The sequence below is a fragment of the Strigops habroptila genome, chromosome 3, assembly GCF_004027225.2.
Source record: "Strigops habroptila isolate Jane chromosome 3, bStrHab1.2.pri, whole genome shotgun sequence".
Classification (NCBI taxonomy): domain Eukaryota; kingdom Metazoa; phylum Chordata; class Aves; order Psittaciformes; family Psittacidae; genus Strigops; species Strigops habroptila.
This window is the reverse complement of record NC_044279.2, coordinates 23,216,572-23,284,599: the sequence shown is the minus strand read 5'-3', so window position 1 is coordinate 23,284,599 and position 68,028 is coordinate 23,216,572. Positions and strand designations below refer to the sequence as shown.

At 45.4% G+C, this 68,028-nt stretch overlaps 2 protein-coding genes across 2 annotated transcripts; both read left to right on the top strand.

The window, feature by feature from the left end:
- The first annotated feature begins 21,394 nt into the window (after positions 1–21,394).
- LOC115605247 (hyaluronidase-1-like) lies at positions 21,395–31,252 on the top strand. Its single transcript, XM_030479397.1, has 3 exons — positions 21,395–22,312; positions 28,896–28,985; positions 30,024–31,252. Exons 1-3 carry the CDS (start codon positions 21,395–21,397, stop codon positions 30,450–30,452), a joined length of 1,437 nt encoding a protein of 478 aa, XP_030335257.1. The 3' UTR covers positions 30,453–31,252.
- Positions 31,253–50,272: 19,020 nt separating this feature from the next.
- On the top strand, positions 50,273–51,205 carry HYAL4 (hyaluronidase 4). Its single transcript, XM_030478261.1, is given in 6 exon segments — positions 50,273–50,330; positions 50,333–50,426; positions 50,428–50,605; positions 50,608–50,647; positions 50,650–50,703; positions 50,706–51,205. Coding segments are annotated over 6 exon segments (924 nt in total).
- The last annotated feature ends 16,823 nt before the right edge of the window (positions 51,206–68,028 follow it).

Here is a 68,028-nt window from a genome sequence, read left to right as displayed (position 1 = left end):
ACCAGCAAGTGGATAAAGCTGCTAAGATTAAAGTGGCTCAGATGGACTTGGATTGGCAACATAAGGGTGAATTATTTTTAGCCCGGTGGGCCCATGACACCTCAGGCCATCAAGGCAGAGATGCAACATATAGATGGGCTCGTGATCGAGGGGTGGACTTAACGATGGACACTATTGCCCAGGTTATTCACGAATGTGAAACATGTGCTGCAATTAAGCAAGCCAAGCGGTTAAAGCCTCTCTGGTATGGAGGACGATGGCTGAAGTACAAGTATGGGGAGGCCTGGCAGATTGACTACATCACACTCCCACCAACCCGCCAAGGCAAGCGCTATGTGCTTACCATGGTGGAAGCAACCACCGGCTGGCTGGAAACATACGCTGTGTCCCACGCCACTGCCCAGAACACTATCCTGGGCCTTGAGAAACAAGTCTTGTGGCGACACGGCACCCCAGAGAGAATTGAGTCAGACAATGGGACTCATTTCCGGAACAACCTCATAGACACTTGGGCCAAAGAGCATGGCATTGAGTGGGTATATCACATCCCCTACCATGCACCAGCCTCTGGGAAAATCAAACGGTACAATGGGCTGTTAAAAACTACACTGAGAGCCATGGGTGGTGGGACTTTCAAACACTGGGATACACATTTACCAAAAGCCACCTGGTTGGTCAACAGTAGGGGATCTGCCAACAGGGCTGGCCCAGCCCAATCAGAACTTTTACGTACTGTAGAGGGGGATAAAGTTCCTGTGGTGCACATAAAGAATTTGTTGGGGAAGACAGTCTGGGTTATTCCTGCTTCAGGTAAAGGCAAACCCACTCGTGGGGTTGCTTTTGCTCAGGGACCTGGATATACTTGGTGGGTAATGCGGGAAGATGGGGAAGTCCGATGTGTACCTCAAGGGGATTTGATTTTGGGGGAAAACAGCCAATGAACTCAATTGTACGCTGTTGCCTGCTCTATAACACTTTTATAGCCCACCAGCTAGATATCTTCAGGTCGCCAGCCATTGACCCTGACTTCCCTCCGATCATCACCTCAACAAAGAATGAATTTTGAGGAAACCAGACGAGCTCAGCAGTGACCAGACAAGTTTGGCGGTGTCATCAGCAGGCAACAACCCAACACTACGTACCGTCCCTCCTGCCCTGAAAGACTATTACAAGAGATGGAGCCTGACATCATGGACTGGATGAGTTCAGCAATTTTACAGGGATTGGTCCATGGACTAGGGAATGATATCTTTCTCTGTGTGTGGGTGTGGGTGTATATATATGTGTATATATGGGACAGGGGTGATGGTGTGCTGAGAGATGTGGGATCTGAGCATGACGTGAATGGTATGGAATAAGGGGTGGATACTGTCCTGGGTTCAGCTATAGCAGTCATTTTTCTCCTTCTTAGTAGCTGGTGCAGTGCTGTGTTTTTTAACTTTCAGCCTGGGAACAACGCTAATAACACCGATGTTTTTAGTTGTTGCTAAGTAATGTTTATTCCAACCAAGGACTTTCTCAGTCTCATGCTTTGCCAGGGAGGAGGGGAAGCCGGGAGGAAGCAGAGACAGGACACCTGACCCAAACTAGCCAAAGGGGTATTCCATACCACAGCACGTCATGCCCAGTATATAAACCGGGGGGAGTTACCCGGAAGGCCCAGATCACTGCTCGGGTCGGGCTGGGTATCGGTCGGCGGGTGGTGAGCAATTGTATCCTCTCCCCTTGTTATTTCACTAATCGTTATTATCATTGGTGGTAGCAGTAGTGGTTTTGTATTATACCTTAGTTGCGGGACTGCTCTTATCTCAACCCGTGGGAGTTACATTCTTCCCATTCTCCTCCCCATCCCTCCGGGAGCGGGGGGAGGAAGGGGGGGGTGGGGAGTGAGCGAGCGGCTGTGTGGTTCTGAGTTACCGGCTGGGCTCAAACCACGACAGATGGCTTAAAAAGGAAGACAGATGTAAGGCCAAGTATGAAAAGCCGTCTGTTTAATGTTACCCTTTGTCGTATGTTCTATTTTCAGTGAATAAATTGTGCTTTGTTTTGAACAAGTTGGTGCTGACTCCTGGCAGGTGTTCAGGAAAAGCTGTGCTGGCTGGGTAAGCCCACATGCTGCGGTTCCAGGATGGGAATTCTGAATGGTTGGAGAGGGGCATCTCAGCAGCGTGGCAGGGCTGTGCTCTTTCACCCATGGAATGGCTGGGACAGCTGTTAAATGCATCCTCTAGCATATCTACTGAAGGCATGGGGCAACAGTCAGTAATGAGAAGTTATTATTTCAGCCTTTCCATTGTAGAAGGGATGCCAAAGTGTGGTACAGGCACAAGTCTGTCTGTCTGTCTCTCTGTCCGTGTAATTGCACGTTGTTTCCTGACAGCAAACATCAGGAGGGGCTCAGGTCTCGGAGACCATCTCATCTCTACCCATTGATGGAAACAAACAGCTGAGTGAAAGGCAAGAAAAAAAGGGAGTCATGCTGCAAGTTGGAACCAGCACAGAAGAGATCTACTGTACGTGTCTCAGCCTTGGGAAAACTTACATTGGAGCTCAGTTAAGGATAAGGCACAGGCCCATAGTAACCTTGCCTTTACTATTTCCAGGGCTCAGGAAGCTACTAGTTTCCTATTTAATTCAAATAGTTGTGCAGATTCGGAGACAAATGTGGCAACAACAACAACAAAAATGTCTGTAGTTGTTCCAATAATTCTTTGTACTTGTTTCCTGTATTTATTTCAAATTTAATACTTAAATGGCAACAGTCATGCTTGACAAGATGAGGAAACCCAGGGTTTCCTTCTTTTACACTTCACAGTTCCTACGTGGGGATATGGACTTTTCTGAAATCCTTGTCTGCACTGTTACAATATACAAATGCCTTTGATCATCATACTTCTCTGTGCAGGCACTCATTCTATCCTCACACATCTGATGGGGTTTTGACTGGTCATTGAGCTAAGATGTAGCTGTTTAAGCTGTTGTCATGCTGAATAATTTTAAAAGCCTCTTTGAGAAGCTGGTCCCTCCTGCCTTGCTTTGGTCACTACGCCATCCCATGGCACTCAGCCGCTTGGATCAGGAACCAGCAGTCCCTGGGGTCTGCTTGCAGGTGTCATGTTCAGGGAATAGCAACAACTGAGCATTTCAGGTTAAGTTTTAGGGAGCTTTATGCCCAAACCATAGAATCACAGAATCACGTAGTTAGTTTGGAAAAGACCCTTAAGATCACTGATTCCAACTGTTAACCTAACACTGCCAAGTCCACCACTAAACCATGTCCCTAAGTGCCACATCTACACATCTTTAAATATCTCCCATGATGGTGGCTCAAACGCTGCCCTGGGCAGCCTGTTCCAGTGCTTGACAACCCTTTTGGTGAAGAAGTTTTTCCAAATATCTGACCTAAACCTCCCCTCATGTAACCTGAGGCAATTTCCTCTTGTCCTACTTCTTCCTGCTTAGGAGAAGAGACCAACAACCACCTCGCTACAACCTCCTTTCAGGTAGTTGTAGAGAGCAATAAGGTCTCCCCTGAGCCTTCTTTTCTCCAGACTGAACAACTCCAGTTCCCTCAGACGCTTCTCCTAACACTTGTTCTCCAGACCCTTCACCAGCTTTGTCGCACTTCTTTGGACCCACTCCAGCACCTCAATGTCTTTCTTGTAGTGAGGGGCCCAGAACTGAACACAGTATTCAAGGTGCAGCCTCACCAGTGCCCAGTACAGGGGGACAATCACTTCCCTAGTCCTGCTGGCCCCACTATTTCTGATACAGGCCAGGATGCTGTTGGCCTTCTTGGCTGCCTGGGCACAAGCTGCTCATGTTCAGCCACTGTCGACCAACATCCCCAGGTCCTTTCCTGCTGAGCAGCTTTCCAGCCACTCTTCCCCAAGCCTGGAGCATTACATGGGGTTGTTATGACCCAGATGCAGGACCTGGCACTGAGCCTTGTTGAACCTCATACAACTGGCCGCAGCCCATTGATCCAGCCTGTCCAGATCCCTCTGCAGAGCCTTCCTACCCTCCAGCAGGTCAACACTTCTGCCCAACTTGGTGTCATCTGCAAACTTACTGAGGGTGTACTCAATCCCCTTGTCCTGATCATTGATAAAGATATTAAACAGAACTGGTCCCAGTACTGAGCCCTGGGGAACACCACTAGTGACCGGCTGCCAACTGGATTTAACTGTTTGCCACAACTCTAGCTTTGGCCATCCAGACAGTTTTCTAAAATAGCTCTTCCTGAACTGTTTTGTGTGCTTGGTTTTGCAAGCATCCCTGCTTCTCTCTGTGCCACAGTGACCAAGCTGTCCCTGCTGTTAACGCCTGTTGCCGCTGAGTCCAGAGCATGTAACTCTCAAAACACAACTTAATTCTTCCCAAATACCAGTCTGGTGGTTCTCCTATCAAGCCATGAAAGTAGGCAATACAAAATTACTATAGCAAGAGCCAGGCTGCTTACAAGTAATGTGGCTAACTTTTTAATGAATTTATTTACTTATTTTACAATGACATGGTGAGTGTTTAGGTAAAATTCTGCCCTTATCTTCAGATGCCCTCAGTTTCTCATTAGTTAAAAGCCCACTCATTAGGAAGAGCACACTCTCAGGACAAACACATCAGCTGTTGTAAATTGTTCCGCCAAAGTTTTCTGCTCTTCACTGATTTTGTAGAGGTAAGTGCCATGTTATTTCCTCAATTAATAATCAGTAAAGACAAAGTTTTCACTTCTGCTTATAATCTACCGGTTAGGAAGGCTTTCTGTGGGTTTTTTTTCTGTAGCATGTCAATTCTGGACTATATTTCTTTTTTTCTGTCAAATAGCTATTTGGTGCTTTACACTCCGATGTATAACAGCAATTTTAAATTAGAAAACTGATCTTGAAATGCTCTCTGTGAATGAAATGCGTATTTGAGAAACAAGAGTAATGTTTTGACTTTTAAGGTATTTCAGGATTTGATTACTCAATTTAATACTTTAATGCACTGGGTTGTGCTTGCAAAGCTACACACCTAGAAAGCAGCCAATCATATGTTGGTTGTGTATTTTCTTCCATATGAATGATTAAAAAAATACTTCTTTCATTATAAGCAAAACATTCTGGGCAATTATTTCAAGATAACTGACACTAAGGCAGTCCCTCACCTACAAACAGTGTGTTTTAAAATAATCTCAAAAGGAGCCCAGAAGAGGATGCAGTTGGTTGTTTGGCAATGAGTTCTGTTTATTGATGATTTGTGTTCATATCTTGTGCTGGGTATTTGCAGAGCTAGAGATATTTTTAATTCATTTATTTGAGGCAATGTACATGCCAGACAAGCTGTGTATTAGCATGCAAATACAGTCTTCAGTTAATTTCACCTCAAATGCTTTATGCATATTTTCCAAATTGTCCTGAGTTTCTGTGCAGCAAAGTAATATTCTCTTTTTTGTTATCCAAAGAATAAGAATTATTTACTGCAAGCAGAGATTTACAGTGGAATTAATACACAACTGTTTTAAGCATTTGCCAACATACTAGAGTTTTTTTTAGCTGACTAAAGGACACATTTTTCCTCTGACAAGATTATAAATGCTTAATAACTTCATTAATTCAACTGGAATATTTCCAGATTTACACCCCTCAATTAATTTCAATTGAATTTTCTTGAATTACACCATCTGAAAGCAGAATTTATCTTTGAGAGTGGTGAAGTTAATTTAGCTTACAGCATTTTCTCCAGAATAAGCCAAGGCCTGATTGTAGGAATTCTCTGTATTATCAAATTGACTTAATTTTCTCTCTTATAAGTGCCTCTAATAACAATAAGCCTTTCAGAAAATGAATGTGTGAATTAAGCAGATGGTGTGAAACAAACTAAACTATTTTAAATGCTTTGCAACAATGTAAACTCATGTATTATTTATTGTACAGTATTACCCATTCATACATTCTTATAAACTATTAAAATTACATGCCAGAAGGTAGGATGTATTCCATTACTGCCAATTGATGTTCATGATCTTCAGTTAGTAGTATTTAGTAATAAATTAAAAGGAAAATCTATAAAACAGTAAGAACTTATTTTCAGAATACTGTTGGTAGGCACTTTTCACCCATCAAGGGTCAGAGCCAGAAGCATAGTACACTGAACACTGCTGAGGACATTAGTCTTAATTATTCAAGGAGTTAAGGCTTTAACAGCTCTGACAACCAATATGGGTCCTCGAAAAGGCAAAAACATACAATTTATTTTTCCCCTTTATTCTTTGCACATTGGGGAAGAAATAAATATTAAAATTGCATAGAAAGGGTTATAGTTTTAAGATAAACTTTACAACTTTAAATATTGAGAATATTTTTTTCTAGGATATATTTGTCTTCAGTTTATAATGCAATAGAAGCAGATGGAATGGAATTTAACAATACATCAGGCTTTTTAATAAAAAAATAGATCAGTGCTTCATATATTAGATACAATCTAAAATCATGTATTAGATATGTAAAATGGTTTAATACTCTAGATTCTATATACTTTCATCCACTCAAAAAAATACTTATTTTACGCAATCCTTCAGCGATTAAAAAATTGTTTGTGGCACATATATTTAATCTCCCTCTACTGCACAGACAGATTTAAACCATATTACTTTATCTGTCCCTGGTATTCAAAGCGTCATCAATAATCTGCAGTGATTTAAAATGACAGGACAATCTTTTAACTAAAACAGCACTGGGAGCCATGACCTGTATCCTAATTTTCCCTCTGTCACTGATTCATTAGTAAATCAGTGAAAAGTTTCAGTACCCCAAAAGGGAACATTTTTCTCTCCAGCAGGAAATTAAGAATTAATATTTGAAAAACACTTTGAGGTCCCTGTGTTAAAGGCAGTAGAGTAGTAAGGGAGAAGAGCCAGGAAGGAAGGAAATCCCCAGGCCTGGCAGCCTCCACTGCTCGTGTGTGAGCATGAAGCAAGGACAAGCTGACACCCATTTGTGACTGATAGGACAGTACCCAGCCTTGAATGACCAGATCTAAAAAGAGAAGAGGATGTAGCCTCCAAAAGTGGGATGTGAAGGCATTTGGGATAATTTACAGAGTTGTTGCAGCACTGGAGTGTTGGGCCAGTAGATGTTTAGTGTGCCTAAACTGCACATGTGGAGAGGGAAAGGTCAAATGTTTTACCAGTGGTGCTTTGGTGACAATGCACAGATGCAGGTGTTTTTACCTGTGTCTGTGAGATCTGGAAGTGATGAGACCCTAAGCCCTAACTACATAGACAAAAGAGCTCTTTCGATGGCAAAGCCTTGTGGAATGGGTGCAGCTGGGTGCAGACTATGCTGAGGGTTTGTTGCTGGTAACGGACAGCTGGGATAGCTGGGATAGGTGGGATAACCTGACCTTCACTATCCCATGCCATCGCTTCTTGCTTTTAGACACAACTAAAATCTCTGTCATTCTGGAAATGAATGTCAAACTGGAAATGAAAAGTTACGAGTCTCCTGGTTTTGCTGAGGGTTATACTGGGTTGAAAGGAGTAATTTGTACTTCTATGAAACCAGTCCTATAGCCAAGGGTGAAGTAAAATGCCTTCACTGTTTATCGTGCTGAGTAGCCCTCAGTTTTGTTAGTGCTAGTGCTATGTCTTGGCAATAAGAAACAATGAGTGTAAAAATGTAAGAGCCTGGCCTCTGACAACTATCAGACAAAGATGTTACAGGTAGGCTAGGATAGATCAGGACACATGAAGTACTAAAGTAGTTATTTTTAATAGAAGAGAACTCTGGGTTCCATGGAAAGAATATCTTTTTAATACCAATGCTTTTCTCTTTTGTTCCCATGCTTCCTTACAGTCTTTTCTCTCAGTTTAAGGCATGATGCAAGCTCCACATAACAGAAACAATAAAACTAAACAGGAAATGCCTAAGCAGATCTCTGGCCCAAATATGACTTACTGTAAAACTGTGACACGCACCCAAGAATGTCCTCAGGCATTTTCCATTTGCTTTAAAATGAATAATCCACAGTTTACAAAATGTCAGCAGTGACAGCGTAGGCCTGAATCCCCATCTCCTTGCTCTCTGAATTTCTTTTTACATATTTTGCACAAAAATAGAGATGCTGTATTGTGTCTTGTAACGTGGTATCTCTGTTCACCTATTGGAAGTGAACTGTAATATGAATCACTAAGGAAAGAGTCAATTTTACGTTTATTTTTGTACTTTTATTCATCTGTACGGAAGGCTGCAAACATAGAATCACAGAATGGTTTGGTTCGGAAGGGACCTTTAGGATCACCCAGTTCTAAACACCCTGCCATGGACAGGGACACCTTCCACTAGACCAGGTTCCTCAAAGCCCCATTGTATTGGAACACATGGTGCGCAAATATGTCTCTTTAGAGTGCAAGTCTGTATTTTTTACTAATTTTAAGCTGTTTATTTTGGAATCAAAGTGTGCAATTAGAATGTCTAGCTCAGCTCTTATCAACTATTGGGAAATGGAAATACAGTGGAATTCTGACCAATAAACGCAGTTGAAATAAAGGTTTGACTAAGTTAATAGCATTTGCTTGGGAAAAGCAAACATTTTCTTGTTTCTTCTAACAAAAAAGATGAAAGGAATCTGCAGAAATGAACTTGCTTTTTCTAGTCAAGAAATGATGACTTTCACCACACTTATTAAAGGATATATTGAAACCCAGCCATAACTTGCTTCATGCTAAACTGCATAGCAGAAACTGATGCAAACAGAAAACTACATGGGTTTTGTGCAGACATGATCCAAAGTTTCTTGAACATAGTAAAAAAAAAATCTCATCAAATTAATGCATTTGTGATCAGGCCCCATTTCTCTCACTTATGAAGAATTCGTTTTTGATTTTAGAATATAGAGCAGAAACACTGAGAACAGTTTCTGCTCTGAAAAATTGTAGTGCCTCAGAAAGCTATGTGCATCTTTGGAAAGTTAAATTAACCATGATAATATGTCACTGAATCAGAAAAATGAGAGAATTTGGATTACAGTTGATAATGTGCTTTAAGAAGGAATCGTTAGTGTCTGTGCTCATTAAAAAAACAGGGTTTAAAGCAGTCCCAATTAGTGCCAATGCATGAAACTAAAAAGGCCACAGTCCAAAGATACAGCAGTGGAGACTGTAATAAAAGATGTTTTGTTCTTGCTTAGAGGTTCTTTCGTGCGTTTGTGAGAGAACAGATAATTTCTTTTTTCCTCTTTCAGAACTATAGACTTACCTGTTTCTTTGAAAACTCGATTCATTTGGCTTCAGATGGTTTTTTAAAGAAAAAGCAAGCAAATAACATCAGAATTAATTGCAGATTAATGCAACTGGATTGGAACTCTTTCAAAGGACAATCTTTTTGAATTGTCTCCTCTTTAAGGAATTGTGTATATGGGAATATCTCCTGTGTGTAATAGAAAGTAGCAGGAAAAGTGAGATGCTTTGCAATGAGATGCTTTAGCCATCTAAAAGATAGGCATGTTACCTAGGCACTTATCACCTCCTTTTCTAGGTCAATGTAGATAGCTGTGTGACTACTTCCATATAGCATTAAATAGGAATTTATAGTAGCTTTGGGAAGTGTCCAGTATTCACTGGAAGACCCTGAGTGGTCCTTGACCAGACCTCTAACTTCTAAACAGCTTGAACATGATTAGACAGATTCTTGCCTTTTTTTTTTTTTTTTTTGTGGGATTCAGCTTGCAGATGCAGACATCTGCATGTCTACAGTCAATCCAGGTGCCCGGGCTTCTTCACAACTTCAATGAAGATTTGGTCAATCCAGTCAAAAGACCCTTGAGAATTATTCAACATATCCCGAGATAAACATTTTCATTTTGTTACTTGGGGAGTGCATGGTCCTGAGTAACCAGCTCTAGGGGGGAGTTGGACCAGATGTCCCCCAGAAGTCCCTGCCAACCTCAATCATTCTGTGATCCTGTGATTTGAAAGCCTTGTCAGGGACAGCAACAAGAATTAGCCAGAAACTAAAAATATAACTTAACATTATTCTATACTATTATTTCCTGGCTTATCTCTGTTATGATTTATTATCGGCAATGTTGTAATGCTTAGGGCTGCCAGATCTAGGCAAGACCTGTACTGTATTAGTCATTATACCTGACAAAAAGATCTAATTATATGTACATTATCGTGGTGAGTATCTCCACAGAGGACGCCTTTAACACCGGAGCGGGGGGAAGCACAGCGTCCCGGAGCCTCAGTTCGGAGCGGCAAGAGCGACCGAGCGAGCCTCAAGTCCTCGACAGGACTTGCCCAGGAGCCGGCAGCTCAGCTGACGCGAGCAGCAGACTCACAGGGGGCGGTGCCAGGAGTGACGGCACCAGCCCCCAGTGGGTGAAAACCCATCCCAGGGAGCGCGAGCGACCAGGAGCGCGGCACGTCAGTCAGGGCGTGGCGCGGCAGTTTGCGCGGGCAGCGAGCGGAATGGTGAGCACTCGCCTCAGGAGCAGGGCCCGCTCTGGGAGCTCTGCCCCGGCGGTGGCCAGCGTAGGCACCCAGACAGAGCCGATGAGAGGGGAGGCTGCGGCGCAGACCTCGGTGTGTAGAGAGTGCCTCGACTGGTCTCTTGAGGCGAGGGTGCACAATGGGCAGGGCTGCACTCGGTGCACCCTGGTGGAGGTCCTCCTGCAGCAGGTGGCTGAGCTGCGGGAGGCTGTTGGAGAGCTAAAAGATGCCAGGGAAGCTGAGAGGAAGCTGGGCTGCTTGCTCCAGGCCCAAACTGTGCAGGGGCTGCAAACGTCCAGCATTGCTCATATAGGAAAGAAGGAGGGCAGCAACCCAGGAAGCTGGGAATTAGTCACGAGAAAAATGAACAAAAAAAGGAGGAAGAGGACAATTAACGACAAGGGGCTTCCTCCTAAATCTGATGTCCCCACCCAGAACCGCTTCGCGGTTCTGCAGGGGGCTAATGAGAAAGCACCCACCACACCTAATGAGCACCCTGCTGATGCACCAGTAAAGAGGATCACTACTGGTGTCTCCAGGAAAAAGAGGAGGGTCATAGTAGTAGGGGACTCTACTTTGAAAGGCACAGAGGCACTCATCTGCCAGCCTGATCCAGTCTCGAGGGAGGTGTGTTGCCTGCCAGGGGCTCGGATCAGGGATGTTGCTGAGAGGCTGCCTGCTCTAGTAAGTCCTGCTGACTATTACCCCCTTCTAGTGGTCCATGTGGGTGCTAGAGATATAGATAGCAGTAGCCTGGAGAACATTAAGAAGGACTACAGAGCCCTGGGAGAGGTGGTTAGGGGCTCTGGAGCTCAGATAGTTTTTTTGTTGATTCTCCAGGACAAAGGGGAGGACCTTAAAAAAGCTAGGCGTGTTTGGCAGGTTAATAAATGGTCAGAATGGTGGTGCCATAGTCAGGGGTTTGGCTATTTAGAACATGGGGCTCCATTTGGGAGGCCAGATCTACTGGAGGCTGGTGGAGCTGGTCTGACAAAGAAGGGGAAGAGCTGTTTTGGTAGGAGGCTTGCCAGGCTGGTCAGGAAAGCTTTAAACTAGATGTGTTGGGGGAGGGGAGCATTGATCCATCCCAACACTCCTGGTCAGTTGCCAGCACCTGTAATAAGTGCTTGGAGCCATGTAGAGATGTTCCAGCTGCCCCAGCCATTGAGTCGGCTTCATTTGGAGCTCGGCTAAGGTGTCTCTATACAAACGCCCGTAGTATGGGGAACAAGCAAGAGGAATTAGAGATGTGTGCAAGGCTATGGGAATATGATGTCATTGGTATCACAGAAACATGGTGGGATGGCTCCTATGACTGGAGTGTCGGAATGGAAGGTTACAGGCTGTTTAGAAAAGACAGGCCAGGCAGACGGGCAGGGGGCGTTGCTATCTATGTCAGTGATAGGCTAGAGAGTATGGAACTCTGTCTGGGGACGGCTGATGAGGTAACAGAGTGTTTGTGGGTCAGGATCAAAGGGAAAACAGCAACAGGGGACATTACGGTGGGGATCTGTTACAGGCCGCCTGATCAAGAGGACTCTGTGGATGAAGCGCTCTGCAGACAGATAGGAGCAGCCTCACGCTCGCAGGCCCTGGTCCTCATGGGAGACTTCAACTATCCTGACATCTGTTGGAGGGACGGTACGGCCCGGCACAAGCAATCCAGGAGGTTCCTCGATTGTGTGGAAGACAACTTCCTCTTTCAAGCAGTAGAGGAGCCGACGAGGAGAGGTGCCATGCTGGACCTGGTGCTCACCAACAGGGAGGGACTGGTTGGAAATGTGACGCTCCAGGGCAGCCTTGGCTCTAGTGATCACGAGATGGTTGAGTTTGAGATCCTCAGGATGGTGAGAAGAGCGTGCAGCAAGCTCACTGCCCTGGACTTCAAGAAAGCAGACTTTGGCCTCTTCAGGAACCTCCTTAGTAAGGTTTCATGGGATACAGTCCTAGAGGGCAGGGGGGCCCAAGACTGCTGGTCGGTATTCAAGGATCACCTGCTACGTGCTCAAGAGTGTTGCATCCCGACTAGAAGAAAGTGCAGCAGGAGGGCCAGGAGACCTCCATGGATGGACAAGGAGCTGCTGAGGAAACTTAGAGGGAAGAAAGAAGCTTATAGAAGGTGGAAGCGAGGACAGGCGGCCTGGGAAGAATATAGGAGCATTGCCCGAGAAGCTAGGGACCAGGTTAGGAAAGCTAAGGCCCAGCTAGAATTAAGTTTGGCAAGGGATGTAAAAGATAACAGGAAAGGATTCTATAGATACATAGCAAATAAAAGACAGACTAGGGACAACGTGGGCCCTCTCCAGAAGCTATCAGGAGAACTGGCTACCATGGATTTGGAGAAGGCTGAGGTTCTTAATGACTTCTTTGCCTCAGTCTTCACCAGCAAATGCTCTGACCACACAACCCAAGTCTTGGAAAGCAAATGCAGGGACTGTGAGAATGAAGACCTAAGGCCCACTGTAGGAGAGGATCAGGTTCGAGACCATCTTAAGAACCTGAATGTGCATAAGTCCATGGGACCTGATGAAATCCATCCACGGGTCCTGAAGGAGCTGGCGAATGAAGTTGCTAAGCCACTGTCCATCATATTTGAAAAATCCTGGCAGCCAGGTGAAGTTCCCAATGACTGGAAGAAGGGTAATATAACCCCCATTTTCAAGAAGGGGAAGGTGGAAGACCTGGGGAACTACAGACCAGTCAGCCTCACCTCTGTGCCTGGCAAAATCTTGGAACAGTTTCTCCTGGAAAACATGCTAAGGCACATGAAAAACAATGAGGTGGTTGGTGACAGCCAACATGGCTTCACTAAGGGGAAATCCTGCCTGACCAATTTGGTGGCCTTCTATGATGGAGCCACGGAACTGATGGACAGGGGCAGAGCAGTTGACGTCATCCACCTGGACTTGTGCAAAGCGTTCGACACTGTCCCGCACGACATCCTTGTCTCTAAATTGGAGAGACATCAATTTGATAGATGGACCACTCGGTGGATAAAAAACTGGCTCGATGGCCGCACACAAAGAGTTGTGGTAAATGGCTCGATGTCCAGTTGGAAACCTGTAACGAGTGGTGTCCCTCAGGGATCGGTGTTGGGACCGGTCCTGTTCAACATCTGTGTCGGCGACATGGACAGTGGGATTGAGTGCACCCTCAGCAAGTTTGCCGACGACACCAAGCTGTGTGGTTCGGTTGATACGCTGGAGGGAAGGGATGCCATCCAGAGGGACCTTGACACGCTTGTGAGGTGGGCCGATGCCAACCTTATGAAGTTTAACCAAGCCAAGTGTAAGGTCCTACACCTGGGTTGGGGCAGTCCCAGGCACTGCTACAGGTTGGGCAGAGAAGAGATTCAGAGCAGCCCTGCAGAAAAGGACTTGGGGGTGTTGGTTGACGAGAAGCTTAACATGAGCCGGCAGTGTGCGCTCGCAGCCCAGAAAGCCAACCGTATCCTGGGCTGCATCAAAAGAAGCGTGACCAGCAGGTCGAAGGAGGTGATCCTGCCCCTCTACTCTGCTCTTGTGAGACCTCACTTGGAGTACTGTGTACAGTTCTGGTGTCCTCAACATAAAAAGGACATGGAGCTGTTGGAGCGAGTCCAGAGGAGGGCCACGAGGGTGATAAGAGGGCTGGAGCACCTCCCATATGAAGGCAGACTGAGAGAGTTGGGGCTGTTCAGCCTGGAGAAGAGAAGGCTGCGTGGAGACCTCATAGCAGCCTTCCAGTATCTGAAGGGGGTCTACAAGGATGCTGGGGAGGGACTCTTCCTTAGGGACTGTAGTGGTAGGACAAGGGGTAATGGGTTCAAACTTAAACAGGGGAAGTTTAGATTAGATATAAGGAAGAAGTTCTTTTCAGTGAGGGTGGTGAAGCACTGGAATGGGTTGCCCAGGGAGGTTGTGGATGCTCCATCCCTGGCGGTGTTCAAGGCCAGGTTGGACAGAGCCTTGGACCACATGGTTTAGGGCAAGGTGTCCCTGCCCATGGCAGGGCGGTTGGAACTAGATGATCTTAAGGTCCTTTTCAACCCTTACAATTCTATTATTCTATGATTCTACATAATAACACAAGGCCGAACAATATCAGCATTTGGATTGTGTAAACAGGCAGCTGGGATCTTTTCCCAGATTTTTTCTTCCACAGAAATTCACTAAAGGTCTTTTCTCTCTCTCCTGGTGCTCTTCCCCTTTCATCTGAGCTATCGCTTTTTGAGAAAATCTTTATTTATATTGTGGGCTCGTTCTCATGTACTGCAAAGCAATCCAGTCCAAATCATGAAAAAGCTCTTGCCAATGTACAAAGCAAGTGTGCTGCATCAAAGTATGAGTGCAAAGTCCTGTGATGCATTCATCAGTTTGTATAAAACAGGAAGGAAAAGACAGTTTTGGTGGCTTTTTTGTTGTTGTTGTTTGGTTTTTTCCCAGCCTGTGACATTACCTAGAAGATTATGCAAGACTCTGCAGGAAAATGGAAAAAGATACCAGTTGCAAGCATACGACTTCCAGCAGATCAGTGAAGTGAAAATAACCTAGCATCCTTTTCCAACAGGCATGCTTGTAGGTAGCACCAGCCTGATGGCCTGTAGCAATGGCCCATTTCATAGAATCATAGAATCATAGAATCGTAAGGGTTGGAAAGGACCTTAAGATCATCTAGTTCCAACCCCCCTGCCATGGGCAGGGACACCTTGCCCTAAACCACGTGGCTCAAGGCTTGAACACCGCCAGGGATGGAGCATCCACAACCTCCCTGGGCAACCCATTCCAGTGCTTCACCACCCTCACTGTAAAGAACTTCTTCCTTATATCTAGTCTAAACTTCCCCTGTTTAAGTTTGAACCCATTACCCCTTGTCCTACCACTACAGTCCCTAAGGAAGAGTCCCTCCCCAGCATCCCTGTAGACCCCCTTCAGATACTGGAAGGCTGCTATGAGGTCACCACGCAGCCTTCTCTTCTCCAGGCTGAACAGCCCCAACTCTCTCAGCCTGTCTTCATATGGGAGGTGCTCCAGCCCTCTTATCATCCTCGTGGCCCTCCTCTGGACTCGCTCCAACAGCTCCATGTCCTTTTTATGTTGAGGACACCAGAACTGTACGCAGTACTCCAAGTGAGGTCTCACAAGAGCAGAGTAGAGGGGCAGGATCACCTCCTTCGACCTGCTGGTCACGCTTCTTTTGATGCAGCCCAGGATGCGGTTGGCTTTCTGGGCTGCGAGCGCACACTGCCGGCTCATGTTAAGCTTCTCGTCAACCAACACCCCCAAGTCCTTTTCTGCAGGGCTGCTCTGAATCTCTTCTCTGCCCAGCCTGTAGCAGTGCCTGGGATTGCCCCTACCCAGGTGTAGGACCTTACACTTGGCTTGGTTAAACTTCATAAGGTTGGCATCGGCCCACCTCACAAGCGTGTCAAGGTCCCTCTGGGTGGCATCCCTTCCCTCCAGCGTATCAACCGAACCACACAGCTTGGTGTCGTCGGCAAACTTGCTGAGGGCGCACTCAATCCCACTGTCCATGTCGCCGACACAGATGTTGAACAGGACCGGTCCCAACACCGATCCCTGAGGGACACCACTCGTTACAGGTTTCCAACTGGACATCGAGCCATTTACCACAACTCTTTGTGTGCGGCCATCGAGCCAGTTTTTCATCCACCGAGTGGTCCATCTATCAAATTGATGTCTCTCCAATTTAGAGACAAGGATGTCGTGCGGGACAGTGTCGAACGCTTTGCATAAGTCCAGGTAGATGACGTCAACTGCTCTGCCCCTGTCCATCAGTTCCGTGGCTCCATCATAGAAGGCCACCAAATTGGTCAGGCAGGATTTCCCCTTAGTGAAGCCATGTTGGCTGTCACCAACCACCTCGTTGTTTTTCATGTGCCTTAGCATGTTTTCCAGGAGAAACTGTTCCAAGATTTTGCCAGGCACAGAGGTGAGCCTGACTCGTCTGTAGTTCCCCGGGTCTTCCACCTTCCCCTTCTTGAAAATGGGGGTTATATTACCCTTCTTCCAGTCATTGGGAACTTCACCTGACTGCCAGGATTTTTCGAATATAATGGACAGTGGCTTAGCAACTTCATTCGCCAGCTCCTTCAGGACCCGTGGATGGATTTCATCAGGTCCCATGGACTTGTGCACGTTCAGGTTCTTAAGATGGTCTCGAACCTGATCCTCTCCTACAGTGGGCCTTAGGTCTTTATTCTCACAGTCCCTGCATTTGCTTTCCAAGACTTGGGTTGTGTGGTCAGAGCATTTGCTGGTGAAGACTGAGGCAAAGAAGTCATTAAGAACCTCAGCCTTCTCCAAATCCATGGTAGCCAGTTCTCCTGATAGCTTCTGGAGAGGGCCCACGTTGTCCCTAGTCTGTCTTTTATTTGCTATGTATCTATAGAATCCTTTCCTGTTATCTTTTACATCCCTTGCCAAACTTAATTCTAGCTGGGCCTTAGCTTTCCTAACCTGGTCCCTAGCTTCTCGGGCAATGCTCCTATATTCTTCCCAGGCCGCCTGTCCTCGCTTCCACCTTCTATAAGCTTCTTTTTTCCCTCTAAGTTTCCTCAGCAGCTCCTTGTCCATCCATGGAGGTCTCCTGGCCCTCCTGCTGCACTTTCTTCTAGTCGGGATGCAACACTCTTGAGCACGTAGCAGGTGATCCTTGAATACCGACCAGCAGTCTTGGGCCCCCCTGCCCTCTAGGACTGTATCCCATGAAACCTTACTAAGGAGGTTCCTGAAGAGGCCAAAGTCTCCTTTCTTGAAGTCCAGGGCAGTGAGCTTGCTGCACGCTCTTCTCACCATCCTGAGGATCTCAAACTCAACCATCTCGTGATCACTAGAGCCAAGGCTGCCCTGGAGCGTCACATTTCCAACCAGTCCCTCCCTGTTGGTGAGCACCAGGTCCAGCATGGCACCTCTCCTCGTCGGCTCCTCTACTGCTTGAAAGAGGAAGTTGTCTTCCACACAATCGAGGAACCTCCTGGATTGCTTGTGCCGGGCCGTACCGTCCCTCCAACAGATGTCAGGATAGTTGAAGTCTCCCATGAGGACCAGGGCCTGCGAGCGTGAGGCTGCTCCTATCTGTCTGCAGAGCGCTTCATCCACAGAGTCCTCTTGATCAGGCGGCCTGTAACAGATCCCCACCGTAATGTCCCCTGTTGCTGTTTTCCCTTTGATCCTGACCCACAAACACTCTGTTACCTCATCAGCCGTCCCCAGACAGAGTTCCATACTCTCTAGCCTATCACTGACATAGATAGCAACGCCCCCTCCCCGTCTGCCTGGCCTGTCTTTTCTAAACAGCCTGTAACCTTCCATTCCGACATTCCAGTCATAGGAGCCATCCCACCATGTTTCTGTGATACCAATGACATCATATTCCCATAGCCTTGCACACATCTCTAATTCCTCTTGCTTGTTCCCCATACTACGGGCGTTTGTATAGAGACACCTTAGCCGAGCTCCAAATGAAGCCGACTCAATGGCTGGGGCAGCTGGAACATCTCTACATGGCTCCAAGCACTTATTACAGGCGCTGGCAACTGACCAGGAATGTTGGGATGGATCAATGCTCCCCTCCCCCAACACATCTAGTTTAAAGCTTTCCTGACCAGCCTGGCAAGCCTCCTACCAAAACAGCTCTTCCCCTTCTTTGTCAGACCAGCTCCACCAGCCTCCAGTAGATCTGGCCTCCCAAATGGAGCCCCATGTTCTAAATAGCCAAACCCCTGACTATGGCACCACCATTCTAACCATTTATTAACCTGCCAAACACGCCTAGCTTTTTTAAGGTCCTCCCCTTTGCCCTGGAGAATCGATGAAAAAACTATCTGAGCTCCAGAGCCCCTAACCACCTCTCCAGGGCTCTGTAGTCCTTCTTAATGTTCTCCAGGCTACTGCTATCTATATCTCTAGCACCCACATGGACCACTAGAAGGGGGTAATAGTCAGCAGGACTTACTAGAGCAGGCAGCCTCTCAGCAACATCCCTGATCCGAGCCCCTGGCAGGCAACACACCTCCCTCGAGACTGGATCAGGCTGGCAGATGAGTGCCTCTGTGCCTTTCAAAGTAGAGTCCCCTGCTACTATGACCCTCCTCTTTTTCCTGGAGGCACCAGTAGTGATCCTCTTTACTGGTGCATCAGCAGGGTGCTCATTAGGTGTGGTGGGTGCTTTCTCATTAGCCCCCTGCAGAACCGCGAAGCGGTTCTGGGTGGGGACATCAGATTTAGGAGGAAGCCCCTTGTCGTTAATTGTCCTCTTCCTCCTTTTTTTGTTCATTTTTCTCGTGACTAATTCCCAGCTTCCTGGGTTGCTGCCCTCCTTCTTTCCTATATGAGCAATGCTGGACGTTTGCAGCCCCTGCACAGTTTGCGCCTGGAGCAAGCAGCCCAGCTTCCTCTCAGCTTCCCTGGCATCTTTTAGCTCTCCAACAGCCTCCCGCAGCTCAGCCACCCGCTGCAGGAGGATCTCCACCAGGGTGCACCGAGTGTAGCCCTGCCCATTGTGCACCCTCGCCTCACGAGACCAGTCGAGGCACTTTCTACACACCGAGGTCTGCGCCGCAGCCTCCCCTCTCATCGGCTCTGTCTGGGTGCCTACGCTGGCCACCGCCGGGGCAGAGCTCCCAGAGCGGGCCCTGCTCCTGAGGCGAGTGCTCACCATTCCGCTCGCTGCCTGCGCGAACTGCCGCGCGAACTGCCGCGCCACACCCTGACTGACGTGCCACGCCCTGTTTGCCCGCCCTGTTCTTCGCGCTCCCTGGGATGGGTTTTCACCCACTGGGGGCTGGTGCCGTCACTCCTGGCGCCGCCCCCTGTGAGTCAGCTGCTCGCGTCAGCTGAGCTGCCGGCTCCTGGGCAAGTCCTGTCGAGGACTTGAGGCTCGCTCGGTCGCTCTTGCCGCTCCGAACTGAGGCTCCGGGACGCTGTGCTTCCCCCCGCTCCGGTGTTAAAGGCGTCCTCTCTGGAGATACCTCACTCAAGGATATTATCCTTAATAGGATCTAAATGATTGTGAGCAAAGTTTTAAAACTTGGGTGCTAAATCTATATTTAGGCAGGCAAAGCAAGCAGCCAGAGAGCAGGTGAGGAAACAGCAAGAACATAAATCCCTAGCTTGCTAATGAGGGCTTGCTCCTGGGGAATCCTGCCTGGTTGCTTCTTGCAGTCCTGCTCTTCACTTTGCTGTCCCCAACCATTGCTTTATGCAAACTGCCTTCCTCCACCTCTTGGGAACGTTCTCTTGTACCAGGCCACTGGTTAGGGGGACTCGATGCTTTTCTGGGGCTGAGGATGGAAAAACACAAGGCTGGGGATAGAAGAGAGAAAGGCTGTTCTGTAGGAGACAAAAAGACAAGTAGAGACTTAAGGGAAAGGCAGAAGATCAGGAGAACAACTGCAAATAGGAGAAGAAACATCAAACCCAGAGGATGGAAGAATGGCAAGGAAGGACAAATGACAGGGAGAGAAATCCTGGATCTTATTACTCATGAGAGCCAACAAATTTTCAAACAGTGAAAAAATGTTTTTCTTTAATAAGTCTGCTGGCAGATTTGGATAAGGGTACCTGCAGCCTTCCTGTAGATCTGGCATCCCATTACAGATTAAAAGGTAATATCCAATGAGTATTAAAAAATCTAGTATTTAGAGTGGTGTGTTGACTACAGTGGTTTGGAAAGCAGGAAACCTAGGGATCCCAGCTGTAACTTAATGGATGGGTAGGTGTAAAGAGCTCTCCTTGTCTAGGAATGGAGTTAGGTGATTAACCGGTGTTAACTGAGTGAGAAAATACCAGGGACAAGTGAGCTAGGCTAATTACAATAAGATCGTTTGGGTCTGACTATACAGGGAAGGAAAGAAGTCAATAAAAAAGGATGTAAAGTAAGGAAATACCCAGTCTCAGGATGCTTCAGATTCACATGGCTAGTGCATGAATTGAACCTGCAATGCAGACAGTGATTGCAGTGGTTTGACATGTGACTGAAATGGAGAAACTTGACAGATAGAAGATAACATGAGAGGATAAACCATGTCATACTATAGTTTGACATGGTACTATTCATAAGAGCAAGCAATTTTTATGATCTCTGGATTCAAGCTGATAAAACATGCTTTTTTGGCTAATTCAGATCTACTTAATTTATTTTCTTTGATACCCTGATATTTAATTTGCTTTCAGTATAATCAGTAGCTTAAACCATTAAGTCATTAATAGTATCACCCTACTAGCCTGCAGATTGGTTATCACTATTGCATTTATTCATTTAAAAAATGAAAGTAAATTCAAGTGTAGGTAACAATACACTTTTGTTTTCAGATATGCTGAAAATTGCAGCATTTCTGAGTTCTCTTGATTAATTTGTGTGATTTACAAGTGTCTGCCTTTTGTTTAAATTACCTTTCCTATTGTGACCATTAGCATATACAGATATTAAAGAAGGCCTAAGCCCCACTGTGATGATATTCTAGGCAAGTCAGACTGACTGTAGCAGAACATTCTTGGAAGCTGAAATTTTAAATGAGTAGCACATTCTCTTTTATGGTGTTGTTTTTAAGTTATTCTTTCATTAGCTATTTTTTTGTAGAAGTCAGCAAGCAAGTAAGTGTTAAGGAAAGGTCTGAATCAACTGTTGGAGGTGTCTGGGTGACAAGGAAAGACATAAAAAAGCTGAGCATCAGAATAGACTTCCAGTCAAGTCTAATAAAAAGTCTTTGAAAGCATTTGAAAACAGACTTAATTTCTACAAGATCACAGTTTTGCACTTTTCGTTGTGCTGGGTATAGTGCTAACAAAAGCAAATCAAACCAGAAGACATCCCTTTGCCATCCTATCTGCCTCCAGGGTGGCTACTGCCCTTCTAACATGTCTTGTTTGATTTTTCTTTTCAAAGACACACCATAAGAGTTTCCCAGAAAAGCCCCATGCCATGGATGCGTGGGTCAGACGGTTAGCAGTGGCGGCGCTGCTCGCTATGGTTGATGCTCAGCTGCCGAAACCGGCACAGGCCCCTCTGGTTCTGCACAAGCCTTTCGTGGTTGTTTGGAATGCACCGACCGAGCAGTGCAGGCTGCGGTACAAGGTGGACCTGGATCTCAGTATTTTTGACATTGTATCCAACACCAATGAGACTCTGAGTGGATCCAATGTGACAATCTTCTATCACACGCACCTGGGATACTATCCCTATTATTCAGATAATGGAGATCCTGTCAATGGAGGGGTGCCCCAGAATGAAAGTCTTATCAAACACCTTAATAAAGCAAAGTCTGACATTGACTACTGCATACCCATGAAGAAATTCCAGGGACTTGCAGTCATTGACTGGGAAAACTGGAGGCCCCAGTGGGATAGGAACTGGGGCAACAAAAGCATATATAGAAATAAATCTCTTGAGATGGTTAGGAGACGGCATCCTCAGTGGTCAGAGGACAGAATTAGGAAAGTGGCTAAAGAGGAATTTGAAAATGCTGGCAAGAGTTTTATGAACACCACCATCCTTCTGGCTGAGCATATGAGACCAAACGGTTTGTGGGGTTACTATCTTTACCCAGACTGCTACAATTATGATTACAAAGAACATCCTCAAACATACACAGGGAAATGCCCAGCTATTGAGTCTGCCCGCAATGACCTCCTGCTTTGGCTGTGGAAGGAAAGCACAGCTCTTTACCCTTCTATATACCTGGATTATATACTGAAGTCAAGTCCAAATGCACTAAAATTTGTTCACTATCGTGTCAAGGAGGCAATACGTGTTGCCTCAATTGCTAGAAAAGACTACGTTTTGCCAGTGTTTGTTTACTCCAGACCATTTTATGCCTATACTTTTCATGTTTTAACAGAGGTAAGCAGACAATTTTAGAAATGTAGAGAGTAGAAAAAGCCTCTTAGAAAAAATACTTGCTAAAAATTTTTCTTCTGTAAAAGCACTTATTCATTTGCTTTTCATATTTAAGGCAGCACCTCTAAAAGGAAGTCCTGTATCACAGTACAATCTCTACACCTTTCAAGAGTTAATACTGCAGTGCTTTGGTCTACTTATGTAGGATAACATTGTATATTTTTAATGAGGGTAATTTAGAAAGAAAGTACAAAGAAATCATTTCCTTAAGGAAGTAATTCATTCTGATATTTTAATTCTTCAGGACAGCTTGTGAAATGAACTTGACAAATTTTCATGAAGTTTAAAACTAATTAGTGTAATGGAAACATAAACTTTCATGAGAAAGGAGCCTCAGGGCTTTTTTGTTTTGTTATCTGAATGTAAATTCATTCAGTATAGAAATAAACCAGTCAAGTAAACTAGTCTTGCCTGGAGTTCCTAACTCCTGCATGGTGAGCATTGACATCTCACTTTTCAGAGGTACAACACGTTCAAATATCTTCATGATCCAACATTTAGTGCTGACACCGCGGAGTCCTTTTAATAAAGAAACCAAGTTTTTGAGTCATGCAGTGTTCCTTCAACCAATCATCGAGTGCAATAAATATACAGTGTTCACAACATTGATGGCAAAAATGCATGCTTACAAACCCCAGACTTTCTGGATATGTAATGATGATTGTGACTCTGCCTGTTTATGCACATAATAGAGAGGCACGGATGCTTATTCATTTCTCTAGTAGTTGTCCCAAGTTCTAAAAGTTTTACTTTGATCTCTACCAATTCCGTGAGAGGGGAGGGAATCTGGGGCAGGGAGCTCATGGATATAAGCCCTTGACGGCTCAGGACATCTGGGGGTGCTCCCTCCGCTTGGTTCATGGAGAGCTGTGTGACGGCTCGCTTCTGCTGCTGATAGAGACAAGTTCTTGACTCAAACCAGAACAGCCAAAGGGAGAGAAGAGGCAAGGGAAAAGGCAAGAGTCAGTCAAGCAAGCCCCAGGCTACACATGGCGTCAGCCTGGAGCGGGAGCTGGGGAGGTACAGTAGAAGCCTAGCAACCTGAGAAGTGTTTCAGGCTGCCCCAGAAAGGAAATGGTGCATAGAAGCAATCATGAATTCAGTCTGCCTCATTTTTCAGCAACCAGGGGCTCTCTGGAGCTATTTTCTGTGTGATGTGGAAACTACAGGTCCTAACTGACTCAGAAATCGTGGGCAAACAGGCAAGGTTGGCTCCTGCTGAAGGCAAGGAGACACTGGGGTCGGTACAGGCAGGATTTCACCCAGAACACCTTCACTGAAGAAATCAGGCTGTGAAATAATTGAGCATTCTTCAACTGCAGGCTGTAATAATACATTTTTATAATATGAATTAGTCCCTTGATCGATATAAAAATACCATGAATGTTACTGAGAGCTATGAAAACTAACATGCTGTTACCAGTTATGCTCAAGTTCAAAATCTGTGGTGGTATAAAGTTACTTTTTTACCTTAAGCTATTTTCTGAACAGTGGTAATTTGGAGTTACATTCCTTTTATATTTTTTAACTCACTGGCCTGTTTTCAATTGCATGTAGCCATTTACTTTTGGATGCTTTAAAGATCACTTTACAACTCTGCAGCCAAGGAAGATCCCTGCATAGCCAGAGAAACATCTTTGGGTTATGCTCTACTACATATTTTCTAGTCAGAACAGAACCCAGCTCTGCAGGCAGGCATGGGGACAGGGCTTGTCATGTCTCTAGGCTATGTGTGAACAGCTTGGGGACTGACAGGAACTTGTGGGGTTGCACTTCAGAAAACTCTAAATAGGAATGATAGGAAAATAATGTTCTTGGTTTCCTTCACAGCCCTGAAGCCATCAAGGTATTTTAAATATTGGTTTGTGTGTTCAGATTTTAGACTAGACTGGAGCTTCTCATTTGACCCACGACATGCCCACAAGTGATGCTCACAAACCTACAGACAAGGCATGAAACCTTTGAGCTCCAGCAATGATGTGCATGAATGTTGCAAGGAAAGGAGACAATGCAGTACAATAACATCCAGGTTAAATGGCTATATTAAAACTGGGATAGCAGATAACAGATACCTGAGCTCTGACAGGGACTGGGCCAGGAGAACTGCTGTCCTGCTCCATCAAGTTCTGCAAGAGCTGTGACATTCTGGTGCAACAGAAATAATTGCTGGCACATTCAAGCTTTGTGTATAAGCTCTTCTGGACACAGTATGAAAAATGCAGCAAATATCACAGTGGAAGAAAATAGAAAGAATGGTTGTGCGTCAGAGTCACTGAGGGAGAGACACTGTCTAGCAGACCTTCAGAAAGATGTAAGACTCAGTTCCTAAACAGATGCTGTAGCTATGTGTGCTGTACCTTTCTCCCTGCCTGCACCTGGAAATCAGGTGAGTTGTGCATAAGGTATCTGAGAAATTAATTCTGCTTTTTTTCTTGGAAACAATTTATAAAATCTGAATCGGGATCCCGATCATTATGAAATACATAGAAGCAGTTTGCCATCTGTAGGGTATTTAGAAGCTATTCGCCTTGACAATTCACTAAGTGTGTGGGAAAGGGAAGAAAACACAGTAGCATCTGTGCTTCCTGAGTAGATGGCTGAAGTCATTAATAAAGCAGGATGACAACTAACAAATGATGAATAATGGATAACAGTTCTCTCGTTCACCTACAGATAGTATTCTCCAATGACCAGGTGTGCGTGCGTACAGAGGCCATTCCCTGCAACCACGCCAGGCTTGTGCTACCATTCCTGAATGCAGAAAAAGCATGTCTGTAACTAAGACTGGTCAAAATTTAAAGGAAAGATTACAGATTTATTTCTCTTTCGTCAACATGTAACTACAACTGAATGTCCTGCTTCCTTTCAAGCTCCAAAACTGAAATGCCTTAGCTCACCTCCTATTTTTTGAGTGTCCAGTGTAGTCACTTGGCTGATCAGAATATGAAGAAGCACTGATAGAAACCACAGCTTCTTCCCCTCTGCTTGGAGATAGCCCAGCATAATCTTGAGGATCTTTGCTTGTTGCACACTGCCCCCAAAAGCTTGAACAAGAATGAGCATTAGAAGGGAAGAGGCTTTGCTGACTTGTTTATCACTTGGAGAAATACCAGACACTTAAGTGGCAGCTGACCCATAAAGTTGCCTCCTCAGGACAGTCCTCTAACATGGATGGATCAGGGTCTGGTACAAGGAGTGAAATAGGATTCCACACTTAGACAAATGCCAAGATGCTCGTATTTAAAATGATATCTAACATTTTTTAAACTTGCATGTATTCTTCCATATGAGGTACTTTTTAAGCTCAGACAGAAGAGGTGTGCCAGTGAGCCCCCACTAATGCCAAGCTGTGGTGTGTGAGAAGCGATGCTAGGTTCAGTCCCGAAATCAGGACTGCTGTGTCTGATGCTGCTGGTGGAGCTCGTGTGCCTCACTCCGGGCTTCATGGAGGTACCTCCCTATCTCTGCTCCCACTCTCATCCATTATGAGAGGCACATAGCTTTCCTTTCCTAAAAATATCCAAATGGGGAGTGAAACTTTCATTTTCTAACCGTGTCTGTGTCAGGGGCGGGTAGTGGTGGTGTCACCCTCTTTGTGTGACTGCTGGTCAGAGCACCTGCCTCTGGTGTGGGAGCTCTTGGCTCTGTTCTCTTCCCAGACACATGAGGATGAATCCAGCACCCAGTGTTAGACACCAGGAAAGAGTTAAGGAATCACCAGAACAAAAGGAATAAGTGTATGAGAGAGCAAAAATAAAGGATGGTGTTACCTCCTGTTCATAGATTATTCAGGGAAAAGCCCTTCTGTGGTAATGGATTTTGAGGCACTGAACATGAGTCAGTCATTCAGTAAAAGACATAACTAGGTCTAGAAGTTACAGTCAGAAACCTTACTTCTTTCCTTGTGGGCAAGTTACCTAATTATTAAGCTGAATTCATCATAAACTGTATTCAGGTTCCCACTTGTTTCTCTTGCTCTCCACTGAACTTGTATTGAATTAGTGTAAAGCTAAATGGCATCAGAAAAAGAAATGGCACCCCTCTGAATGCTATGTGTAACCTCTCCGTGAAAGTAACCCCTGATGGAGGGTTAGCTGGAGATGATGTACCTTTTAAGCATAGGGGAAGAAAGAAAAATTCAGCCCATGTCTTCCTAATTCTCTTAGCACTCAACCTTTGTTTTAAAGGATATAAAAAGTGGAAATGTAAGGTGGAAGAAGAGTGTTTATATAAAGGCACATACAATTTTTTTTTTCAGTGAGCTTCTGTTCTCACCAGCATCCACACCTGTGTAGGTGCTATAAGAACCCTTTAAGCATCCCTAGGGGAATATACATTCCAATCAAATGCCAGATTTTGGCCTTAACCTGAGAAAAGTGCTGAGTTTCTTAGCATTGGCAAGGTGGTGATTCTAGGTGTGGGGGAAAAGTGGAAGTGTGGGTGCCTTGAGAGCTTTAGTTGTGAAATTACCAGTTCCATTGGACTTCACACACCCGGAGGACTAGCAGAACTTTAAGGATCATGCTCTTGATTTTGATTATTTTATATCCATATGAATTAGACATGAAGTGCTGAAATCCCTTTGTTGACCTGAGTCTAAATTATTTCTAAAAGTAACAAAAGAAAGAGGTGGAACATGAGGGAATAAAAACTGGATTTACTGGTCAAGCACCCTAACTCCTAAAGCATTATTACTTACAAAATCTTTATTTTGGGGCTTGCTCAGGTCTTAGTTCATCCATCAGTGCTAAATATCTATTGATTATTTATTTTGCCTGTCTGAAAAGGTTTCATTAATTTGTTAATGAGATATGAACCGTGTTAGTGCTAAATCATTTAACCATCATGTGGCTAAGTCAGAATCACAGATCAGCCTTTGTATCTGGGTAATCTTCATAAAATGCTTTCAGATGAGGAAAGCCTGAGAATCCCCCTTACCAAGAGGTCAGGCTGTATTTCTCGTTTTCTTAACATTTGATATTTTGATCCTTAATTCACATACTTCTTTTTAATTGATAAATTCATTCCCATAGGAAAAACGCCTCACCATTTCCCATATAAAAGTAACACCTGCAGCCCACACCACCATCCTTTTATAAAACTAACATCAGACTGTATACTTTTAAGAGTAATGACATTCTCTAAAAACCAGCTTGGATGATCAGCAGCAACGTGAATTTCAGGCAAGGCCAATTACATTTTATGTCACTCTGAACCCTACACTAAGAGCCAGTAGACAAGCTCTACTTCCTCAGACTTCTGCAGGTTTTGCTGCACTGGTTTGTCCAACCTTTAGTCAAGGGTCAAGGCCTTCTTTTATATCTCTCAGGCCATAAATCCTTCAGGAATGGGGACTCCTTAACTATGCATTGGTAAATCAACAGGCCCTATTTAGTAGTAATTAACAATAATAACATGGTTCTTCCACTCTATCATCTTGCATTTCTGAGGTGCCACCACCATACTGTGATAATTTGTCTGGTCTTTTGGATTGTATTCTCCTAAAAACAGGTGAAAAGACTGTATCAATCACTGCCTTTTTAAAGGAATTTGCTGTTTCTTCATCAAATACTGTAATATCTGTCATTACACACACTGATCAGAAACTACTTTCCAATCAGTTCTTGTAGATAGAAATGGTTTTGGATGTAATTGATCATGCTTTGAAATTTGCGGGTGGAGGAAGATCCTTCCTCTGTATTTTCTGAGATTTAATTGCATTTCTCTAGACACAACAGTCACGGCCTCATGGAATGTCTTTAAGACATTTGCAAGGTATGTTGCTATGCTGTTGGCAAGTCACCAGTGACTCCTGTTCTACACACAGTCTGTGTCTGGTAAAGCTGTATTACTGCTGTCGCTACAGCTTCACTGATTATTGGTGCAGCTCTAAAAGTGGACACGGTTAAGTCAGTATGCAAATGTGTGCTTCTCCCCACTCCACCCCACCCCCCATTTGGCACTGTGTGGCATGGGGAGAGGCTTGGTTTTCAAATATATGCTTCCTGGAATAATGGCATTCATGCTGGTAGGAACAGCAGCTCTGTAACTGTATTGGCATGGCTAAAGCAGCACAAGTTAGACCCCTGCCTAAAGCCTGCAGGGGTCAACTTGTCTTGCAACTATCAACTGCAACTAGACTCTGTAAGGGAAATCTAATGATGTGTGATCATACTTGTCATCATTTGCCAAAAATGGTGCCTATGTAGGTATGGCAATCATTCAAAGACTGGTAGATAAAATAGATCATTCAATTCTTACTCCACCAGGTTTGTTGGAGTACGCCTTGGGAATGAACTATAATGATTTCATTGTTTACTAGTCACATTCATGAATGCAACCTATGCAAACCTCTAGAGATACACAGAAGAGCTTGCTAAACTAAACAGTGATTTTATTGCAAAGAACATACCACTGGTAACAATGTCTCCTCGGGGTGGGGAGGGAACTGATACCCATATCCTAGTGCTTTTTCACTTTTATATCTTTGGTTTTCTGATGTCTGGTTTTGGCCTCCTTTTTTCAGAGGGATCTGGTCAATACCATCGGTGAAAGTGCAGCTTTGGGAGCAGCCGGAGTTGTTCTCTGGGGCAGTATGCAGTACGCCAGCTCAAAGGTAGGTCTGTATCAGTTTATTAGTATTTAGGAATCACCTCAATACCTCTTCTCTGCCACCACGCGCTCCATAGCACCTACCTATCTTTATCAAAGTCATCAGCCAGCAGCTGAGGATCATGGCTTAGTACCAGCTTCAGGTCTTATTAGTCCTATGCTTTTGTCAGGCTGAGAAATCCTGTTGCTTCAGAGAACATTGCTTTGGGCAGGTCATTCGTAGCATCATGGAATAATGAGTCCAGGCTAGACGAAAGATATGTTTTGAAACAATAACACACAAATACAATCACAGTTTGTTTTACTTTGTTCTGTAAGGCCTTGCTCCTCTTCCCAGGTTCTTCAAGCTTTCATAAATAATCCTTGAAGTGATGGAGGCGGCAGGAGGCTGCACTGAGGGTCCACAGGAGGCACGTTAGGAGAGCCCCTGCTCCTAAACCTGGGCTGCGCTTTGGTTTAGGATCAAAAAAAAGCTCTGCTTTTCATGCAGTCTGCTCTCTTCCTCTTGAAGTCTCTGGCAAAGCACTGCTGACTTGGGCAGAGGAAGAGGGAAATCTGAACTGGGACTTTCTAGCTGCAATTGCAGCAACTTCTGTACTGGTTTCTGAAAATGCTGTGGCTCCTTGTAAACTGAAGGAGTTGGAGATATCAGGACCGAAGTGGTGGCTCAATATGTTCTTTAAAACCTTTTGGTCCCAGGCACTGCTCCTTGTCAGCAATTACCAGAAATGTCTACTTAAGGAACTAGTTAGTCTCAGATTAGCATATAAACTCTCTTTCTGTTTACTAGGACTTCTTCCTAATCTAATATTGGATGTTTCTACCAAGTATCCAAATACACAAGGTAGTAAAAGTTAACACTTCGTTAATCTTACCCATGGAAGTAAGCTCATTTAAACTCCAGTACGTAAATCCAACAAGATTTATCTCAACAAGTTACTTCAGCCAAGAACAGTTTTGTACTAGCATCTCCTTAGATATAATAAATTTGGATATAATGCTAGCTACTGAGAACTGTGTCATGGTCTTTTATTATCTACAGGAGAGCTGTTCAACTGTGAAACGGTACATTGATGGACCCTTAGGACATTATGTTATTAATGTGACCTCAGCAGCCAAACTCTGCAGCAAAGTCCTTTGCAAGAAGAATGGAAGATGTATCCGCAAAAACAGTGAATCTTCTGCTTACCTCCATTTGTCACCCACTAATTTTAGGATCCAAGCCCACCACTCAGAGAGAGGCCCCAAGTTCCAGGTGACTGGTGAACCCAGCCTGGAGAGTATTGAAGCCATGAGGCAGAGATTCATGTGTCAGTGTTACCAGGGCTGGACAGGAATATTTTGTGAATTGCCTGACCAAAGGCTAATGGAGCGCTGGGTTCACTTTGTGTTCAGTAGATCAAGAAAACAAAAGCTTTATGTCTTCCTCTTAGCAGCCATGCAGCTTATTCTGCTCTGTACCACACACTAGTCTTCTGAGGCAGTGCAAGGAAGTAAGAAATGGTGCCACTAAGAATTCTGTTCCTTAGCAAGTTTTTATTGCATGGAGAAAAGGCATTGTTGATTAAATAGTTTATTTCTGTTTTCTTCATTTGCCATTCCTGAAATTGCTTCAGACATTAAGCATTTTGAAAGCAGTCCCCTCTTTTTTACTAGCTCCTTTACTTTTAACTCATGTTTTACTCATACATTCAACTGATAAAGCTTCTGCTGTGACAGTGGAAGCTTTACCTGAGTAAAAAAGTTAAATAAACTTGTACTTGTGCTGAGAAGCTACAGGAGAGCTTTGCCAGTGACCTTTTGCTTTGCCATGCGTAACGGCAGTGGGTGACAGCAAAAGTGAAGGTAAAAAACTTCATTATTTTCGTGTGGGAGAGAAAGAATCAAAGTTGAGAAAAACTGACAGTTGTTAAGAACTATTAATTTAAAATAAAGCTAGGGTGTTTTACCTTTTCAAATATTTTTTGATTGTATATATTCTGCTTTAGCTCCTTTATTCAGTTCAGAGTTTGCTAAACTTCAAGGGGAACTTACACATACTTTAGTGTATTGAAAGCATAGAAACTGTTAGCCCAGTTTTGCGAAATACCTGTCACCAATGTAGGTCTGTATTTAACCTGGATGCTCTTGATTAGTATTATGGTGTGCTGTGTTCTGAAACCAGAAGCAATGTGAAAAAGCTGTAATCCTCATGCACTGTGTCAGTGAAATGTGTTTTTAAAATGCTATGTGTAACTTTGTAAAGTGTTTGCATTATTTCTGTAGATTTATAAGAATAAACTTGTGACATATACACAATTTATGTAGATAGCATAAATTAAATTAAACTGACATAAGGTCTTCATCAGTTAAAGTTCTGCTACTCTGTGGGAAGTTTATACAAGCTACACAAATGCTGTAGGTAAAGTGGTAGTATTCCTGATTCTGCCTATGGTGTATATTCTCTATTAGGGTATTAAAGTCTATTTCTATTAAAGTCCATAGGGCTCTGTCAGTTACTCCAGGTGTAAATTTGCCCAATGGCTCTTCTTTAGTCTAGGTTACCACTTCACACAGAAGAGCATATGAGTGTCTCTGGTAGTATATCTATCTGGAAACAAAGGTTTTTGAATTTGGCTCAGGTATTCCTGTAAAGAATTGAAAGCCCAGTTCTGCATCCTCATCGCCAGGTTGTTTTAAGTAGAAGACCAAAATCAGAATTTGGTCTAGGCTTCTTAATGATTACCAAAGGAACCAAGTATCTAAGCAAATGTAATTTCACAGATTTTTATTTTTTTTTTAATTTTTCAATTTCAGCTAGTTAGAGCCCTTTCTTTTCTTAAAAAAAAAATTTACCATTGGACAGTGTTCCTGGAAGTTCTATACAACTACAGCTGCCAGTGGCAGGGGAGAGGCAGCATCTGGCAGCCTCTGCCCTCCTCTGTGCCCCTCCTCTGTGCCCCAGTGGCAGGGGACAGCGGCAGCACATCGGTCCAAGGATGGGGTGTACTGCCATGTGAGCTGAGGCTCCTTGCAGTGAACAGCCCAGACCTCGGTGCCTCACCAGATGCCAAAGCTAGGGTGGGTAAAGCTAGTCTGGAGTGGTCCAACTCAGGACTGTGGATATTTAATGTGTTTTCTGAAGTCCCCTTTTGCCACTGATTCTTTAAGACGAAAATAGGTGAGAAAGGCTCACTGGCTGAACATAATCATACCAGCGTTTTGTGTTTCAGCAGCTTTTTCCAAAAGCAATGTTCTCTGCTAGGGTCAGTGGCTTTGTAAAAATGGGAATGATACTGTTATAAAAAAAAGTGCTAACAGCCCTCACAGGCAAAACCAACAGGATGAAGTTTCAGACCAGTTTGGATTTGTAACACTGTGCACAACTATGCATTTCTCCTGTTAAAACTCCTCGCTAAGATAAAAAATTGCTGCTTAAGTTAAAAATTATCTCAGTTTTGCACTGGAAGTGTTTGATGCAGACAGATAGTAAATTAAAATTGCTCATCATGCATAATAAGAAGACATTTGAATGCTTTTTGCCAAAGAAACGTTGATACCCCTAAGATGTTATGGTAGCCATTTCTTGTTTGTTTACGTTTCAGGAAAAGTAATTTCCTGTCAATCTGGGCCAGACTCAGATAATGGGAGTATTTACAAATACAGGTTGCTCTAAAAGTAAGTTGGAAATGATAGTTCTGTACACTTTGATGGATGATACTGGCTGGGAACACTTACAGATTCTCAGAGACTAAAGTCTGATTCTCAAAAAAACCCAAGTTAAAACAATGCTGTCACATATTGCTTAATGAGATTAAAGCCCCTAAATTGTTCTTATTCAGCAAGGGCACTGTGTGCTTTCCACATACCACAGCACACAGCAGTAAGGAGCAGTTAGAAGTCACTTTCGAGAAGAGGGGAGAGCTCTTTTGGTAGCTTCCCAAAGTGTGTGTTTGACATTTAACTTTGCTGCTTATAAGTTACAGAGTTAAGTGTTAAAACACACTAGTTTATTCCTTGTTTAATGTCATCAGAGTAATTCCAAGGTAGTATTTTTCTGTCTCAATGAATATCTTGTTTAAGCTGCAATAAGAAGAAATGTGTGTGTTAATATACATGCATATCTACACATACAGGTGCATATTAATGAGCGCATGCATTTGTACGTTGCAATACATGTATTGCCGAGGTATCTCCAGAGAGGACGCCTTTAACACCGGAGCGGGGGGAAGCACAGCGTCCAGGAGCCTCAGTTCGGAGCGGCAAGAGCGACCGAGGGAGCCTCAAGTCCTCGACAGGACTTGCCCAGGAGCCGGCAGCTCAGCTGACGCGAGCAGCTGACTCACGGTGGGGGGCGCCAGGAGTGACGGCACCAGCCCTCAGCGGGGAAAAGCCCATCCCAGGGAGCGCGAGCGACCAGGGCGTGGCGCGGCAGTTGGCGCAGGCAGGGCGAGCGGGGAGCGAGCGGGACGGTGAGCACTCGCCTCAGGAGCAGGGCCCGCTCTGGGAGCTCTGCCCCGGCGGTGGCCAGCGTAGGCCCCCAGACAGAGCCGATGAGAGGGGAGGCTGCGGCGCAGACCTCGGTGTGTAGAGAGTGCCTCGACTGGTCTCTTGAGGCGAGGGTGCACAATGGGCAGGGCTGCACTCGGTGCGCCCTAGTGGAGGTCCTCCTGCAGCAGGTGGCTGAGCTGCGGGAGGCTGTTGGAGAGCTAAAAGATGCCAGGGAAGCTGAGAGGAAGCTGGGCTGCTTGCTCCAGGCGCAAACTGTGCAGGGGCTGCAAACGTCCAGCATTGCTCATATAGGAAAGAAGGAGGGCAGCAACCCAGGAAGCTGGGACTTAGTCACGAGAAAAACGAACAAAAAAAGGAGGAAGAGGACAATTAACGACAAGGGGCTTCCTCCTAAATCTGATGTCCCCACCCAGAACCGCTTCGCGGTTCTGCAGGGGGCTAATGAGAAAGCACCCACCACACCTAATGAGTATCCTGCTGATGCACCAGTAAAGAGGATCACTACTGGTGCCTCCAGGAAAAAGAGGAGGGTCATAGTAGCAGGGGACTCTACTTTAAAAGGCACAGAGGCACTCATCTGCCAGCCTGATCCAGTCTCGAGGGAGGTGTGTTGCCTGCCAGGGGCTCGGATCAGGGATGTTGCTGAGAGGCTGCCTGCTCTAGTAAGTCCTGCTGACTATTACCCCCTTCTAGTGGTCCATGTGGGTGCTAGAGATACAGATAGCAGTAGCCTGGAGAACATTAAGAAGGACTACAGAGCCCTGGGAGAGGTGGTTAGGGGCTCTGGAGCACAGATAGTTTTTTTGTCGGTTCTCCAGGACAAAGGGGAGGACCTTAAAAAAGCTAGGCGTGTTTGGCAGGTTAATAAATGGTTAGAATGGTGGTGCCATAGTCAGGGGTTTGGCTATTTAGAACATGGGGCTCCATTTGGGAGGCCAGATCTACTGGAGGCTGGTGGAGCTGGTCTGACAAAGAAGGGGAAGAGCTGTTTTGGTAGGAGGCTTGCCAGGCTGGTCAGGAAAGCTTTAAACTAGATGTGTTGGGGGAGGGGAGCATTGATCCATCCCAACACTCCTGGTCAGTTGCCAGCACCTGTAATTAGTGCTTGGAGCGATGTAGAGATGTTCCAGCTGCCCCAGCCATTGAGTCGGCTGCATTTGGAGCTCGGCTAAGGTGCCTCTATACAAACGCCCGTAGTATGGGGAACAAGCAAGAGGAATTAGAGATGTGTGCAAGGCTATGGGAATATGATGTCATTGGTATCACAGAAACATGGTGGGATGGCTCCTATGACTGGAGTGTCAGAATGGAAGGTTACAGGCTGTTTAGAAAAGACAGGCCAGGCAGACGGGCAGGGGGCGTTGCTATCTATGTCAGTGATAGGCTAGAGAGTATGGAACTCTGTCTGGGGATGGGTGATGAGGTAACAGAGTGTTTGTGGGTCAGGATCAAAGGGAAAACAGCAATGGGGGACATTACGGTGGGGATCTGTTACAGGCCGCCTGATCAAGAGGTCTCTGTGGATGAAGCGCTCTACAGACAGATAGGAGCAGCCTCACGCTCGCAGGCCCTGGTCCTCATGGGAGACTTCAACCATCCTGACATCTGTTGGAGGGACGGTACGGCCCGGCACAAGCAATCCAGGAGGTTCCTCAATTGTGTGGAAGACAGCTTCGTCTTTCAAGCAATAGAGGAGCTGACGAGGAGAGGTGCCGTGCTGGACCTTGTGCTCACCAACAGGGAGGGACTGGTTGGAAATGTGACGCTCCAGGGCAGCCTTGGCTCTAGTGATCACGAGATGGTTGAGTTTGAGATCCTCAGGATGGTGAGAAGAGCATGCAGCAAGCTCACTGCCCTGGACTTCAAGAAAGCAGACTTTGGCCTCTTCAGGAACCTCCTTAGTAAGGTTTCATGGGATACAGTCCTAGAGGGCAGGGGGGCCCAAGACTGCTGGTCGGTATTCAAGGATCACCTGCTACGTGCTCAAGAGTGTTGCATCCCGACTAGAAGAAAGTGCAGCAGGAGGGCCAGGAGACCTCCATGGATGGACAAGGAGCTGCTAAGGAAACTTAGAGGGAAGAAAGAAGCTTATAGAAGGTGGAAGCGAGGACAGGCGGCCTGGGAAGAATATAGGAGCATTGCCCGAGAAGCTAGGGACCAGGTTAGGAAAGCTAAGGCCCAGCTAGAATTAAGTTTGGCAAGGGATGTAAAAGATAACAGGAAAGGATTCTATAGATACATAGCAAATAAAAGACAGACTAGGGACAACATGGGCCCTCTCCAGAAGCTATCAGGAGAACTGGCTACCATGGATTTGGAGAAGGCTGAGGTTCTTAATGACTTCTTTGCCTCAGTCTTCACCAGCAAATGCTCTGACCACACAACCCAAGTCTTGGAAAGCAAATGCAGGGACTGTGAGAATGAAGACCTAAGGCCCACTGTAGGAGAGGATCAGGTTCGAGACCATCTTAAGAACCTGAACATGCACAAGTCCATGGGACCTTATGAAATCCATCCACGGGTCCTGAAGGAGCTGGCGAATGAAGTTGCTAAGCCACTGTCCATCATATTCGAAAAATCCTGGCAGTCAGGTGAAGTTCCCAATGACTGGAAGAAGGGTAATATAACCCCCATTTTCAAGAAGGGGAAGGTGGAAGACCCAGGGAACTACAGACCAGTCAGCCTCACCTCTGTGCCTGGCAAAATCTTGAAACAATTTCTCCTGGAAAACATGCTAAGGCACATGAAAAACAACGAGGTGGTTGGTGACAGCCAACATGGCTTCACTAAGGGGAAATCCTGCCTGACCAATTTGGTGGCCTTCTATGATGGAGCCACAGAACTGATGGACAGGGGCAGAGCAGTTGACGTCATCTACCTGGACTTGTGCAAAGCGTTCGACACTGTCCCGCACGACATCCTTGTCTCTAAATTGGAGAGACATCAATTTGATAGATGGACCACTCGGTGGATAAAAAACTGGCTCGATGGCCGCACACAAAGAGTTGTGGTAAATGGCTCGATGTCCAGTTGGAAACCTGTAACGAGTGGTGTCCCTCAGGGATCGGTGTTGGGACCGGTCCTGTTCAACATCTTTGTCGGCGACATGGACAGTGGGATTGAGTGCGCCCTCAGCAAGTTTGCCGACGACACCAAGCTGTGTGGTTCGGTTGATACGCTGGAGGGAAGGGATGCCATCCAGAGGGACCTTGACATGCTTGTGAGGTGGGCCGATGCCAACCTTATGAAGTTTAACCAAGCCAAGTGTAAGGTCCTACACCTGGGTCAGGGCAATCCCAGGCACTGCTACAGGTTGGGTGGAGAAGAGATTCAGAGCAGCCCTGCAGAAAAGGACTTGGGGGTGTTGGTTGATGAAAAGCTTAACATGAGCCGGCAGTGTGCGCTCGCAGCCCAGAAAGCCAACCGCATCCTGGGCTGCATCAAAAGAAGCGTGACCAGCAGGTCGAAGGAGGTGATCCTGCCCCTCTACTCTGCTCCTGTGAGACCTCACTTGGAGTACTGCGTACAGTTCTGGTGTCCTCAACATAAAAAGGACATGGAGCTGTTGGAGCGAGTCCAGAGGAGGGCCACGAGGGTGATAAGGGGGCTGGAGCACCTCCCATATGAAGACAGGCTGAGAGAGTTGGGGCTGTTCAGCCTGGAGAAGAGAAGGCTGCGTGGTGACCTCATAGCAGCCTTCCAGTATCTGAAGGGGGTCTACAGGGATGCTGGGGAGGGACTCTTCCTTAGGGACTGTAGTGGTAGGACAAGGGGTAATGGGTTCAAACTTAAACAGGGGAAGTTTAGATTAGATATAAGGAAGAAGTTCTTTTCAGTGAGGGTGGTGAAGCACTGGAATGGGTTGCCCAGGGAGGTTGTGGATGCTCCATCCCTGGCGGTGGTCAAGGCCCGGTTGGACAGAGCCTTGGACCACGTGGTTTAGGGCAAGGTGTCCCTGCCCATGGCAGGGGGGTTGGAACTAGATGATCTTAAGGTCCTTTCCAACCCTTACGATTCTATGATTCTATGATTCTATGTGTCTGTAAGTCTGACCCAGCAGCAGCAGAACAGTTAGGAGAGGTGTGAGCCTTTGTTTTCTGCCTGGAGGGAGCAAGCTCAGGGGCAGTTGTGTAACCTTATAGCTTGGCATGTATGGGCTCTGCTGCCGTGCGGATTATGTCCCTTATGTAACGGCGCTTATACAGGAAGCTAACAGCATCTCACAAGCTAAAAATAAGCAGACTTCTATGATTTCAAAGGACAATATTTTAAACTTCGCTCATGCAGCTGCTCTTATTTCAACAATAAATGTGGCCTCTTCAGATATTTTATTTATTTTTTGACTAGGCTGGTATTTTAACATGCTGGCAGCCTGTTTTCTCATTTTTCCATTACAGCAAGAACTCTCCTTGCTTTTATTTAAGGTGCTCTCCAATATCTGAGAAACAAAGCAGTCCAGAGTATCAGTCCTGTTTTTTCTCCTCAGACAGCCAAGCAGTCTGACATCTGTGGGCAGCTTTTGGAAAAATGGTGGTTTTTTCCATGCTAGTAATAACCTTCTCAGTCAATTAGACAGCAGATTATTAACAGCATTTTTTATATTGCTCCTTCAGATGCTGGTTTTCCAGGGAAGAATAAAAAGCATCTAGGTTTTTTTCCCTTTACTGAAGTTGCTCCTTTCCTTGGCTTTGCGTTTACTCACCCTACATGCTATGGAAACCCTCAGTCCTCAACTGCAGTGCAGTCAGTGGGTCATGTACACAGAGGGCAGCTGGGTTTTCTTAAGCTGACACTTGCGTTCACCTCGTGTTGTTACCCTTGCCCACCGTGTATGGCTGCTCATGCCTCTCCCCATAGGGAATGGAAGTGAGCTTCAATATGAGCATTTTAATGCCCAGGGAATCCATCTCTCCACCTCTGCACAGAGTTCCCTATGGGCATGTTAGAACAGGCTCATGCCAGCTATTGCCTCCCCCATGCTGGGATCCCTTGGCTCTGCGGGTTTGAGGAGGACAAAGGTGCCAGCGGGGGCTGTTTGATACCAGACTCCCCTACATGGGAAGCACAGGCTGTTGGCAGTGCTGATCTTCCTCCTGCCTCTCCTCACCTTCAGTTGTCTACCGTGGGACCTGGGGATGGGGAGCCCTGCCCTCAGGTGAGATGCAAGCTGGCCTTGAGGGGACAGGACCGAGGCAGGCCCAGTGTTTGCCACTCCACTGCTCTATCAAAATTGCTCCAAGCCTGGTGAAACCGAGTCATGCAAAAAGATCCCACAAAGTCCTTGAGTACCTGCAGTGGTAAGTGATGCTGATCACACAGGGTTAATTAACACAAGCATGAAATGAAGCCCTTCAGAAACTTTGGACTGCTCCATGGACAAGTATTCTTTTCTTAAGTTTCAGCATCAAAATTTATTGTGTGGAATATTGGACAAATAACATCTTTTCTAAACCTAGAAGTAGGGAGGAACAAGGCAAGCTCTCCCTGGGCCTCTGCAGGAGTTCAGGTCCTGATGCATCTTGATTTAGTAGTAGTGATGTGTAAGCACTGTTGTTGCATTCGTATCTCAGCAGCAATACTCAGCTCTGAGTACACTTGGATTAACACCCAGTACAAACCAGGCCTGATTGCAATGAAGACGCTAATTTGAGTGGTAGAGCTACCTCACTTTTGACAGAAAGCAGCTGATTTGTGATTTTGCAGAGTGTAATCTATTTAAATTTTGTTGTGACTTCTCTGCTTTTAAAGGGACATAACCTCATCTGTTGTAAGATGGTATATCTTTATTGATTTGCAGCAGCTGAAAAGCAGGCATGAAATATTCATGTTTGCTTTGTTCACACTTGGATTTTTCCTTTTAAGCTGGCATAAGCCCATTAGTTCCAAGCACCCACCAGCTGCTGCAAGGACAGTCAGCAGCAGTTCCTCAAAATATTCCCTCCATGCTCCCAGAGAAGCAGCAGGTCCTATGATGGCAGGCAAGAGCTAGATGGAGAGGTTGTGCTGGGGCATGGCCACTGAGCAAAGCTCATTAGGTTTGTTCAAAGTCTCCATCCATACATGAGGCTTACTGAGGTTTACATGACTCCCGGCTTAAAATAATTGCAATAATCCCTTAGACTGACAACACTGAATTGTTGTGCTTCCTCCAACAATAACGTTTAGTCCTAATGTAATACTCAGCTGGTGGGGCAGAAAAATCAAATGCTTCTTTTTGTTGTTGTGTTACAGCTACACTGTAGGAGTGGGAAGAAAGGAATGTCACTCCAATCTGCTGTGCTGGGTGCAGGCTGTAACCACTCCAGTGCACATGTGGGTGTTCTGCATAGTTTGGGGGCACAATCTTACCCTAGTACAAATACAAAGTAACTCTGCTGGACTCCGGGCAAAATTAGTGGGATGAAAGTCAGCTCCTTTCTATTGTGCAGGCTAACCTTTTGTTTAATTTCTGTGAGAAGAATATGCTCAGAACATTAAGCATCATTTATTTAGTTTTCAGTTACGATTTACCATACAATTGAATCAGGAAAGTGGACAGAGAGGAAAAATACTCCTTAACAGAATCAGTTCAATGCAATTTAAAATGCTATAAGGAATAAGAGTAAGTCAACACTAATCTGTTGGTGTTTGCTCTTTTCTCTCAGGCTCAGAAAAAGGGAGAAAAGAGTGGTAATGACATGCCATGAATTCCATATCTGGTCCAAAAAATACCCTCCATAGATGCTGCATGGATGCACCATATGCTCAGGAGCTCTCTAGAGAGGAAGAGCCCAAGCAGTTCTGACACCTTAAAATGGGCTCCAAACTTTTCCTAATGCAGCCTGAAGTCAGGTGGCTGACTACGCTATATGGTGGTCCTCTAAGCACATCTCCCAAACCTAGCTCTTTGCAGCGTTTTGAACTAAAGGCAAATGAGCAGTGTAGCAGGAAACATGGGCATCCTGGGGGTCAGTTTAAGCCCACTCCTGAACACAGTCTTCATGTCTTGAGGCTAATGTACGCTCAAAGAATGTGAATCTTCTTGCTTTGCACATGGTGTAATCTGTAAAATTTTCTAATGTTATTACAAGATAATGTGGTAGCATTACAGACCACTCAGGCTATTCCAGGATTCAGGACATTACGCTTGTTCTATAGTATAAACATTCAAAATACAGCTCCTAGTGCAAAGGCTACCCTCGTTGGAAAAGGCAGGCGAGTTTGGGGGTCAGGGGTGATGTACTGGAAAATCTTTTAGCTTATAACAGGAGGAAAATTGTGGTATAGAACGCTGAGAACCTTGCCAGGTTGGACGCAGGCCAAAGAAGCTTTGTGATTATTTCCATGTATGCCATAAAATGGCCTAGTCACTGCCACCAAGAGCATTGGGGAAGTACAAGCTAAACATAAACACTGATTTTATGGATGTTTCAGTGGGCCATTAAATCAATCCATCATACCATCTGCCTTTCGCTAGCACTAAGCATGAGTCTAATCTCCCAGGCTGGACCACTGTTAGGTGTAAATGTCTACATTTACAGCAGCATCAAGTGAGGACAGTGAGGCCAAACCCAGCGGCGGTCGGGGCGGGAAGAGCAGCGGCGCCCTCCGCGACCGTGGCCGGGCGGGCGCGGGGGACCGGGGCGCAGCGGCTGCCTGGCGGCTCCTGACCGCGCTGTCCGCACTGCGTGTGAAGGACGCTGTGGCCTTGGGCTGGTTGGTGGTCGAGCTTTAATCACAAAGAGCACTTTTCTTACACCGAGCTTCACTGCTGCCTGGCTTTTCAGAGCCATCAGCACAGCGCCCGGAGGCTCCATCCCCGTCTTGGCCGCGTCCTTGTAGATCTCAGGACGTGCATAGTCTGAACTGCCAGGGACGAGACCGGCAGTACTTCTGCCAAAAGCCCGAGGGCTGCAACAGAAGGAAAGAGCACAGAGCTGAAACCCACCGATCTGCAAGCATCCTTTCCAGACTATGCCAGTCCCAACATCCCTTTCCGTCAGGAGGCGCAGGCGGGACAAATGGATCACCTGGCAGCTGCTGCTCAGGAATGCAACAAATGCCCCCGAGCTGTTCCCTGGAGCAGGACAGGGCACCGCAGCACGCTGCCCAGGCTCTGTCCCCGGCACGCACAGCAGCCTTATATCATCAAAGAGTTGCCAGAGCTTCTCGGCCAGCTCCTCCTTCTTCATATGACCCATCACATTTCTGAACACAAGCAGGGCCCTCATCTTCTGGTCAGTGTGGGTGTTCCGCAGGGTCTCCATGTCCGGCAGCCTGACCAGCAATTTTCCTTGCCTGTATGAAGCACAGAATTTCTTTTTTGTGAAGCGGTGAAAGACCACCCTGGCAAAAATGCTCTTGCTACTAAGCACCAGCCTCCCATCCGGCTGCCTGGCCGGTGGCACAGGAATCCCTGCAGCAGCCTCCTAGCAGGCAGTGTCCATGGGCACACCGATGGTACCAGGGCCTGTGAGGGGACGTTGAGGGCATTTGGAGCCCGAGCTCCTGACTCCCAGCACAGGTCAAGCCACCAAGTTATCCACTGCCCAGCCCCAGGCTGCTAATGTGGCTTCACTTTACTATGCCTTGCTCACCATGTCAGGTCTCTGGGACAGCGTGACAAGGCCTCTGAGCATCAGCGAGAGCAGCACAGGCCTTGCATGCAGCAGGGTCCTCTGGACTTTTAACACCCCAGAAAACTTCTCTGCTGTCACATCGCTGGAGGCCAGCAGCTGAAACAAGGACAGCAGTGAGAGCCCGGCCGAGCCTGCAGGGCTCCCCACACTGTGCAGCTCCTGGGTCCCACCGGCAGCTCAGAGCAAGGTCATCGGGGACAGAGAGCCCGTCCTAGGGAACACTTGTCGCACACCACACACTTATCTGTGTGCTCTGAGATAGGCAGCGTCTTGCTCACACACCTCTGAAGAGCCATCCAAGAGCAAGAGCTGGCACAAAGGAAGTGACGATGCCTCCTGTGCTCAACCTTGCAGCCCGCGCAGCCTATGCAGAGGCCACTGGGGTCTCTGCCCCTGTCACAGCCCTTGCCCTGCCTCAAGTCTCCAGTCTTCAGAGCAGGGCAGGGGGATGAAGGCAGAGGGCAAGCAGAGCACTGCCTGGGCAGACAGGGGCTGCCTGGGCTTTGTGCACCCGCTCCCAAGCAGCGTGGCATGTCCCTGCATGGCTGGTGCAGGGGAACCTGGTGCTGTGCTGGCCGTAAGGGGCTGTGTACCTGTGTCCTGGAGGAGGTGATGGTTTGGGGGCAGATGGAAGGGGAGAGGGCCGTGCCTGTTTTCCTGGAGAGGCAGGCACAGCCCTGAGCATGAGCAAGGACTGCTCTGATTACTCAGAGCCAGGTGCTGGATGCAGGCCTCCTCTGCGCTGGAGCTGAATGTCCTGCACAGCCGCAGGTCCTGCAGCTTGCTGCTCAGCTCCCTCAAGGCCACCTCCAAGGTGTGGGGCTGGGACAGCAGCGCATCCCACATGGCCAGAGCAGCACTGCCGGGCCAGAGCGCTCTGTCAGTGGGCGTGCCTCGCCCACCACACAGTGCCTGGGCCAGGTCTGCAGCAGCCAGGCTGTCCTGCAGCCCTGGCCCTTCCTGACCCCTCGCTCAGAGTGCCCATGTCCCTGCCTGGTCAGGCAGGAGGGGGCTGAAATAGTGCTGCCCCTGGGGCAGGGAGGAACCTCATGGTGGGGCTCAGGGCTGGTTTGGCCAGCTTTGGCTACTGCAGGCCTGGCCAACCCATCAGGGCTGGAGAGCGTGCTGGGGTGCAGGGCCCTGCTCCTTGGTGGTGTCCTGTGGTTTTCTGTGGGCTCCAGGACTCTCTCCCCACATGGGACAAGCCATGGGGGGCTGTTTGGGTCAGTCACATGATGGAGAGAACTTCAGCAAGCTTGTGACCACTTCCCTGGGGCACTCCTCTGTCGTCCAGCGAAGCAGGAAGTCCAGGCTATGCCAGGCTGACGCTGCACTGATGTGTTCCATGTTCTCATAGATGCAGCTCAGGATATTTGGCACCTGGAGGGCACATGGGTGAGGATGGTGCTGCCAGCAGACTGCAGTCATTTCCTCAGCTGCCACTGAAATGGCCGCCCTTCCGATGCCGCTCTGCTGGCCTCAAATGGCTTCAAGGTGCCTGAGGCACCTGGGAGAGAGAAGGCGGGATGCAGGGAGGAACAACGCCTGGAAAGGCTCAAGGGCAGGGCAGCCACAGGCTGCTTACCTCCATCAGCCAGGAGGTAGCTGGCCACATCAGCCAGGAGGTCATGGCCACATCTAGGATGCTGCTCGCCTCCTGCTTGTCATAGATGCATGAGTCTCTCATGGCCTCAGCGGCCGTGAGGACAGTGGCTGCCTTCTCAGGTGGCTGGAGGTATTCCCCAAATGCCTGCGGGAGGAAGGAAGGCAGGGAAGACGTGTCACACAGAGTGCCCTGCTGGTGCTCTCAGCTGAGCAGCGAGAACAGCTCTGGCGAGAGTACCCGCAGGAAAGCCGGTGGCACGGGAGCTGCAGCAGCTGCAGGAGCTCAACCAGCAGCAGCAGCAGGAGCAGATCTGCCAGCTGCTGCGCCCCGAGGAGGCTGAGCGGCGCGAACTGCAGGACAAGCTGCAGCAGCAGCACGCTGCTGTCCATCAGGCACACAGCCTGCAGCAGCAACTGGCCAAGGAGCTGGCAAGAGGAGCCTGGAGCAGGGGCAAGGCCCGTGGAGACCAATGGACTGCTGCTGCTGCGGAATCTCTTCCTAATATGCATCCTGGAGCGATGCGAGGGCGAGCAGCCGGATTCCTATGGCGAGGCCAGGGCCAGGGCCAGGGCCTGGCACCATCTGCAGCCCCTCCTGAGCAGCGGGTCCATCAGGCCCTGGTACTGCAGCGGGCAGCGGCAGCAGGCAGCCCGCAGGCACTTCCAAGCTGCTGGGTCCAGGAGGGAACCAGCAGTGTGGAGGTTCCGCCTGGGACCGCACTGCAGTGCTTGAGCCATTTCCACTTCAGTAGCTTTGCAGCGACAAGGAGGGCTTCCCGAGCAGCCTGCGGAGGGACACAGGGATTGGAGCATTGCAGACAGGGCTTGGCGCCCAAAGCCCTGGCCCCCAGCACCTGCAGGGACAGCTGAGAAGCCCCTGGGGACTCTGGTGTTCAGGCCTTAGTGGCCATGGGTTGCTGCTGAGCCCTGCTGGACTGCATAGGGCAGGTGTGGGAAATGTCCCTGCCAGCTACTCCGGCCCTCCCTGATGCCCAGGCCACCCCTCTGGGGTCAGCACGCCCTGTGGTGTGCAGAGCACAACGGGGATGGGACCTGGCGGCCGCCAGCACCCAGTGCCTGCAGACCCAGTGCCTGCAGACCCAGCACCAGGCGGCACCGCTGGCAGAGACCTGCAGAGCTCATGAAACCATTTCCTCTGGGGATTAAGTCCGAGTAGCATGTGTTTTCCTATGGCTGGAAAGAGTTACCAGTTGGTAACTCCAGGGAGAAAAGGGTGGAGGACTTGGTATAGATTTCTAGCTGTTTACATGAGGAAGGTGAAGAAAAGGAGTGAAGGTGTCTCCTCAACACTTGCAGCAATAGTAGCTCTAATAGAGCTATCAAGCCAGGACCAGCTTGATGACTTTCCAGATCAGGAATAATACATGTGGACAAAGAAGTAACAAACTGATCTGTTAGGTATACTCAAGAGCAGGGTTTCACCTTTAACTCAGTTGTTAATGCAAATGCACATCTTATTAAAATCGTTCTGCTTTCAGGCTTTAACATTCTCCTCTTATTCCCCAGTGATGCTTTTGTTGGCTGACTTTAGAAGATGAAAACATTGCAATACAGCACTGTGCAATGCTGCTGTTCCAGCTATCACTGTACCCAATCTCTTGGCAATGTTGGAAGTGCATTTTTATTTAGCTTCCAAGCACCTCCAGCAGTCACTCATCTCTCACCTATGTGCTGTGCCTCGCCACGGCCGACGGCCACTGCTTGGAAAGCACATGGTTTCTTCTAGGTGCACGGTAAAGATGTTATTGGGTTGATCTTGAAATATTTCTGCGCTACAATACCATAGTGAGGACACATCTCTCTGTGTTTCAGATGCCACTGTGTCATGGCAGGAGTCTCAGGTTTCATTCCTACAGTTCTCGTATGTGGCATTTACAGGCTTGTGACTGGCTGAGTTCCGCTCTGGAGCAGCTTAACACCAAGCAGCTACTGTCAGGCGGAGAGAAAGGCAGATGAGGAGCAGCCTGGGCAGAGAGCGACGTGGATCCCAAGACTACGCGTGTGCAACCAGAAGGCGCGAACAGTGACCGCAGCGCGACCCCGCCGCAGGGAAGGGGCGGCAGCGGGCGGCTGGGGCGGAGTCGCCCCACGCGTGCGCAGTGAGCGGCGGTTGGGGCGGGAGAAGCAGTCGCGATCTCCGTCACCGTGGCCGGGCGGGAGCGGGGTGCCGGGGCGCGGGGCGCAGCCGGTACGCGGCAGCCTTGTCCTGACCGCCCCGTCCGCGCTGCGTGTGCAGGACGCCGTGGTCTTGGGCTGCTGGTTGGAGCCCAAGCTGCTCAGCGTTCCTGGCACCTTCATCAGGATCAGGGAAGCACTGTCCTAAAGGGGTTTGAATCTTGGCTGTAATAAGCCATCACTGGGTCAGTCAGATAATGGCGAGGTGAGGTCCTGCTCCATTTATATTATTCATTATGCTGCATATTCAGTCCCCTGTATTTAATAACAGAGATATTCTGCAGAATCTTATCGAGTCAAATCTCTAAAGGATGCCCTGGTCAAATAAGTCCCTATCCATATGAGGGTAGGTAGAGGATGGCAGCTGTGCATCATGCATCCTCCCATATCATCCTCACTGGGGCTGTTGCAAGCTCTGCAGCTCTCAGGGTCATCTCCTTTGTCACCAGCCTCCAAGCATATTGCCTCCAAATCCAGATCCAGCACAGAGAGCAAGGTATGCTGCTGACAGCATGACTTCAACTGGACAAAACTTGTTCCAGCCCATCAGACTTCTGAATGTATCAGCTTTGGCTTTGCTGATAAAAAGACAACAAAAAGATTATTCTGTAAGAATCCAGGGATTTTATTGGATCTCTGTGGGTGTGAAAATTATTTTTTTCAAAAACCATGCATGTGTTTGATAAGGTATTTGGTGATCGGCTTGCCTGTTGAGGCAGCCTGGTTTAAGCCCATCAAGGTGTCGCTGCGTCAATGGCACATTGTTGTAACAGCGTTAATCAGAAAGGAGAAAATATCATTGTCTTTATTAATCATTTGTAATTTTTCTAATCCCTTGATATCAATAGTGTAATGTCACTGCAGTAGGATTTTTGTTACAAAATAAATGCCAAAGCTTGAAAATGCATTCCTCAGCTCTAGATTAACTGGGGGAGAGGGATACAGGGTTTCTATTATCTGATGATAGCTTAGTTGTTTTCTTATCATTCAGCCATATATATTTTTTTTTTTCAGCAGTATCCTGTGATCTAGTTTAAGTACTTCTCTTACATGTATTCAACTCAGAACTGCTTGTTTTAAGCCGGTTTTGCTTAGTCTTAGGTAAAGCTGTTTGATGTCTGTTGAAGACATATAGTTTCTACTATCTCTCGGTTGGAAGTTGCTGCCCACTCTGCATTTTCACTGTCAGCTGGACACCAACATGGGCTGCTTCTGTGTTGCCTTGGTTTTCAGAGAAAAATGTAATTAGCAGAAGGGGTATAAAACTGGGCACCTACATTTTGGGGTTTGTCAACTAGAACAGATACAAATGAAAGAAAAACCTAGCAAAAAGAGGAAGCAAATTTGAAAGGTCTGGAGGAAAAGAAAAATACTGAGCAGAGCTTGGGCACAGGACATCTTTTCTGCATGCTGCAAACAAGTGGCTTCAGAGCCTGTTCCCAGCTGGAGCATGGCTGTGCTTGTGGCTAAATACATCAAATGGAATAAAATCAGAAGTCAGCAGACCTCAGTGATTTGCCCTCACACAGGATATAAACCAGTAACTGTTTCCTTAACAATAAAGGAACTACAAATATATTTCTGTGTTAAGTCCTTCATGAGAAGTTTTTCTCAGGGGACAGGGCAGTCTGCCACTTCCCTGCAGTCTTCAACAACCTGTAGTGATATTATTATTGTTGTTGTTATCACTGTTACTATTACTAATTACTATTACTATTGCTATTATTAGCTTGCTGATACTACCTTTCCCATATGTCAGCTCAGAGAGTCTTGGGGCAGCAAATCAATATATCCAGCACGCAGTAAAGCATAGGGCTAATTACACCACAGCCCTGCCTGAGGAGGGATGTGCAGACCCATGGCGCAGGGCAGTGCTGACACTCCCCACTTCCCACCAGCAGGCAGACCCCAGCGGGAGCAGGCTTTGGTGAGCTCCATGGGTTTTGGCATAGCCTGGCTGGGCAGCACTGGCCCTGCCTGCACCAGGGTGCAGTGCCATGAGGTACACCAGGAGCACGGGTGGCCACTGGTACACGCCACTGGCACGCGCCACTGGCACGCTTGTGCCAAGTGCCATGGGTCCTGCGTAGGAAGTGCTCCCTGAAACCTGAGGTAAGTCACCTGCAGGATGTCCCCAGCCCAGCTAGTGACACCTCCCTGAACCAGACTGTGACAGGCATGGGAGCGGAGGGGCAGGGTGGTGGTACAGCTCTCATGGCAGGGGGTGCTCAACATGCTGCAACTTAGAATCACATGCTGCAGTCTAAAAGAAAAATAATTGTAGAGATTTGCTGCCCTCTGGCAGGATTTTCTTACAGCTCTGATTCTGTGTGAGCTGTGAGAGCAGTGCTCAGTGACGATGCTCCAGCAGACCAAGGTATCTGCATTTCCCTGCTGGTTGTCAGCAAAGCAAAGCAAACAGCTGGGCACCACTGCTTCTGCCTCCCTGGAGCCCTTCTGGAAAGCCAGAAGCACATGCAGGGGCCGGTGTAAGGGGCAGAGCTGCTGGGCTGGCAGGAGCACCCTGTCCCTTTTCTCCATCCGTTTGGGGTGATGGGGCAGCAAGCCTGACTCTAAAGCTGGTCTTTTCATTGGTTGTCTCTTCACAAAAGCAAGCCCACCATCTTCCAGCTTTGGCTGTACAGCCTTCTAGCAAGAAAATTCAGCTTGCTGACAAGCCCTGAGTGGCTTTGCTGGTTTGAGCTCTCGGTATGATATATGCTTTCATATACCATACCAAGATACTCAGCAAATCAGTCTAATTTTCGTTAATCCCATTAATGCCAATATGGCACTTGTGGATATGTGGGTAGTGGTTTTGAAAACCTGGGCCTCCTCTTGACTATTGTGAATCTCTTGGGGTGAGATTTCTCTGAGGATATGTTGAGTTTGCAGTGTTTACACCATACTGCATCAGTCCCATGGACTGACTGCCTGGGCAGCAGGAGGAACAAGCACATCTTGGACACTTCAGAGCACTGTGATGTCTCCATCTGTCAGATGACTGTATCCTAAAAGCATCTGTGTCTTATTAAATGCACCCAGGTTGGCTAATTTGAATGTTGATGTTTTTGCTGCAAGTACCTGAAATTAGGTCATGCTAGTCCTACCCTAAAATAGCAAAGAAATGGGGGAGTGGGGAGTCCCTAAAAGTACCTCAGGTGTATAGATATTCCTGATTGTTTTTCTGTTTTGAGAGAAAGGAAGGATAACATAGATGCTCTATTCCCATTAGTATATGTAATAGTCTGGCTGCCCATATGACATGCACGGGCCTCACCTCCAGCAGTTTTCTAGCCCAGGAGAGATAAATAGGTAGGCAAGGGCTAAGGAAGAAGAACAACAAGTAGGACTCACATACAAATCCATGATCATCCCTGATGGCTGATTGTACAGGTTGATTGGGTGGGATTTCCCCAGGGTTCAGAATGCAGGGGTGAGCCTGGAGTTGGAGGATGTGTAAGACTCTCTCTTTTACCAATAATGTAAGTATGTAGGTTTTGCTGTGTATCTGGTTTCTTTTCTGCTTAATACATACATAATGGCAGGGATCTTGTGACTGATGATTCTGCTTGTAGCAGTGGCCACAGGCCTTAGCATCAAAGTCCACGTTGTACAGCGCGGTGCTATGCAGAGCAATCAGAGCTCGTCTGGAAGGTGCTAGCTCTGTGTGATAGTGCAGCCAGGCTAATAAATAGCTCAGAGCAAGCTTTCATGGTTCTGCTTTATTGCTGTCAGGGATTTGAACTTGTATCCCTTTATGGTACTGCACTGTAACAATGAAATATGTGTGCTTGTTTAGAGCTATTTGGAGTATCTCTGGCTGGCACTGTACAAGACAGGTCAGGGATGTTCATGAAGCTGTGAAGATGGTGACAAAAGCCAAGGCTTGATTTTATTGTTATCTTTGTTATTATTGAGAAAGCTTGAAGAATAAGGAAACCGTTTCTTTATCAACTTGTTAACTGCAACAACCATGGCCCCTAAGACACTCTGGGGCCCACTGAAGTGATGGCAGCATCCTAGGTGATTTCAGTAAGACCTGGATTGATGAGATATACAATTGTGGTTATGCTGACTTCCATAGGCTTACACTGATTTACTTCAGCTGGGAATTTTCCCCTCTTTCTTTGGGTTAGATTGTGCTCACTTGTGTTAGCAAGGTAGATACCTTAGAAGTGGCTCATGCCAATTCATATAGCTAATATGGAATAGGTACTAATGTCTCTTCTATTGTGTTCTACAGACAAACTGGGAGATCCACCTAATGTTGTCTCTTAAGTCATGAAATTAGTGCCTGAAAACGTGACACTGTTTTGTGTCATTCACCCTTCAGCCCCTGGCATGACTACACGTATCACTCATCTGGACTTCTCTTGCTATGAAAACAGCCCAACCACCAGTTTGGGAGAGCAAGCCTTTTGTAGACACCTGGAATGGCTGACAGACCTGGGCTCCCTGAGGTGCAATGTCGTACTGAACCTGAAAATATTCCATATGATTGGAAGCCCATTAGCTAAAGCAAGAGGGCGGACACATGACAGGAAGTCCCTGTAATGGTGGCCTACCCTAGAACTTCAGTTTGCAAACTCATCTAGAAAAAAATGGCCATGACTTTAACTGCTACATTCCAGATAAGGACTTCAGTGGATGAGCTGTCACAGAGTGGGAGCACTGGAGACCTCAGTGGGCCTGCAACTGGGATGCAAAAAAAGAGTCTGCAGAAGAAAATCCAGGAAACTCATTACCAAAATGGAAGGGATATTTCAGCAAATGGTGTTGAACATTTGGCCAGAGTTTCCTTTGAAAAAAGTGCAAAGCTTTTATGAGGGAAACAATTGCGTAAGAAATGAAAGCAGACCAAAGGGCCTTTGGGGGATACTATTTATACCCCAACTGTCATAATTACAATTTCCGTGATCAGAACTACACTGGTTCCTGTCCAAAGAGTGAAGTTATGAGGAACAATGAACTTTCCTGGCTCTGGGATAGCAGTGCAGCCCTGTATCCTTCCATTGACATCAAGAAACCCCTGGGAAACAGTCGAAGTATTTTACACTTTTCTCAGTTTAGGCTGAATGAATCCATAAAAATTTCCTTCATGACATCCCAAGATTATGCTTTGCTTGTATTTGTGTACACTTGACTAGGTTATAGAGATGAACCTTTATTATTTCTCTCTATGGTAAGCTTTTGCTGGAACAATGTGGGCTGCATTTATGCTTTACCCGTTCTTGCAGATGGTGCATCAGGATGGAAAACCTCCTACTTGGGCCAGCTCTGCTGGTTCATGTTAATTGTCCACATGCTTTAAAGAGCTCAATGTTCTGAAGAAAAAATACAGCCTCAAAACCTTTTTTTTTTTTTTTGCTTTGATTCATCCCTATGCTATAGTCAGTCATGCATTTGAATGGATTAAAAGGATTTCAGCATTTTGATGTAGTATGTAGAAGGCAGTTAATACATTAATCCTCCCTGATGTACTTTCTTCTGCTCAGGTATGCAATCACTAACTAATCCTCAGATAGCTGCCCCTTTTATAGAAGGGAAAACAAGGCAGAGATGTTAGCAGCTTGCTCAGTGTTACATCAGAGTGGGAAATTGAACCAGCAGTCTTTCTGCATGCCTCCATCTTAAAAATATTTAATTTAGTCCCATACCTACCTGAAGCAGGCAAATAGTGCACCAGAACCAAGGAGCTCTGGTCACATCAGCTGAACACACACACACAAGTATTTTCAAGATAAGTGCCTTACTTTAGTCCTTCTTTATGACGTGCTGGACATCCTCCCAGAAACTGGATAAAGACAGTAGGTTTCCTGTGAAAAAGAAGCAGAAGCTATCTGTCAGAGCTCTGGCTTCATCCCCCACTGTAGACTGCACTACCAGCAGGTCTCAATTTCTGTGTTTCAGAGTTTAGCAAGTAAAGTGAGCTGTATTCCCTTTTTAAAGGCTATATTCAGTCTTTCAGACCAGGTACAGTCTGAAGCTGGCACCTTGTCTGGGAAAGAGCATTAGCTCCCTTTCCTATTAGATCCCACTACTCCCTTAGCACTGCCATCACCCACTACGCTGCCCACTAAGGGACTGCACTTCTCTCTGTCTTGAAGGCAAATGCTTATTTTTAGGTATTAAAGGAAGTGCAGACACCTGGTTTTATCCATTTTACCCTTCCTTAGCTCTGCAAGAAGAGGATAGATAGATAGACATCAATAATAACTGCTTCAGGCTGGTATGCATCCCCTTTGACATTTTATGCCCAGTTTCTGTATCTTTTCCCCTTCAGGCTACAAATCCCTGTAAAGTTTTTCTACTTTGATTCTTGATGTGTGGTGGACCTCTGTCCTGGTTTCAGCTGGGACTCCTAGTAGCTAGTGCAGTGCTGTGTTTTGGCTTTAGTATGAGAATAATGCTTATAAAACACCAATGTTTTAGTTGTTGCTCAGTAGCACTTACCCTGATCAAAGACTTCTCAGTCTTTCATGTTCTGCTAGTGAGGAGGGGCACAAGAAGCCAGGAGGAAGCAGAGACAGGACATCTGACCCAAACTAGCCAAAGGGGTATTCCATACCACAGCATGTCATGCCCAGTATGTAAACTGGAGGGAGTTACCTGGAAGAGACTGATTGCTGCTAGGGTTGGGCTGGGTATCGGTCGGTGGGTAGTGAGCAACTGTATTGTGCAGCACTTGGGTTTTTTTTCCCTTTAAGTTTTATTCTTCTCTCTTCCCACTCTTTATTATATTATTATTATTGTTATTAAACTGTTCTTATCTCATCCAATGGGTTTGAACTTTTTCCACTTCTCCTCCCCATCCCACTGGGGGTGGGGTGAGGGGACAGAGTGAGTGGCTGAGCGAGTTGCCACCTGGGGTTAAACCACGACATCCTGAATCTCCCTTAAATCGATGATGATATCTAGGGAGTCACTTGCATATCAATGGTATTCCATCTTCACTGCTTGGGCATAGTAATTCACTTGTTGCTGATCCTTAATCACTGTTTTAATTAAGGATAAATATTCAAGCACCAAATACTCTCTCCTAACATCTTGCAATATGAGGAAAAGGTACAGTGAAAGACGTGTCTCTGAAACAAACCTAGGAAGAGCACAAAAATTGAAACTGAATTTCTTAAGATTCACCAAGTGTTGCATTTTCCCTTTCATTTAAGGCTGTACAATGCCAACATTCTCCCTCCTACAGTGCCTGCCTATTTACAGTCACTTTTTCTACTGCTTTTGTAAGAGTCTCCTAGGGAAAGCAGCAAGAAAAATGCATGCCTTTAGTATCACAGCTTTCAATCAGAGAGGGAGTGGAATACAGCTGATTGACATAGCAGAATGGCTCTTTCCTTCCCGTTATCAGCAAAACCAGAACTGAGGGAATGCTGAGGGGAATTCTCGTGTTAAAAATTCCTCTTTAATGAAAAGATTTTAGTTGCTTCTGGTAATTGATGAGACAGCAAATAATTATAATTAAATTTTGCACCAAAGTAAATGAAAACACTTTTTTTTTCCCACTGTTTGTTCACTTGCTTATTACCAACACCTCAAGCAGTACCTGTTTGCAACTTTTGTTTAATAGTCTCTGTACTCTAGACAACAAACCTTTAACCACAAGAAAATATAGTTCATAGGGACACAAATTAAAAGAAAATGTAGTCTGAGAGACAGCCACATAACAAACCATTAGATTACTTTAGAAAGACTGTGAAATGCTGAATTAGCTTGACGGTGATGTCTTTACTCTTTTCACTGTACCAAGATTTTACTAACACTACCAGGCAGAGTGCCCTGGGAACTGAAGACATTGTTATTTGGTGAGATACATATTTAACTTCTTCAGATTAAGCCTGTGACTGATTTAAGTGCCATGTGTAAAAGATCCTTGTTTTATCGTATGAATACGCACTGATGGACCGCACCAGTTATGAGTACTTGGTACCATCAGAGCTGACTACTTAACCAGTCCTTGCTGTCCCCCAGTCAGGATGACCATGGAGCATGGTCAGTTCTTCCTGGCTCAACAAGGTCTTGTGAGGCTCACAGGCAACCAGTGATAGGGTAGGAAACCAATGGCTAATAACAGGGATTTTTGAAGACAGTTCCTCAATAGTTATCATCCTGGTCAGATTCCTTTCCAGCTGGATAAAACACTAGGAAATCATCTAGAGCCTGATTAGCATATCAGCAGACCAGATTAGGTAAACCAGTGATGCCCAGCCATTTGTCAGGTTATGGGAGCTCTGTTTGTGCCTCTGTGTGGGCATCTAAAATGAAGCAGGCTATTGAGATCAGGTGGACAGGCTTTGTATTACATGATATCAGACCTAGCCATATTAAAACCAACCACTGATTTCTGAGGCTCCGTCATGTCCTGGAGTTTTCATCAGACACCCAATTGAGGTGCAGAGGGCTTTAGCAACTTGCGCTCCTCAGAAAACACCACAGTCTGTGGACCTACAAAGAAGTCATGTATGCTAGAAACACAGGTAATGACAGCGTGGCTGTGTGGCAAGACTGCATGGGTCCACAGCTAATGGAGATGCTCCAGGGACTTTCCTTTGTCACCTGACTGAGTTGGAAGGAAGTTTACCCTCCTATTCACATCGAGTGACAGAAACCACAGCCAAATATTTACAAAAATTGGCTGAGGTAATTGAATTTGCTGAGGACAGCTGAACACTTACTTTCAGCCATTCATTCTCATGCTGGCTGGGTTTTCTGTACTACCTGCTGGGAGAAGTGCAGCCCAGAACACCCATTTCACACAGCTTTAAGGACAAAGTCTTTTCTCATGACAAAGTTTGATGTCTGTATCTGGAAAAGGAATAGACAAATAGCCATAAGACAAATAAGGCATCTTTAAGACCTATGCTGGGCTCCCTGCTTTTTTCTGTGTGACCCCAGCAAAGATTTGAAACATAACCATCCAGCTCCCACTGGCCTCCATTATTCCTTTTGTACCAGAACCTTAAAGATCTCACCAGGCTTAGACATTTGTGATTTCGCACCTCTTAGCAGCCAGCTCTTCACTGGCTGCTAAAAGGTGCACTCTTCAAATATATGCTATTCATATAGCATATTCAAAATATGCTTCACTCTTCAAATATATGCTATTCACTCTTCAAATATATGCTATTATCCTCATATCTAACCTCAGTGAGTTATTGCCATAATAATCATGTTAGATAAACGATTGTAAGGTGAAAAAACATCATGTTAATAGAGTTCTTGAAGGGAAGTGAGAAAAACTTCCATTATATTCTTTGACAGAACTCCATTGTAGAAAGAAATATTTTAAATTCCATTTAAGTTGGGGAGACTGTGACTAACCCACAGCCAATCAATAAGAAACAAATTGAGTTTAGAATGATCCTTCTTTAAAAGAAAAAATATAAATTAAATTCAGGCTATTTCTCTCAAAAAATAGATGATTTACCTAATAGGAGATTCACCGAAAATTTTCTAAGGCACATTTTTATGGGGAAGAAAACTAGAGATATTTTGGCTGATTTTTTTTTGATGGAATGGCTTTCTCAGGAAAATGCAATTTGTAAAAGTCAAAGTGTGGACTGTGGTGGATTTTTCAAAGGAAAGGTGTAAAAATGATTCCTTTGACATTCTGCTTGTGCTGTAGGACTGAAGTACAAGCTAATATCAACCAAAATGTCTCTTAATATTTTCTGAGCAGCATTGGATTAGATGTTAGTTTTGCATCTTCTTGCTATTTTCATTAAGGTCACATCTTACTGCTTGTAGTAACTAAACAATGGGAAAGAGAACCAATGTTTTATAAGATCAAATCTCAAACTCTTCTGTAACTATGTTAAATTAGGAACTGTCTGTAATATATTAATGTATCTCATATAAATGTTACGATATTCCTTGGTACTCAAACATGCATCTAGGTACTCAGTCCCTAATTTCTCGCACCCAGTATATCTGTTGAAGTGGGACAACTAAATCAGAAGCTAACCTGTTAGTGGGCTCCTAATGGAGCAGCTCCTGAGCACAGCTCCTGAGGACCGTTTCAGGTGCAGTACGGTTTAGCTGGTCTTGAGATAAGTAGCCCTTGGGCAGATTCTGTTGGAGATGGCGGTTTTGGTCAGAAGTTCCTACATCCCACCTCAGTATCAACCGAGGCACATAAGCCTTGGTTTGAATCTGGGTCACATTTCCTCTTTAGGCAGAGGTGCAATGCCTTTTTATCAAAGCACAAACCAGCTCTGTCATGTTGCTTCCTTTCACTGAGAGACACAAGGTTGTGGGTTTTTGCAGTGGCTTACATTTTTTTCAAGTGTTCTCCTGCTATTCTGCATTCAGAGAAAGACCTCAAAATCCAGGTTACACTGAGAATTGTAATTCTTAAGTATTACAGCCCAGGTAGGCAAACAACAGAGCACAGGCCAGTGTAATGAAACTGAGCTTTCAGATGTTTCAGAAGTATCTATCAAGTTTCAATCGCTTTCAAAAGTATTGGCAGGCCAGATGATTTTGTGAGGTTCAAGTAGCCAAGATCTGCAGTGTGACAGTGATGACTTGCAGGGTGGTAGAATGAGGAGATACTTCCTAAGCCACAGCAGGTTACCCTCCTGCAGCAGGGTACCCTGCATGCAGAGTCTGTTCTTATGGGGAAAGCTGAACCAGGTGCTCCGACTCCTATGCTAGCAACCCTCTCCTTTTGAGGCTGGACACTCAGGCTATGTGAAATCTGGTATGAATTTGTATCAGCTGCTCCTCTATGATCAAACCACCTCTCCTGTTCTCCTGTGAGCAGCATTTCTGATTTCCAGTTTTATAACTTCCTGGATTTTTATTTTCTTCTCTTCATTTTTCCTGTTGGCTACATGTTGTGATCCTCAACTGATATGCTGACATTTGCAGATTTCTTTCCTGGGATCTAACTATGATAGAGCATCCTATAAAGAATCAGGCTGCTTAAACTTCAGACTATGTTCCATATCCTTAAGATTTAGGCATGCCAAAACTGAGCATTCTGGTGACCAAATTATTTTATGGATTTCAGTAGGAGTTAGAAACCTAAACAGGCCTGAAAATCAACCTCAGCAGCCGCATGGTTAAAACTGTCTCACATGCTATGTAGAACATAATGCAGCATTTCATAACAAAACTGGTAGTGCAAATAAATATTCTAGCTGTAGGTGTTTTTCCTGCAGAAGATTAAAGTTCAATTTATGTTGTTATACCTACTAGATGGTAGTGATAAAATTAACTAATCTCTGTACATCCATGAGAATGGATGTTTTTAAGTATAATAAACATACTTTCTCTTATTATAGTAAAAATTGTGATTCTTCTTTTCATGTTTTGTGAGGCTAAATATTTTATAGTAATGTCATGTGAAAATAATAATATATAAACTAAAAATCAGAGGACATGGTAAGCATAGAAATATTTTAGTCAGTGCTTTTGATGGTCCTATCAAAGCCATATGAAGTCAATGGTAAGCTTCCCTTGGTTTCAGTAGGCCTTGAAGCAAGCTGGGATGCCTCTCGGGGAATTACACCACAAAAGTCTTGAGACCTTGATAGGGTGCCTCTTCCATGCTAGAACATTCCTAAAATAGATCAGAAGGCATTCATTACAAGCAAAAACAAGTCTTGAAGCAGCTTGTTTAGCTTTTGTGTTTACCTAAACACAAAAGATATCTAAAAATCATCTAAAAGAGCTTATTATCTAAGTTGTTAAAGGTTTTGATAAGCTGCTAAGCATTTAGATAGCCAATAAATATTCTATGTGATTTGGTATTTAAGAATATTTATTGGTGTAAGGTATGAGAATAACCCTCAATGTTCTTTCACCTAGCCAAAAGATTAACAAAGTCAGCTAAAAATCTGCATGTACCTTGCTAATAATTGAAACCGTGTACAATTTTCAGTATATCTAGTCTTTTAGCAGAGGCAACCAAGGTTGTTATTGAAATGTAGCTGTAGCTGCGAATGAGAACAGGACATAAGGAAAACTGCTCTGACATTACTACCTCCTGATCACCCTCCTAGGCTCTTGTACGAGTCACTTTGAAATGGAAAAGCTGATATTAATTCTGAATTTCTGGTTATTTGGAACTTCGGTTCGTAGTAATTTTCTGGTATTGACATGTTGTACCACATTTCCTGCTGGCTTTATGTTGACAAAGGTATCTTCTCTTTTTGTTTCTATTTACTATCATCCTAGCAAAGGACAGATGTTTGAAGCTGGCACCTGGTTGCAGTCATACCGTGAAGTGTCTGTACAATTCATGGCCTTGTTCCTTCATCTAGATCTAATCAGGCAAACCCCATCTGCATGTGTAGCCAGTTAGGAGGTACAGATCCAAGTGGCAGCAAGGTTAAGTTAGTGTTTCAAATTAAATCAGAAATTCTGATCTGGTGCAGGCAGCCCTTGTCCCAGTCATCTTACTTATTCAGCACTAAACTATTTTCTTCCCATTAGCCTTGAGGCAGCTGAAAGGTAATGCTGCACCTTTGTGCCCATTTCTGCTACTTGATCTTACAAACAAGGATTTTTCTTTATTACTTATCCAGTTCCAGATGTCTGGATGTTGATCTTAACTCCAGGCTGGGTCTTTGCTGCAAATCAGTTTGACAGCCAAGTGCAAAACAGATTTGCCTTGGCATAATTTGGGTAAAATGATGGTTAAACTCAGCAGTAACATTGTTAAACATTGTACAGATTGAATTGCACATTCATTTTAATTGTATTCTGTATTGAAATGGATGTACTTAGGGCTCCTAAGTACACTTAATGAGTCAGATTAATAGTTAGGAGTTTGTTTGTATTATTCTCATTTTCATGTAGGGGATTTAAGAGTAACTACCTACCTGAGTTCTAGTACTCTCAGTTATGACAGATTATTTTATGCTTATATTGAATCATTTAATCACCACTGTCATTGTATTGAGAATAGTGGAACAAATTACACATCTCTTGTATCTTTTTGCATACAGTTTCACCTTGTGGTTGACTGGTGGAAGTGTGGGGTATGTAATTTCCTGAAAATTACAGAATTACATTTAAATCTTAATTTATCTTTAACCCTAACCTGCTGAATCAATACCTGAATTTTCTACTGGGCTCCCACTTTCATGCAGGATTTTCTGAACAAGCCTGCCTTTAAATAAATAAATAAATAAATAAATAAATAAATATTCAGAGGTATTGTGCTTGTCCTCTGTTATGTGAACTTAGCCAATGGGGTTGCTTACTCAGATCACTTTTCATGGACTGGTATATCCTACGAACTCCCTACAGAAAATGAAGTCTCAGCTACATGTGAATTCCTCAGTATTTAGAAATGAGATATTAAGTATTCTTACAGACTTCTGTTCTTCTGATTCTTTGGGAATTTATGTATGTGTTTTTCCTACAAACACGTTTTGAGAGAGTGGGAAAGAATAAATACAACATAAGCTAGAACAGCTGATAATCACTTATTAATACATGGGCAGGAGATTTGGATTCAAGTTCTTTCCTTGTTTTGACAGAAGTGTCACATCATCATCCTATCCAAAAAAGATGTTTCAGATACTTATTCAAACAAGATTTTTGGTTCAGCCCATGTCTCTCTGTAAAGGAAAGGTAAGCCTTCTGAACAGAAACTCAACACTCTGCTATTCCAAGGATAGTAAAACTGTGTCTTCATGATGGCAATGAATCTATTTTCTGCTAGTATTCTGGGTAATTTTAGAAAGCTCTTCCTGAAATCTGTGTTTCTGTAAGAATTCTCTCTCAGCAAAGGAAGATGATGTTGAAATATGCTGGGACTCGCTGCAGTTAAATCTGAAGATGTGCCTGTGGAAGAGGTGGCTCTTTAACTCTCACTGGATGTGGTTGTCAAAAGCTTGAGCATTGATTCTCTGAAGAATTTGTTTAGAGCTGGAGCAGCCCTGCAGTTTCCTGCTGCATGGGGACTTTGCTCTTCAGCATAGAAAAGCCTAGCCTTTTTCCAAATCTTCAGGCACAGGTCATTGAAATGATCACAATACTGAAGGCAAAGGCTTTCCTAGTCATTGCTGTTTCTACCAAAGCCATCTATGTTAAGCAAATGGGAGACTGGCTTGTCTCTCCCAGAGAGTGGGAGGAGGGGTGGCAGCTGAGCATTTAGGGAAAAGTCCTTAGTTTAAAAGCTGGATTTCTGGAATAAAGACTACTACATGCCTCTGCTCCCAGGAAAATCACTCTTTATTAGAAATCAACACAGAGTTAACTAGCATTCAATTAAGGCAACATGAATGCAAAAGATTTACTTGTAACTCCTTGGACGGAAGAAGTGGGTGTTTCTATAGGTGCTAAAATACTTTTCTCCACTTCCTGAGTATACTGGTTTTATTTTAATAACAGACATTTTCTCACCCTTTTTAATATTCTGCATTGTGATTTATTGTATTCTAAATTTAAAAAAAGATCTGATTCTATTAAAGTCAGAAAAGGCTTTGGTTATGTTTTAAATGAATAAAGGATTAAAGAAAATGTATAATTTACAGACTGGTCTTGCCTTTATCTAAGTGATTATTAGAGTTTCTGGTTGGTAGAATGAAATATCACCACTCTGTATCACATATATCACGGTCTTATCTTGATAGAATATAGACTTAAGTAGCAGTGACTTGCTTGCACAATAGTCCAAAGCAGATGGAGAGAACTGAGTATGGCTGTACTTATCTCCAGAAGTAAGATGCGTACACTGAAGAGCAGCAGCCCCAAACCAGTTCTGCTTCATTAGGCAGCTGAAGGAAACATAGGAAAAATTGCAGTCATATTATCAGGTTTACAAAAGTTTTCTAAAATATATAGATGTTAAAAGCAGACCAAGACATCTGACTTGCCAGAAGTTATGAAACAAGTCCAGGCAATGTTTATCTCCTAAGACAAAGTCTTTGTTACCAGAGAAAAGGCAGATTCTGAAGCTTGCCTTGCCTTCCTGTGCCACCCTAATTCTCCCAAGGCCATTCGGCTCCAGGGCCTTTAGTTTCATCAGCACATTTGTCTGGGACACCAACATGCTGAATGTTTTCAGAAGCAAAACTGGAAAGAGAAAGGAAACAAAAATGCAACAACTGTGCTATGTGCATAGGCAATACCCACACCTGCTGGGGAATTGGGCTTCACAAGGGATGCAGTCCGGTCCCACTGAGAGCTAGCAAAATCCTTCCAGTCACTTTGACAGGCAAACTTTCATCCAAGAGAAGCGCAGGACTCCTAAAACTCAATTTTGATTCATGCGATAACTAACACACATCTGTAAAGGATAACAAAAGCTTGAAATGTAAAATTTAGTTCCACATTTTGGTTCTCATTCCTAAAACTTATGTTGATCAGGTCCATGTGGGTTTTTGTGGTTGGTTTTGGTTGGGTTTTTTTAACCTTCAGAATGTTTGCTCTATGACTCGGATTCCTCATATCTGGTCTGTGAGGAATACTTAATGTCAAAGAGCATTACAGAAAATGTGCTATCTTTCTGAATTTTAGCCAGCTGTTTGATGTATAACACTGGCAGTTTAAGGCTCCCGCTGAATTTTTAAGCCATTTGGAAAATAAATCAGAGACTTCAGTGGGACTTCTCTGATTTACACCATCTGGGAATTTGACCCTCAGTCTGTTAGAATAGGCTAATTGCCAATCAATAAGAAAACCCTTCAGTTGGTATGTGAAAAGCAGCACTCGTGCCAGTTCAGTCCCTGGCTTTCCTGATGGAATTTTTGCAAAGAAAATTGTCTCAGCATTTTTAGTGGCTGCCGAGCTAGCAGTTACAGGCTCTGCTCAAAGCAGCTGCTGTGGCCTCATGTGTTTTTGGGGACAAGGAGGAAGGAGCTTGGACGTACGTGTAAGGGGGAGAAATGGGAATACAGATGTACAGGATTTGTGTGCTGGGATTATTTCTCTCAGCAGATGGGTAGGGAAAGGCAAATGACTGTCAACATGGAGCCAAAGGAAGGAGCCTGGGTGACTGTCGAACTGATATCCCACACATGTCATCCTGGGAGCCACTATTAGTCGAAACAGATCTTACAGTAACAGTGTGCCTAAAAGTAGCACCAGCTCTCTGATTCTAACCAGATTCCTAAATAGGCACAGGAAGAAGGGCGGTGCCAGAAAAGGATGATCTGTGTATGATGTCAAGGTATCAATGCTCAGTGTGTTGACCAAGTATATAACAGATAGCAAAAGTCAAATACCCAACCTGAACAAGTGCTCAGCACAAGTCTGGACAATATCTACCTGCACTGAGGGTCCACAGCATCACCCAGGCTCCCATTGGAGGTGCTGACAACCATCTTCTGAGTAACAGCCTCAAAAGCATTTATAGCATTTCCTGTAAACAGTTACAGCATTTGCCCAGGGGTTGGGGCTGGTCTCAGCAGCAAGCTGTAGAACTTAGTTTTCTTCTTGCTTCTGCTGCCTGTAGTCCTAACATTTTATCTTGCTGATTTAACGGATTAGGCGTGTGATTGCATGGTATTTTGGGTAAAGCAGAACATTCAAGGCCAAACAGAAGACCTAAAATACTCTTAGGCCTAGTTTTCTACTTTTCCCCAGTGTCTGCCTATATGAGGCTGCTGGTAAGCTGCTCCCATCAGACACCCCAAAACTGATATAGTAACCCAGTAATATTGTTCATTTCATCTGTTCTTGCTAATAATTTTTTTAGTCATATGAAGGATGGATGGAAAAGGCCATTTAAAAGATGGCACATTGGCACCTCCCCATCTTGGATTCCTACCTCTCAGCAGCTTGGCTTGTGCAGCAGATCTGCTGTTCTTGGCTGGGTCTGGAGCATCAGGCACACAAATGGCCCAGGTGGAATTAGCTATTTTTAAACTTATTTCTGTATCAGCAGAAATTGGAAGCTGATATATCATTCCAAAAGAGCATCAAATCTCTGTCATATCCACTCCCACACTAAGCTCACATCCCAATTTCCTGAAATTAAAGCTTTACTCAGAGAAATCAGCTCCAGGTGGATGAATTTCCTAGAATGTGCATTCATTAGTTCCTACTTGCATAGCACAGTGAAGGTGGAGAGCGTTACACAATCAAGTAATAATGTTACTAATATGTGCTATTATTAAGGCTATTAAAATACCAACTGGCATTGCAGAAAATATGGTGTCATTAAATACGTATTAGGGCTTTATAATGAACTGGTTCCATGCAGTCTTGGCAGGCAGCTTTAGAGGAACATGTTCACTTCCCAGCTTTGTAGTGCCAGGACTGCACTCTGTGGTGGGATTTGAAGGCAGAGCAGCAAGGGCATCGCGTGAAGCCAGGCCTTGGGTGCAGTGCTGCAAGCAGGTTGTGCTTTCCAGGTCTGCTGGCACCCTGGTCTATCTGCACCCTGGGCTGCGACACTGCCACCCTCCACATGCCAGTGAGCTCCAGGGCATGGAAAGGAATGGCCGTGACATGCACCTGAGCTGTGTCCAGATGGAGTGTCTGAACAGTGCAAAGCTCTGGAGGAAAGGGGAAGGTAAGGGCGAGATGTGACCTCTGGGGCCCCATCTGCTCTGCAGTGGGTTGAAGTACTGGTAGGTGAGTTGCTGGGCTACTTGGTGATTGCCATTAGATAACTCCTTGGCTGGTTTACTGGCAGCTAGCTTTGCTAATTCCTGCACAATTACCATTGCTTTTCAATACTTCGAGGATTTCCTTCAGTGCTGGCTGGCAAAATATAGAGTACAGAAGAAATAATAGTTTTCATTTCTGAAGGAGAGCATTTGGCTGGGGTTAGCTTGCAAATGGGTTTGTCCAAGCATGGCCACTTTTTCTGGCTGAAAATTTTATCTGGCATTTCTATTCATGTTCATGGCTACAGATGGGATCAGATAAGTGATATTTGAGCATTGAACCTGACAATTTCAAGAAATGGCATGTCTATTTTGTACATGCTACAGATCCAGTGTACCTCAGACGCAGTAGATATTCTCTGCAGATCAGCCATAAAACTTCTGCCCCAGAAAGCCAGTACTTCCCAGAGGTGCTGAACCACTGCTCAAGCCACACTAGGATTAATCTATGTGGTGTGGAGAAATGACTGAAAACTCATAAAGCCAAATGTCAGTAAGAGCTTAATGCCTGTTATTTTTAATAGTTGGTGGCTTTTAATCACTCACATAATGATTCCAATAAATACCTGTTCTTTTATAGCCTGTCCAGCCCGTGAATCTTGAAATGCTATACAAAGGCCATAAACAACCATTTTACAATAGTCAAATTGTAGTCCAAAAAGACAGTCTTGCATCTGGCTGATGGCTGAGCCAAGAACAGGACAAGAGCCTCTGGACCCTGAATGAGGGTGCTACGCCCAAAGACAAAGGATGAACAGGATCCCGCCTTACCATGAAATATTGCAACTGTACATCCTGCAAAAGAAGACATTCCCCAGCACAGCGCAGGGAGGGCCCAATGGCAAATGGTCCTTTCTTTGCCTCAGAAATCTGTAATGTTTCCTCTGGGGTCTTTCTCACACTTTTTTGAGTGCTTGAGATTAAAAGCACTGGCACAGTTCTTGTCAAGTCAGTGTAGTTATGGCAGTGTACATCTGTTGAACTCCTGTTCTGACCTGTTCTCAGCAAAGCAGCTAAACATGAAGAATGATACCAGACCTATGGTCTATCTCTACTGGGACTTATGGTCTATCTCTTCCATTCATTCAAATAAACAAACAAAACAAAAATCACAGACAGACTTGTATAAAAAGAACTAACACCACGAATTGCAATCAGCAGGATTTGTCAAGAGTTTGCCAAGTGAAGCTCTGAACAGTTTAACTGTCTTAACTGGTTTAGTTAAATTACTTCATATCCTTTCTTGGATGCTTTTTAACTGGTAACAGTAGCTTTAGTTCACCAGTGCTGCTCCTGTACAGCCCATGCTGCAGTGGTGAGAACAAAGCCTCCCTGGGCACTCACATTCAGGCGTATGGTACCACTGGGAGACGAGCTGTGAACATTCCATGTGCCTCCCATGTGTGGTTAATGTTTATTTAGTTCACAGTATTAAAACCAGAGGTATAGACATATAAGCACTGTGAGAACTGTCTTGTCTACTTGCTGAAAATGTTATTGCATATACAGAATTCAACATAAATGAACTACATTCTATGAAAAGGTGTTTCTTTATGTTGCCACCAAACCTATGAAACAGAAATCTGCTTTAGCTGTAGCAGATTAGCTTTATTCACATGGTTTGCCTACTTCTTGAATACAGTGCAGTACCTGAATTAAAATCTTTACATTTTTATATGTTCTGTACTTTTTAAGGCTAGGTTAATGAATAATACACACAATTTTATTGAGTTATCTGAGTGACCTGATCTCTCTGACCACATCGATCAAATTCTTTCAATCAAGCTTTAAGGCAAATGTTAATGGGGAAAAATGTAAAATTTGCCTTTTAGAAATTTTCTCTCAAATAAAATATACTGTTTCCTCAAGAGGTTCTTTCAAAAAAACTTGCTCATTAAAATATTAATTGGAAACAGACAGAAAAGGGTCACGAACAGAGTCACATATCTGTTGAAATCTGCCTAGAGGAATGTGATTATCTAGTTTCTCAAATAGACTGTAACACTGATCAATTCATTGCATTGAAAAACATGGCAAGATAACCTTCCTAATCTTCTCTTTGCTTGGCGGAAGGTTTGGTGGTGTAGAAATGAACAAATATAGTGAGAGTTATGACTTTTTCATATTATTTCCTTGGAAAGGGCCACTTCCAAAATAAGGTAAACCTTTCCGGTAATTGAAAATAGAAGAGTGACATCACCTTTGCTTATTCCAGACTTCACTATTGAGTGTATATTTTTACACAATGCAATCCAAATCTTTTCCCAGGATGACTCAAGAGATAGATAGGAAAAAAAAAGGATGTGTTCCTGACTGTTTGCCTTGGTAACTGTGCGTCCCATTGCTGGCTTCCAGGGCTCCGTGTTCTGAACAGTTCCAAGTCCCTTCCTGTGCTGTGGGCAGGAGCCTGGGCACAGCAGGCTCCTGTGCCCAGGTGAAGCAGAACAGCAACAGGGACAACAAACCAAACTCCTCCATGCGATTAGCACAGCCACGCAGGGAGAGGGAATCAGAAATGCAGCCTGTTCACACTGGCAGATGTTACACTGCTTCGCTCCTGCTCATGAGGAGCAGAATTTGCACAGCTCCTTGACAGCTGCTTCTGCTGCATGGGGTTTCAGAGTAATCAGAAGAGACCATTTCTGGGTCTGCAGCAGCATATGGGCAGAGCTTTTGTAGATGTGGTAGAGCTGCCCAAGCTGTAGCATTGCTTGCAGTGAGCTGTGTCTAGCTTGACTAAGAAGGCCTGGTGCACATGTTCGAGAGGAGTCCAGTAAAAAGTAGAAACTCACTGCAAGCCTCTCTCTGTCCATCGCACTTCTGACTCGCACCGATGTTTCAGAAGCATGTACATTTTCCAGTGGTGGTTTTCATTCTATTTACATCTCTGATCAGGGACTTCAGTTTTTACAAAGCCCAGAGTGCTTCCGTCTGCATACCAAGAGCCGTCACCCCTCCTGATTTCAAACACTGGAGGAGGTTGGGATCACTTTGTTTACCGTGCCAAAGAGTACATGCTGTAACAAGTGAATGTGCGTATAAGTGGTGTGCCACAAACTTCACTCTGTGCCACTTAGGGAAGGACTGGAAGAACTGAATTTCTGCCAGCCAGTATAAAGGTAGGGTAGGCTGGGAACAGGCAGTTCTGGTAGCTCTCTCCTGCAGAGCCTTGTAAGCAGCAGATCTCATCAGAACCAGGTAAAAAAACCCTCTGCATGAATTTGTTTATTATTGTTTAAGCTTGCTACTGTTTGAGCTGGGTCATTCCTGAGCTAAGAGTGGGATTCAGGTATATCCCACCTGACCTCCAGCTGCTGTCCCAAAGGGACATGAGGCTCTTGTACATCCTGTGTCATACCTGCCAACCTCATCAAGATACCTGGAATAGAACAGGGTAGTTATAATGTACTGTATATAGACAAGTAAATCCTCACCAAGTGTTTTTACAACTCTTTGCACTGAGGTTTTTGGGTTTTAGTCTGCATAAATTTGCTTTTAGAAAAGAAACGGCTGTGTCCTAGTGCATGGCGACACTCACAAAGATTGTTTGTTTTGCTGTGCTTACTAATAGATGTGGACTGGTAGCAACCACACTGAGCCACGATGCTTACACTTAGCATGCAGATGTTACCAACCCCTAAAAGACCTCTGCTCAGGTATTTCCTAGCACTCCAGACTGCTACATTCTTTCAGCACATCAGGCTTTCCAAGTAATGTCTCTTTACCACCTGACTTGCCACCTCTTGCCACCTGGCTACTTGGAGACCTACTTCACATCTACAGTTTGGTGGGATTCTCTGGAAGTCTCATCTGTGTGACCAGCAGAGAGTGATTTGCTAAGTGTCCTTAGAGCATATCTCCTGGATATCTAAGGGAGAACCAGCTGATACTGATGAACACCAACTCTACCTTATTTTAGTCAACAGCCTCGTATTGTAGGAAATGCATTTGAAACCTGTTTGCTACCTTTGTTTGGGAGCAGAGACTTAAGCCCAGGCCTTCTGCACTTCTGACTAAGCTTGGCGAATCTTTAGGTAGTGATGCAAAAAATAAGATCCACTTTTGGTGAAACATTAGAGTGGAAAAATAGTGAGCTTTTGTTCCTTGCAGATATAATATAACTATTTTCTCAGAATAGTAAGCTAAAGATGAGGGTATTGGAGCTGTGAGTGCTAGCTGCTCCAGGAGAGATGGGCAGCCATGGGCCATGCCCTCACCAAAAGGCACAGTCCCATGAGGGCTGGACATGGCAAGCAGAGCCAGGTGCTCGTAATGGGCCCATTGGCAACCCCAGATGAGGCAAGTGATGAGCCAAGTCCAGGGGCTGTCCAGAGAGCCCAGTCAGGAGCAGCAGGAGATGGAACCAGAGACGAGACGACGGCATGGGTCCAAGGCATCCACTCAGGCAAGAGGGCCAGAGATGGGGCTGGAGACAGGCACCCCTGCAGCATCTCTGGGGCAAGGACCAACAGCCCCAGGCTAAGCTGAAATGGGGCTCCAGGGCCATGAGCTGAGCTGGAGGGAGACCCCAGGGGAGGCTGGCCAGGGA

Excerpts from the sequence above, each read along its gene's own strand:
- LOC115605247 (XM_030479397.1), top strand. The coding sequence starts at position 21,395 with ATGGATGCGTGGGTCAGACGGTTAGCAGTGGCGGCGCTGCTCGCTATG. Across the intron at positions 22,313-28,895 it reads CTTTTCATGTTTTAACAGAG|AGGGATCTGGTCAATACCAT; the intron begins GTAAGCAGACAA and ends TCCTTTTTTCAG. Across the intron at positions 28,986-30,023 it reads TGCAGTACGCCAGCTCAAAG|GAGAGCTGTTCAACTGTGAA; the intron begins GTAGGTCTGTAT and ends TATTATCTACAG.